The following is a 72,089-nucleotide window of genomic DNA, read 5'->3' as shown; positions in this document are numbered from 1 at the left end:
GAGGCTATCACATTTAGTCAATTATCTACTTTCAGCACACATCTCCCATCCTGAATGATCCCTCCATCATTTACTTAGCTATCCCTTCTCTATTCCAGCTTCCTTCTCCCGAACTCATGAAACAGGCTTCCAACTATGGAGCCATACTCTTGGCACTTGTGTCTACTGTCCTTGGGTGTCAGTCTCATGTTATGTTATTTTATATTCCACAAATGAGTGCACTCACTCTATGTCTGTCCCTCTCTTTCTGACTGATTTCACTTAGCATGATACTCTCCATGTCCATCCACTTATAAGCAAATTTCATGACTTCATCTTTCCTAACAGCTGCAAAGTATTCCATTGTGTAGATGTACCATAGACTGGAGCAATAACACAGCAGCTAGAGCATTTGCCTTGCAAATGGCCGACCTGGCTTTGATTTCTCCGTCGCTCTTGGAGAGCTGGGCAAGCTACTGAGAGTATCCCACCCACACGGCAGAGCCTGGCAAGCTACCCGTGTTGTATTCAATATGCCAAAACAGTAGCAATAAGTCTCACAATGGAGACATTACTGGTGCCCACTTGAGCAAATCGATGAACAATGGGAAGACAGTGCTACAGTGCTACAGATGTACCAATGTTTCTTTAACCAATCATTTGTTCTCAGCACTCTGATTGTTTCCAGATTCTGGCTATTGTGAACAGTGCTGCAATGAACACACAAGTACAGATGTCATTTCTACTGTGCTAATAAAAATATTTTATGTTCACTTTGATCCATGCCTTAGTTCTAGATAAATCTACAATGACCAAATAAACCAAGCACTATTGATCTGATAATCTCTCAGCTCATTTGTTATAGACAATAGTATCAGAACTTCCTCAATGCCTTAAGAAATCTGGAGGCTTTATTTTTTGGGGTAAGTCTCCCAAACAACTTCAGATAGGCTTTATTCAAAATATCCAGATTAGGCCTTTTTGTTAAATGTTAGTTTAAATGTTACCTTTACCATGTTCTCAACTGAGGCCGGTGAGTACTATGAGAAACTTTGTAACATAGCTTTAAAAATGGAGACAGAACACTAGTGCTCTGAATAAGGCACTTGCCTTGCATGCAGTCAACCATGGTTCCCTTTTCGACTAAGCATATGGTACCTGGAGTTTCCCAATGAGTGATCCCTGAACATAGAGCCAAGTGTGACCCAAACATCAAAAACAAAAACTGATTTAAGGAAGGCAGATTGCCTAGATTTAGAGATATCTTTAGAAACACTCGCGTCTTTTAAAGCCCTATAAAGGTCAAGAACCAAGATTTCTTTCTTATGAAATTATCCCACCTTGTCAAGTGAATCAGCCTTCTCTCTCCACGATGCCCTTCAAGAGTCTTAGTGCAAGATAGGAACCCAAGTTTGAGCCCATTTCCTTTATAATTACAACCATGTGTGTTTCCCTTCCATATTTAATTAAATTTTATTTTTATCCTACTTGTATGTGAGATGTTAATTGTTTAATTCAACCAACCTTTCTCCTCAAAGGGATAGTATAGTTTTCTCTTTTACTGGAAAAGTTAAAATCCCTAATAAATTTATTAATTTCTCATTGGAGTAATCATGCTGAGCACCTATTGGAACTTACATAAACAATTCTAAAGTCAAAAAATAGCCACCAGATTTTCCTTTCATTTCTTATTTGTCATAATCATATTTATTTTCATGTATTCTTTGTCTCCAGGAATAAGCAACACTATATCAGAATAACTGTTTTGTGTTGGAGGAAGGGAGTGGGTAGTGAGTGGGTGGACAGTTGGATAGTATGAATCTTAAGCAAAAAAAAATTGGGTCAAAACAAAGCCTGTTTTTATACAAATAATCATTAATACATCATGGTTCCCAGCATATCAGTACCCCTCCCCCATAAATGTATATGCAGACACACATGCTGTGAAATTAATGTATCTTCCCTCTGAGAGTTCTATGGAAAAGGCAGGATATGAATTTGAAGGATGAAAGTAGTGTGTCTTTCCGAGACACCAACTGTACTAGAAGATTTGGAGGGAAATGTTGTCAAGTAACCAGTCAGAATTTTAAAGCATTTTTGTCTCTTGCTAGAATTCTTAGTATCTTTCTCTACTGCACATACTATTTATCTTTTCTATTAATTTTTGTCTTTAGTTTTGCCTGTCACACACTAAGAAATTTCCTCAATTTGAATTTCTAGCTCACTGATACACATTCTACTATATTCATACTATATTCCTCCTGCTGTTTCTTTTAGCTACTGCTTCCTTGATTTCCACTGCTAGATTTTTTTCAGAGCAATATTTCAGTTTGACTCCTTAGTATAACTTTTTTTTTCTGTTTTGTATCTTCCTATAGCTCAATGAGCATATTATTTTACTTATTGCAAAGTTTTGCTCCATCAAGTCTAATAATCCTGCTCCATGTTATGTAGTTTATTTGTGTTTTTTTGGTTTTTTTGGTAGTTTGACTTCCAAATATCTAGTTATTTTGGTCAGTGGGGCTCATGTTTTCCTGAAACATATCAATTACCATGTCAGTAGGGAAAAACATAGATAGTTAATAACTAGTTTCTGTTAGTGTAAATTGCAAAGAAAACCCAAAGAGAAATGGTGATTCCTGGATAATATTCCCTCATGTAGGATACTTACTATTATCATCTGACATTTTTTTACTTATTAGGAATCTATTTTTTAATACTTGGGTAGGGGAGCCTCTTTAGTAATTAATTATCCAGAAGCACTGGGAATTTCAAAGAAAATGTGATGAAGGAGAAATGGCTGAGAGCTGCCAGTCAGCCATACTGTTAATCATTAGTATTTATGCTACAATTTCCTTTCTATGCATTACCTTCCAATAAGGTAGCCTGAGCTGTTAGTCACTTGATGGAATCTGTTGCCAAAATAAATGTGGAGAAAAAAAAGAATAAAATTTAAAAACAAAACCACCCATTTTCACAACTGACTGACCTTTATTTCATCTAATTGAAAACTTCTCCAGGTATGTAAAGTCATACAAGTGGGTTTTTTTTTCTGTTTTTGTCTTTTTAAATTTCTGTGCAACATTCATAGTATTCATCATATTTGAGCTTCATTCATATTTAAGCTTCTCTCTATATGGTTGTTTTTAGAGAAAGAGAAATTATGTCATATTTTATAATTTCTTTCAGGAACCAGAATACAAAACATAATTTATTTCCTGAGATAAATATTATGAAATCAAATATAAGTTTCACACAAACAAATCAGACATAATACAAAAATGAAAGCACATTTTTTCTTATTCCACAAATTTCTCCAATTTATGCCCAAGGTATAACTTCTTCACCTCCCAGGCAATCTTGGTGTAGTCTGTCACTGTGAGTCCTTTTTCAGAAAGTCTCAAAAGTGCTGGCTTTAGTGATCAGTGAAATAATCCTTTGTTACAAATCCCTCCAGTCTGCCCAACAACAAATGAGATTCACTGGTCTGTAACTCTTTGGTCACCAGGGAACGTTTCTTACTCATGGTTGGAAGTTTCCTTTGCAATCACACAGCAGAGTGGCCCATTTATGGCAGCTTGCATATTTATGCCAATGACTCTACAATTTCACCCCTGAGTTCCTTTGAAAAGCTCTCCATAGGTCATTAACAGTAGAGGACCTCAGGGATCTGAGAGATGTTGGGACCACGTAGAACAGTGGAGGTGCAAACAAAATTCTCACCAGGAACCAAGAGTTGGGCAAATTTACGAGCCATATATGCAGAGTTCTCAAGTGTGTTTATCTGTATAGAGCAGAATAAGATATTGTAAAGTCAGGACTGTGCACCTGGGTAGAGACTCTGGGAGCTTGGAAGGTTGGCTGGAATAAGAACAAAACACACCGGAGAGGAAAACGAGAGTCAGTGATGGGGATGCTGAAGTAGTTAGTCCTTCACATTCCTCTCACTTGTTGGAGGATCATTCTATATGACTCTGAGCAGAGGAAGGCACCTGTACACAGCTGTCATGCCCGGCAGTGAGGAGGAGTGGATAGAATGGAGGAATTTTTCTGACAACAAACTGGGATGGATGATACAAGTCTAAACTATTTGTCTTCATAAAGTTTTTCAATGACATATAGAACATACCTAGCATTTACTGGCATTTGATCTAGTATCTCTGATTTGTCTTTGTTAAAATTTAATTTGGGAGTGGGGATATCTTTAACACCTTGCTCAGAACACTTCCAAGCAAAGAATTCACTTTTCCCACATTCTTTCTCTTTTATTTACATGTTAATCCTGCCTACTTCCATTGCCAACTATTTCTCTCTCCGCCTTTGATAGGACTAAATAAATTCTTATTGGAACTAAAGATTAGTCATTTTTCTTTGAATTATTCTCTTCTTTTCTGTTTAGTATTTACTGGTGGCCTGTATAACTGAGTTGCATGGCCCTATATTTTAAATGATCTAACACTTCAATTTTCTACATTATAGGGCTCCTTTATAAAAATTTTTTAAAAGAGAGAGATTTTTCACTTTTAAAAATTTTACTTCTATAATAAATGTCTATTTTCTTTTCCCCATATGCTGGTAGTATTAATTTTTGGGCTTCAACAAAATACAGTTTTGTTCCTTACTACGGATCAAGCCAATATGTAGATTTTATTATGAATTTTAAGATTCCCCGTTCTACAAAGTTTACAAACTTCATTAACCATTCTAATTTTACCTGAAGATTTTATCTGACTTAGCTTCTTTGGGGCAGATGCTTACAATTTTTCAGGATTATTATTCCATATAATTTGATTATCCTGTTGTAACTAAGATCTTTATTTTGTTTCAGCTTTTTCCTTTTTCCAGGGGTGGGGGATGCAGTGCTCAAGAGTTCCTGGGGCTCCTCCCGGGGATTCTCAGCTAACTGGGCAGTAGCTCAATGCCAGGGTCTGAGGATGTGGTGCTGCTCAGGCCCCAAAGTGCCAAGTATTACCAGGGCCACCCCAGAGGTCTCAGAGACTGCTAAAGGTACAACTTCAGTGCTCAGGGAACTATGTGTCTTAGAGTATTAAACCTGCAACAGTCATACACAGAGCATGGGCTTTAACAGCCATACCATCTACCCAACACCTAGCATCTGGATTTATATGAGATGTATGGCGTATTGCTTTTACTTTTTTTGTCACCTTTTGTATAAGGTTTGCTGGTCAGACCTTACATACAATATTGCCTCCTTCCATTATCCCATTAATCATGCTACTATTATCAGGGTTTTTATCCTAGAAGCCTCACATCCATCCAAATTAGATTAATTTAACAGCCAGTGTGTATCAGCGTGATTCCAAGCCCAGGAGAGCCTGACAGTCACCAACAAAGAACCTAATTCTAGTTTGGATAAACTTGTGACATCGTCAAAGCTTCTAATCACTGCCAAGCAAACATTTGCAAATTCCATAGATGTGTTATTAGATCATACAGTAGCTTTGTTTTAAAATTATCTTTTCATTTTTGTCAGTTGATTAGTTTATCAGCATTTCTTTGTTCAAAGAAAAGGTGATTTAACAAGTCTGAACAGAGAGATAGAAGATGGAGAATAGACCTAGTCAATTCTTTTGTGGAATTCTTATACAATGTTAGTTTTTAGTGTTTGAAAAAAAAAAGGTTTGTGACCTCTGGTTCAAAACATAGTAGCAGTGCCCCAGACAGCTTCTCCCAGTAATAGTCTATGAAATCCATAAAAGGAGGCAATACTAAAACCACAATTAAAAAAAAAACTATGACTGACAGTTAAAAAAAAGTTACCTGGATCAAAAAGAAACTGCTGACTATCAAACTCTTTCAACAGAACTGCCACACCCACTAAGACAAAAGTACAATGACACTTTGTTCTTTTCTTACTGTCTTACTTCTGATTGAAAATACCTCTCCTGTCTTTGTAATTAAGTGGGATTCTCATTATTCTGCTCTATTATGTTACTGCCCTTTACTTAGTATCACTCTGAGAAGACAAATAGATTAAATAAATTATCATAATAATAGACAACAATTTTTTGACTGTGGGAGGGAGACCAAGGTTTGGGTCACATCCGGAAGTACTCAGGGGTGATGTCTGACAGTGTTCAAGGGATCATATGCTATGCCAGAGACTGAACCAGGGGCATCACAACAATAGTAACAACAAAAAGAAGGGAAGGGAAAGGGCAAAGGTTTACCCCTGGCTCTTTTCTCACTCCTAGAGGTACTTGGGGAACCATATGTGTTGCTGAGGATTGATCCAGGGCTCACCAATGGAAGGTTTCTACCTTAAATTCTGTTCTATCTCTCTAGCCCCCTTTACTTGATTTTTTTTAAACACATGCCTAACCATCCTCTTTTCTTCTCATAAAACTCTGAATTTATCTTTCCTTGGGGTATGTTTTAAGTATCTAAATCTCTGTGCCCCAAATTGTAATTCTTTGATCCCCAAAAAACACGGGTTGCTTTTTATAACCCCCTGAATTTTTAGGTTAACAATTTCTCCCGTTATTTTAAATTTTATTTCATTTAGAAAAGTAATTTACAGGGGCTGGAGCAATAGCACAGAGGGTAGGGCGTTTGCCTTGCACGTGGCCGACCCGGGTTTGATTCCCAGCTTCCCAGATGGTCCCCTGAGCACTGCCAGGAGTAATTCCTGAGTGCATGAGCCAGGAGTAACCCCTGCGCAACGCCGGGTGTGACCCAAAAAGAAAAAAAAAAGAAAAGTAATTTACCATCTTTATATCTCAAACTTTCACCATTTCTCTTCTTAAATACTCAAATAATCACAGTTTAAATTCTTATGGTTCAAATATTGTAAGTGTAGGATAACATTGGCTTGTCCTTTCTCCCTGGGAACAGGGAGCTTAGGTTTATTGGGTTACACCCATCAGAGTCAGTGCTCCTGAGGCACTCCCAGTCTTCTGTGTTTATCTTCAACCTCTTCTCTGTGCTTTGCTTCTGCAATGGATTAATCACCTTTATCGCTAAGGCAGTATTTGTGACTTGTAAAGTCAAATTCCTTAGAAATCTCTGGATTGTATTTGTAATTGAAATATTGTTTTTCTCTTTTCCTTATGTCTTTGCATAATTTTCTTTAGAACAATGTCCGTTTGGTATAGACAGAGAAAGACAGTTTAATGCTATGCTTTTGTAACTTGGGAGTTCATTGACACCAAATAACATTTACTCCTGGGCATCTCTCGTATTTTCTCGACTTAAGCCTCAATTACCCTTAGTACCTAGCACCCCAAAAGCAGAGATCCAACAAAGGAACTGGATGGGCCCAGGATAAGCTATAAGCTACCCTGGCATCGAAATGGGACAGGCTCAATGCCAAAATACTTAACTATAAGTTAAGAGCATGGTCATGGACAAATTCTGTCATGATCCAAAGAGAAACAACTGGACAAGGACCCTGTTTAGAATTAGGAAAGGCTCATCTGGCCTGAGCACTGTAGTCTGGGATCAATAGTGAGATGTCCCCAGGACAGCCACCCTATGAGCTTAATGTATCTCTTACTGTATCCACACACAATGACTAGTACTATTAAGCAGAATTAAAATGAATGTTTAAATGATTGATGAACTAAGAAAAGGAGAAATGCATCCCTAGATAAAATTCTGCTCTAGAGCTCCTAGCAGGGGGATCTTTGTCTTAGAAGAGCTTCCTAGAAGGAAGGGAAGGGCTTTAGATATCTTGATTGTGCTCTCTGACTTATGGGTAGTGCTACCCTGAATTCAGGGAGGTTGGGGTCTAGACTAAAGCTGTGAGACAGAGCCCAGAGAGACTAGCATGGGTGTAGGATAACATTGGTTTGCCTCTTCTCCCTGGCCACAGGGAGCTTGGGTTTGTTGATTGCACCTTGACTTGTCAATTACCTTTGTCTCCTAATAAGACTCTGCTGACTTGTAAATATTGTTTTTCTCTTTTGTTTAGTGTCCTTTTCATGGTTAGTTACTTCAGAGCAATTACATTTTGTAGGGACACAGGAAAACAGTTAAAAAGACAAGCCTGTAACTTGGGAGTTAATTGGCTCCAGATAATATTACCTCCTGGACATCTGCTCTCTCGACTTAAGCCTCAGTTGCCCTTATTTCCTAGATCCCCAAAAACAAGAGTCCCAACGAGGGACTGGATGGACTCAGAGCAAGCTGTAAGCTACCCTGGTATCAAAATGGGCCAGGCCAAAGTGCCATAATGCTTAACTATAAGTTAAGAGCATGGTTATGGAAAAAAATTGTTATGATCCAAAAAGTAATAACTAGATTCGGACCCTGCTGGGGTTAGGAATGATTAATCCAGCCTGAACACTGTAGTTTGAATCTGTGGCAAGATGTCCCTAGCAGAATCACCCACCCTACAAGCCTAAACATGTATATTACTGTGTCCATACAGAATGGCAAATATTACAAAGTAGAATTAAGATATTAATTAAGTTACTGGTCTAAGGAGAGGAGAAACACACCTTAATTATTGTTTTGAATGTGTGGGCTGTAGTTGGTGAGGAAAGCTTGAAAAACATATTGATTGCGCTTCCTGTGGTGGGGGGAAGGTTTGGTTTGGGAGGCATGGTTAGAGAAGAGTTGATTGAAGTGGTGGCTGGGGGGACAGTTGAAGACAGAGTTGGTGAGAAAGCAGAGTTGGAGAGCTGGGAGAGAGAGGGGGATGGGGTTGTGGCCAGGGGTTGAGAGCATTGTGGAGCGAGTTAGAGAGAGTTGGAGAGACCTGGGAGAGTGTTGGAGAGGGATGGGGGTGAGTTCTGGAGAGAGCTGAGAGAGTTTGGGAGAGACAGGAGATGGAATAAATGGCAACTGATCACCAACCAGCTTGGCCCTTGTTCCTCCTTCATCGGCCCATGGCAAAGGCCATCCCAGGTGGGGAAGAAGTTTGAGAGCACTGAATGTGGGCAGTGAGAGAGAGCCACCTGGAGAACCTGCGAATATCCATTAATGTGTGATTACTCCTAGCGTCACCCAAGCAAAAGGAGTTTACACAGATGGGGCACAGGAGGAATACGGGAGTGGGTGAGACTGGAAGGAGGCAGAGGGAGACGAGATTGGAATAAACTGCAATTGATCACCAACCGGCTGGTGGCCCTGTTTCCTCCTTCATGTGTCTGGCAGTGGCGGCGGCAGGCCAGGGTGGGGAGCAGCTCATGGCCACCAAATACAACACACATGGTGGGAGAGTAGTTCTCAGAACTACTGAGAAACCATGCTGCCACCCTCATTCATTTATTTTGTGACTACACAATAAGCATTAATATACTTTTGCATACATTTGACTAAAATCTTTCATAAAACCACAGTGACTTAATCTTTCTTATGTCTTTACTTACTAACACTGTCATTGCTAAAATGCAGGTGCCCAATAGTTTAAACATTAAATTTTATTGACCAAAAAATAAATTTGCTGAAAACTGTCTTTAGATAAGTAGCTTCAGGATTCTTTCCTTTAAGATAATGTATCTAATGACACTGTCTTTCTTCTACAGAATCTGTGCTCATCAATGGATTCACTATATGGTAGTTCCACATACTCTTAAACAGAGAGAATAAAGAAAAATATGTTCAATGATGGTTTTACAAAGTCATCACATATGTCCATAGTTATGTAAATAAATATTAATACATAAAAATATCTTCCAATTCAATGTGTAATATTACAAAATGTGAGTTAATTACTGAGGTTCCTGAAAAGAAATTATATTAAGAGAGCAAAGAAAATGGAGGCTTAGAACTACTGAGAAACAAGAATTTAGTATTCATAGAACCAGAGACAAGTTCAATAATTTGTATGTTCTTATAATGTTTTCATTTAAATTCCTTAACACATTCTGAAGCACTTTTTGTGTTTTTTCTCCCAAAGAGAAGTATAGCACAACCCACAAACTTTTATATTTAGAGATAGCCATACTTTATTTTAAAGCAAGATAAGCAGATGTATTTTCTTTAGCAACACAATTAGTAACAATAATAAATGTTAACATGATAACTTGTTAGGCATTCAAATGAATCAATGCTCATGGCCAAATTCATGTTGATGAGGACACTCTCATCACCAATGCCCTGACTATTACATGTTCCAAGGAGAGTTCTCCAGTGTTGAAAATGGCGTGATGTGATTGATGCTTTCTCGTTTTGGTCAATACAATTACATCATGCTTGATCATCTGCGCATGCACTATCAGGTCCTCAATGGAAGCTTATGATGCCAGCGTACGTATGTTACAATGCAGATAGTCATTTCAGTCCTTCTTTGTTTTGGCAGCTTAATTTGGCTCTGAGAATTTAGCAGCCTCTCCTTGCTTGTCCTTCTCAATGCTGCCACAGTGGGGGCTCTTCCAGAGGAAGGTCAGGGGAATGAGGCCCATTTTTGTTACTATTTTTGGCATATAGAATCCGCCACGGGTAGCTTGCGAGGCTCTGCCATGCGGGTGGCATGTTGTAATGATCTGCACTCTGAGAAACACGCCACATACCTTGTGCATGGATGTGCTGCTCATGTATAGAAAGCAATGGCCAGATCGACACAGTTGATGCAAGGAGTCCAGCCCTGCACCTGCCTGCATCTCTGGGCCGCACCTGTTGTTTTGCTCTTTGCGGGTTGGCACCGTTGTCACCCTCTCACCATTGAGTGGGAGGCGGTGAACCATCAAGGGGGTTATGCTTACATTTGAATAGATGGAGCTCATTGAAGGCAATTTCTAACTTTGTTGTCAACACACCAACATGCAACTATGATGAAGAAATTGAGAAGTTCTACATGAAGCTGGAGAAGATCTATAAAGAATACCACACACACCTTCTACAAGGTCATTGTCGGTGATTTTAATGCCAAGATAGGACTGAGAAGGCCGTCCAAAAAACACCACATCGGGACTCACAGTCTAGAATGGAACGGACGGGGTGAGAGACTGTCTGAGTTCATCATGTCAACCGAGATTATCCATGGCAATTCAGAGTTCCAGAAGTCTGAATCTAAATGTTGGACATGGGAGTCTCCCGGTGGGCAGTTCCATGATGAAATTGATCACATCATATTCAATTGACGGTTTTGCCTGACCAATGTTGCTGTTGTCCCAAAATTCCAAATGAGATCAGACCACCACCGTCTCCTTCGTGCGAAATTCTACTTCACAGAGTGGGGAGAAAGGGCTAAAAAGTTTAAGATGAGAACTTCCAGAACGAACACCAACTGGGAGCTCTTTGGCACTATTGCAGCAATATGGGAAGATGCCATCATTAACAACATCGACAGGAATATGATCGACTGGTTCAGCACCTCTATGACTGTGCGAGGCATGCAAGAGAGAGAAAGCCACAAAAAGTCACCAGTCTTCGAAACTCTTGAGCTCATTCACCAACGTGGTTTGGTGTGAGCCTCAGGCAATCACAAGCTAATGCCCAAGCTCGCAAAGCTTTGCAAAGAAGTGACAAAGGAAGACCTCAAAGAAAGAAGTGTTGGCCGATGCGTCAGAAGCCAGAAAAAGTATTTGCAACACCCGCCTATCCTTCGCCAACTATAAGACCAGGATAACTGCCCTCCAACATCCTGATGGATCTATCACATCTTCCAGAAGGGCAATGAAAAAGGTTATCCATGACTTCTACTTGGATCTCTTCCATAGTCACATCCACTGCCCACATGCCAAATTCCGCAAGATGGATATGTTGTGTTGTTTCCAGCATTCTCCTTTCTGAAATCTGACATGCCATTTCATCAGTAAAGAAGCATACAGCACCCTGACCAGACAAGGTCAGACCCGAACACCTGTAGAAATCTGCTGCCAGTACTTGTCAATACACTGGCTCGGCTCTTCACACGTTATCTGCCTGAATGCAAGGTTTCATCCCAATGGAAAACCACAGGATCATTCTGTTGTACAAGAATGGAGACATCCACAACATTGGCAGCTATCATCCGATCTGCCTTTTGTTCACTGTCGCGCAAGTTATTCACTCGAGTCATACTGAATAGGATTGGCAGAACACTAGAGAAAGGACAAACATGAGAGCAAGCTGGGTCCCGAAAAGGATTCAGAATGATCGACAATATCCACACAGTGACTAAGCTCATTAAGGTTTCTCGAGAGTTCAAGATGCCACTCTGTATAGCATTCATCAATTTAAAGAAGACCTTTGATTCTGTTGAGACTCAAGCGGTCATCGAAGCCCTAGCCAAACATGACATTCAAACTCAGTACATCAGGATCCTCCATGAGCTATATTAGGAATTCACCACCAGAATCTCACCATTCTGCGATGAAGTAATCATCGATGTAAAGAGAGAGGTTCAGCAGGATGATACCATTTCACCTAAACTCTTCAGTGCCACCCATGGGAATGTCATGTGATGACTGGAATGTGAAGGGATGGGAGTAAAGATAGTTGGTAGGCAACTTCACCACATCCACTTCACTGATGACATCGTTCTAATAACACCAAATATTAGCCAAGTGGCACGAATGCTAGCCAACATCCACCATGAGTGTCGAAAGGTCGGATTACAGCTGATTCTCATGAAGACAATGTTAATGAGAAATGGACTAGTTCCTGACGTTCCATTTGTTCTCAATGGAATGAAAATCTCCAAATGCAGCAGTGATGAGTACATAGGTCAAGAACTCAACTTGATGAATGACCTGGCACCTGAGTTCTGCAGGAGGAAGAGAGAGGCGTGAAATGCCTTCAAGAGCATCGAAGAAGTGGTTAAGAAGATGAAGAACCTCCAGTTCCAGGTACATCTTTTCAACTCCACCATTCTTCCTGCACTAACATACACCTCAGAGACCTGGACCCTGAGAAAACAGGATGAGAATGCTATCTGGGTCTTCTAAAGAGGAATCGAAAGAGCTATGCTTGGAGTATCACATTTCACTCAAGTGAAAGAAGGTATCCAGAATTCTGATAGTACCTCCATCGGTGATTGGTAGGACAAGTATCCATGAGCATAGGGCCAAGAGTAAGTCCTGAATACCTCCATGTGTGGCTCCAAAATAAACAAAACACCAGACTTCTGTTTTAAAAGAGGGAGAAAACATTCTAGCGATCTTTTTCATAATAATTATATAGTTAATATTACTGTACTATACAGTTAAGAATAGTAAGTATATTTATTGTGTAGTACCAGGAATAATTTACAGAATGAGTATCAGAAGAAAATTTACAGACAAAATGATACACTCAATTCCCACTTAGAAACAGCAGCAAAAATTCCAGAAAGTATCAGTATCAGAAGTGTTTAACAATGTTCTAGCTAGAGCCACAGAATTGTGAAATTATCTTAATCCCAGTGCCACTGAATTGTATTTCTTTTGTAAATTCATTTTGGGATTGCTCTAGTCAACTTTCTAGTTGAACAGAAATTTTCTTTTGTGAGGAAATACAGACATAAGTGATTCTTTTTCTCTTTTTATCACTCTTTTTCCTTTGTTTTAGGGTCACTTGCAGTGGTACTTGAGACATACACCTGGCTTGATGCCCAGGGATCACTCCAGGCATGCTCAGAGGACCATATAGGGTGCTAGAAATTGAGCCCTGGATTGGCTGTATGCAAGGAAAGCACCTTTCCCATTGTAATACCTCTCCAGCCCAATTCCTTTTTTTTTGCTTTCTACTTCAAATATTTATTTACTTATTTATTGAATCACCATGAGATACAGAGTTACAAAACTGTTCATGGTCAGATTTCAGTCATACAGAGATCCAACATTCATCCCTTCACCAGTATACAGTTCCCACCACCAATGTTTCCCTCCTGCCACCCTCTCCCCAGTCTGCCTCTATGGCACATTTTCGTTCTTTTTCCTTCTCTCTCTCCTAGAAACCATGCCCAGAAATGAACACAGGCAAATCATCTATAAGTAATAAACACATTCATAATGTTTGGAGAATATAAAATAACATTAAAATTTTACATTTCTATGTACTAATTTTATACAATGAAGAATTTGCTGAGAAGTAACTTCAAAGTAACTTCCTTGATTGACAAGAGACTATCATGTTAGTACCTGATGACCGTGCCAATTAAGTGATTCATTGTTGCCTCTCAATATAAGCTAACAAAATAACTCAAAATGGGAAATGGCTGAGTCAAAACATACAACCATGACTAGGGGTATGAGGCTTCTAGTCACAGGCTATTAACAACAACATATATTGAAATTTCCTGAGTTACTCTACCAAGGGCAGAAAATCTCTTGCCCGCACACCTGGCTGTCTTCCCCAGGGCCTCCTTGGAGTGGATCGGCTCCAGCTCCCTCCCCACCCCGAGCAGAGCTCCCGGTGGCCAAAGGCGTCCAGAGCCTAGCCACAGCCATGCTCAAGGCCCCTCGCCACACTTTCGGACGAGCCTCATGCATGAAGGAATAGGCAGAGGAACCCAGGTGTGTGGGATCCGGGGCTGAGACCTCCAAGGCTGCTCAGATTGGGACTGGGCCTGCTCTGCCCAGATTTCCCATCTCCCAGTAGCTAGGCGGTAACACTCAGGGAATGCCCCCAGCGCCGTGTAATCCTGTCAACGGCCAGCATCCAGAGACTTAAAAGCAAGCTCCTAGAAGCACGCGACCGCAAAGCAACCGCACAATATTTTATAGCTTACTTCTCCCTCTTGGAGAACCTGGCAAACTACTGGGAGTTTCCTGCCCACATGGGAGAGCCTGGCAAGCTCCCCATGGTGTATTCATATGCCAAAACCAGTAACAAGTTGGGTCTCATTCCCCTGACCCTGAAAGAGCCTCCAGTACTGCATTGTTGAAAGGATGAGTACAGAGAGGCTTCTAAAATCTCAGGGCTTGGACGAATGGAGACATTACTGAGACCACTCAAGAAATTTGATGATCAATGGGATGATGATGATGATGATGATGATGATGATGATGATGATGATGATGATGATGATGATGACTCTATCAAAATAGTAAACTTAGGCAGTAGGAATCCTACAACATGAAGCTAATGGCAAAAACTGAGGATAACCACAATTTTGGTTCAAAAGGACCACCAAACTTGCAGCTATTACACAAAATGATTGCAGCTTGAAGACAGTGTAGCTTAATCTATAACATGTGGTCAATTGGTAAGTAGTTGAAATCAAATATCACTGGAACTATAAATCAACAATAAAAAAACCAAGATTAAGAAAACAGTTCTAGCCCACCGCTGCTGAGATGTGACCCTGGGGGACGCACGCGCGTGCGGCTCCTCTGCAGCTGCACGAGCGTGAATCCAGACCCAGCTGAACCAACTTCAACATGGGCAGCTCCTTGCAGATTGTCTCCAGCCAGAAAACTAAGCCGAGACCCCATGCCCGCCCAGGAGGGAAAAGGTATTTCTCTCTCTTGCCTGTCCCTTCCCGGGGATGAAGGGCATGGGGACCGCCATATTATGACGACCACAGATGGGGTTTACAAGCTTGCAATGATCGAATATCCAGAAGAAATCTCCCTGGACTTAGTTGTTAAAGTACAGAAATACAAAATCGCGGGGCCACAGTAGCGGCCTCATTTCTCTTCACAACAGGTCTGACTCTAGTGGGGTGCTCCTAATAATAATGGTGAGGTTTGTGTTAAAATATTGAATGTAACCAAAGTAAATAGAAAGTAAAGTGAAATTTCTCAGTTACAAGGTGGGGGGGGTTGCGGGGGTGGGCAGAATGGGAGGTGTACTGTGTGTTTGTTTTTTTTTTTGTCTTCGGTAGTGGGATATGGGCACTGGTGAAGGGATGGTTGTTTCAGAATAGTATGACTAAGACTTAAGCCTGAAAGCATTGTAATTTTCCACATGGTGATTCAATAAAATAAAATTTAAAAAAAAGTTCTAATTACATAATATCAGACCAATTATAATAATGCATTTTAGAAAGGTAGAGAGATATCTCAGTGGGCTGAGTGCAATGCCTGCCTGTGAGATGTCATATTTTAAACCCAACAGGGCATGACTGCCTTGGGAGTAAATTTTAAGCACAGAACTGGAAATGGATCCCAAGAATGAGTAGGTGTGAGGACTCCAAAAAAGAATTAATCCATTGATTGAAGCACTGTAGCACTGTTGTCCCGTTGTTCATCGATTTGCTCCATTAGGCACCAGTAAAGTCTCCATTGTCAGACTTGTTATTGTTTTTGGTATATCAAATATGCCATGGGTAGCTTGCCAGGCTCTGCCTAGTGGCTGGGATATTCTCGGTAGCTTGCCGGGCTCTTCGAGAGGGATGGAGAAATATATTGAAATAAATTTAAAAAGTCACATAGAAATATAGCTTATATTTCATGAATGGAAAAATTTAACATTAGATGGGATTATATCTCAAATTAATTTACAAATTCAATGATGTTTCTTCAAGACTGCAGTCAAATTTTTGTAGATATTGACATGTAATATTCTATAATTTTTATGAGGATTCAAGTGGTCTCAAATAGACTGATTATGTAAAGAATAACAGATATCACATCCTTTCAGTTTCAAAACTAAAATCTCTAGTAACAACTAGAAAGTTAAAGACTATGTGGTCCTAACATAAACCTAGAGACATAGATGAATGGAAACAATTATCACAGACCCATAATAAAGCCTTACATCGACTGTCAATTTATTTATTTGTTTACTTTTTTTATATCAGCAATCAAAACTGAGAGCTCAGGGACTGGAGCAATAGCACAGCAGGTAGAGCATTTGCCTTGCACATGACCGACCCGGGTTTGATTCCCAGCATCTCATATGGTCCCCTGAGCACTCAGTGATTCCTGAGTGCATGAGCCAGGAATAACCCCGTGCATCGCCAGGTGTAACCAAAAAAGCAAAAAAGATAAAAAAAAAAAAAGCAACCTGAGAGCTCAAACATGTGTAGTCAACTGATTTTTGGCATTGGTGAAAGATCCCATTGGTAATGGGAACACAGTACACTGTTCTTAACAATAGTATTGACAAATCTTGATATAACACATGCAAAAAATGAAGTTAATTCCAATGACACATGAAACATAAAAATTGACCTGGTGTGGATCTCTCACCTCTTTTGTTGTTTCCTAGGTACTTGATGTTTTTGGACACTATTTTAAATTGGAAAAAACTCTTTATTGCTTTCTCTTCTGATTCATTATTGTATATATTAATGCAACTGATTTTTATTATTGACTTCATAGATGGCCACTTGGCTGTATTGGTTTATTGTTTCTAAGAGGTTCAAGTGTGTTATTTTTTTGTTTGTCTGTTTTTGGGTCACACCTGGCAATGCACAAGGTTTACTCCTGGCTCTACACTCAGGAATTACCCCTGGCGGTACTCAGGGGACCATATGGGATCCTGGGAATCGAACCCGGGTTGGCCGCGTGAAAGGCAAATGCCCTACCCGCTGTGCTATTGCTCAAGCTCCCAACTTTGAGTGTATTCTTTAGGGTCTTCAATGTATATCATTTTTGTCATCTGCAAACAGATAGTTGAGCACCGTTTTTTTCCCAATTGATAGTCTTTTGATTTCCTTTTCTTGCCTTATTGCTGTGGTCAAGACCTCCAATACAATGTAGAATAATAGTGGGGACATTAGATATCTTTGTCTTGTGCCTGATCTTAAAGGGAATGTTTTCAGTTTTTCACAATTAAGAATAATGCCTATTTTTTAAATAAACAGCCATTACTAACTTCAGGACTTTTCTTTCTACCCCCTATTTCTACCCCTATTTTATCATTTTTTAACATAAATGATACTGGGCCTTATCAAAAGCTTTCTCTGCACAATTGATATGATCGTATAATTTTTATCTTCACTTTTACTGATGTATATTATGTTAATTATTTTACATTTATTGAGTATCCTTGCATCTCTGGGATGAATCCCACTTGATTATGGTTTGTGATTTTTTTTTTATGTATTGAATTTGGTTTGCTAAGATTTGTTGATTTTTTTAAATCAATGTTTATCAAGAAAATTGGTGTGGAATTTTCTTTTTGGTAATATCTCTGCCAGCTTTGGGTATCAGTATAATGTTAGCTTCACAGGGGTTGTTAGGAAGGGTTCCTGTTTCTTTAGTACCTTGGAAAAACTTAAGGAACCAGACAATATCTCTGAAAGTTTGATAAAATTCACTTGTAAAACCATTTGTGCCAGAACTTTTATCCCTGGGGAGAGTCTTAATTACTGTTTCAATTTCCTTGCTTGTGATTAGCCTGTTCAGGCATTCTATTTTCTCCTCAGTCAGTTTTGGGAGATTTCATGCTTCTAGGTATCTAGATTCTCCAGCTTGACAGAATAGAATTGTACATAGTAAGTTCTCATGATGTCTTGGATTTCTGGGGGTTCTGTTATAATTTCTCCCCATTTGTTTCTGATCTATTTGAGCATTACCTTTTATTTCCCCTCATGAATTTAGCCAATAGCTTGTCTACCTTATTTATTCTTTCGAAGAACCAGCTCCTGCTTTCATTGTTTGTGTTGCTTTCTGGATTTCTATGCTGTTAATTTCTTCTCTGGTTTGTATTATATATTTTTTCTTCTCCTGGTCTTTGGATTCCTTTTTTGCTATTACTACAAACATTTAAGTTGTATCTTTAGGTTATTGATTTTATCTTTTTTCCTTCTTTTGTTATGCAGGCCTGTATTGTTTTGAGTTTCATTCTTAGCACTCGGTAACTTATTTATTCATTATCATTAGTCTAAATTTTTTTTTATTTCTTCCTGACTTACTATTTGATCCAGCTGTTATGTAGCAGCATGATATTCAGTCTCTAGGTGTTACAGTTATTCCCTATCATCATTTATGGTTAATTTCTATCTCCATGGTATTGTGGTCTGATAGGATGCTTGATATGATTCTTATATTTGTGAATTCATGTAAGTTAGACTTATGTCCTAAAATGTGATCTATCCTGGAGAATGTTCTGTGTACACTAGAGAACATGTATTGGGCTTTTTGAGGATGGAAAGCCCTGTTTAAATCCACTGGTCCTACCCCTTCAAGTTTCTCAGAGTTCTGTGTCTTTACTGATATTTTGTCTAGTGAATCTTTACACAGAGTGGGGTGTTGAAGTCTCCCACTCCTATTGTCCCCAGACTTGTGTTTCTCTATGTTTGTGAATGAAAACCTTACAAACTTTGCTAAGCTGACACTTTGTACATATATATTGATTAGAGTTAGTATTTCTTGATCTTTTTTTTTCTTGATCAATAAGTAGTATTCTCTGTCTCTAATTAATTTCTTTAGATTGAATGCAAATTGGTCTGATACAAGTATGTTTGTTCTAGTTTCCTTCATTGGCTTGTATAATTTTTCCCCATCCTTTTACTCTGAACCTGTGTCTATCTTGTAATTTTAGATGTATATCCTGTAATGGAAATTGATGGGGAAAAAATGGATGGATTTTGTTTCCTGACCCAACTTGGCACTCTGTGCCTTTTAATGGGAGAGTTTAGTACATTGATATTTGTGGATATTGCTGATATAATGGGCTGTATTACCATTTTACTATGTAGGGCTGTGGCTTCTACATTTGGCCATTTGGTTTCAATAAGTGGCTTTTCAGGACTTCATTCAGGGTTGTTTTGGTTATCACAATGTCACTAGCTCTTTTTGGTCTGAGAATGTCACTATCTGTCCCTCCCATCTAAATGTGAGCTTTGCTGGGTAGTGGACTCTAGGTTGAAAATTTCTTTCATTCAGAAGTTGAATATGTCATTCCACTCTTTTCTCACCTGTACCATTTTGCAGGGGTTTTCTGTTGTGATTCTCATGATATTTCTTCTTTCTTGCTGTTTTAATAAGCTCACGTCTCACTTTAGTTTAATTACTATGTGACTTGATGTTGTTCTGTTTGAATCTATTTTGTTTAGTACCCTTTTGACCCCATTGAACCTCTATAGCTGCCTCCTTCCAGAAAGTGGGGAAGTTCTGAGCTACTTCTTTCCTACTATTATTCTTCCCCCTTCCTTTTTTCCTCACCTTCTGGTATTGCTATAATTCAGAGATTATTCTTCTTGTCTTTGTTCATTAAGTACCCTATGTGTTCTTTCATTCTTTTGTTTCTCTTTTCTTTCTAAACTTCTTTATCAATGCTGGCCTGTATGTTGTCTTCAGGTTCATCTAAAAATTTCTCCCCTTGTGATATTCTGCTACTATGGCTTCCTAGTGTATTCTTTCACTCAGTCATTTCCATTTGTGTGGATTCTATCATCTGAAAAAGTTATTCTTTGAGTTCATTGAATTTCTTATCTAGTGATTATTGATTTCACTGGCAAGTGCTTGATTAATCTGTTGCCAGTGCTGCTGTTCAAGTTATTCTCCTTATCATGGAATATCCTTTGAGTATGCCCCACCCACACACACACCAATGCTACCAATAGTGAACTATTTACTTGCTTGAGTTAATGGACATATAAGTGTAGTTTCTAAAATAGGATTGCCCCTTCCACACTCCCTCTCTCCAACATAAGATATATATGAAATAATTTCTTCATGCAGACACATGAGCTTCCACACTATTTAGGGTTAGACTAACATGAAATGGAGTCAGCACCTGGCAGAGGGATGGGGAATGGTGGCAAAAGCCTGCAGAATCCAGGCTCAGGGCTTTCCTTTGTGTGAGTGCATGGACTTTCAGGCTGGGGAAAGCCCAGGTCTGGGGAATACTCTTTTTTTTTAAAACGATTAGTGTTCATAACATATATAAGGAACTCATGCAATTCAACCCGAAGAAGATGATATAAAAGATAAATGAGATAAGTATATGAATAACATCTTCTCTAAAGTAAGCTATACTAGTGGATTGTACGCACATGAGGAGATTCTTAACATCCTTAGCGTTTTATCACACACCCTATAGTGACTAAAGTAGGAGATAAAGAAATTAAACTTTATTTTGTGAGAAGAAACATAAGATAGTACAGCTACTTTGTAAAATAGTCTGACATTTTCTCAAAAATTTAAATATAGATTTTTCCAAGTAAAGTAACAAAGAAAGCAAAAATATAGTGACACACAAATCATTTGTATATATCAATTCAAAAATATTTTTCAGCTTTATATAAAAACACTCAGGAATTATCCTGGTAGTGCTCGGGGGATCATATGGGATGCTGGAAATCTAAACTGGGTTGGCCATGTGCAAGGCAAACACCCTACCCACTGTGCTATAAAATTTGCCTTGCATGTGGCCAACCAGGGTTCGATTCCTCTGTCCCTCTCAAAGAGTCAGGAAAGCTACCAAGAATATCCCACCTGCACAGCAGAGCCTAGCAAGCTTCCTGTGGCGTATTCAATATGCCAAAAACAGTAACAAGTCTCACAATGGAGACGTTACTGGTGCCCGTTTGAGCAAATCGGTGAACAACGGGACAACAGTGTTACAGTGCTAAGTGCTAAATTAAAAGCAGCATTACTCACAATAGCTGAAACATGGAATCAAATCAAATGCCTCTTGAGAAATTACTAGTTAAGAAATCTATGGCATCAATAGGTAATGGAAAAAAATGCTAAAAAATGAAATCTTGCCTTTTGGAATAAGATTGATAAAATGTGAATAATTACACAACATGAAATAAGAAAGTGAAAGCAATTATCAGATGTTTTTTACTTATATGTGGAATATAAATTAATAATGCAAACAAACTTTAAAAGTGCAATAAAAGTGCTTTTATACTTAATGAAAATTATGGTGGTTACCAGTGAGGAAAGGGCTGGGGGTTTGAGTGAAAGAAACTGCTAGCAGAATTTTTTGCTGGAAGGCAACTTTGATGGTGAGTATGATGAGCCTAATTCAAAAGTAAAAGTGTTAGCTATACTTCTGAGATTCCTTAGAAATATAAAATGGTGATTTTTTTAGAAAGAAAAAACTTGCACACAATGTTGAAAACAGCCTGATTTATAATAGCCTGGAGTAAAATCAACAAAAATGTACAATATGAATAATGTGTAAGCAAATGTGGAACATGCCAAAATATTTTTTATAATAGAAAATAATTAAGTACTGACATAAGGTCCATTGCATATAAATCTTAAATGCATAGCATCAGTAAAAGAAGTCAATTACAAAGGCCAAATATTATATGGACACATATGATAAAATGCCTATAACAGGCAAATTTATCAGTAGACAGATAAAAGTGGTGGTTTTCATGAAAGAGAAGCAGGAATAAAGTGGAGAATGGAGGTAGGGATGATGACTGTTATTGAATTTTGGGGATTTTTATGAATGATGAAAATTTTCTAAAATTAGTAATGATACATTTCTGTGTAACTATGCTTAAAGCTCTAACTTGTGCCTTTTAAAAGTATAAATTTTATATTATGTGAATAATATCTTAATGTAACTGTTATGCAAAACATGCATTGTAAAAATACTAATGATATGAGATAATACAAAGAAAGAAAAGGACTATTTTTAAAAGGTAAGGAAAGGGCTGAATTTGCAACTGAATGCCACTAATTCACATATTTCATTCATAATTTAAGATGTACAAGAGAAATTCTGGTGTGAATATTTAATAAATTTTTAGAGAAGTGAAAGTAGACTGTGCAAATTTGGAGTGTTATTTCAGGTTTTCCATCTGTTTCAAATATTCGCCTGTGCCTTTTAAATTTTTTATGGAAGTTTATTATTAACAGCCTCTCATTTCTGAAATTAAAATCTTGTTGGAAAATATTGGATTATATTCCAACACTGAACAAAATTTAAAAAAATATGTTAGCTATTAATTTATATATTTTACATGTTATTAATATCTTTTTCTAGTTGTTTAGTAAAATATCTCAATCATATTTCTTTATAATAACCTAACTAGTAAACATTGTGGTCTGTGCTTTTTCATTGCTTTAAGAGGTCTATATCTTCTAGTATATTCATTTTAAATAACTCTGCTCTTTTCCATCTTAGCATGGGTCATCCATTTCCCATATGCTTGAAACATCTAAAATTTAAATTGAAGGAAGTAAAAAAAAATGAAAGAGAAAAATAATTCTATATGTGGCTATTTCATCTTATCTTTTAAATCATTGTTAACTTGAATTTCTAAGGAATAAGTAGCTCTGGATGAAGAAATGCAATAGTTCAAAGGGGAGATGCCTGTTCAGTTTAATGCCAGAATATAAGTCAGAGAAGAAAGAAATCAAGTGGAGTGGAGACAAGACAGGTGAGAAGCAATGGGTGGCAAAAGCCAAGGGGGTTTAGGTACATGGGTGATACTAAGGAATGATTGAGCTAAATATCCAAACCAAAGAATGATCAACACTGAAATCATGAGGCCCAGCGAAGAAGAGCTCTCCTACCGCCCCATGCCTGGGGTCTGGGGCTTTGAAGCTCCCAGCCCACCTAGCCTCGCTGCTCTCAGTCACCTCTTCGCGCGGCCCTGAGCCCCGCCTCTTCCCCAGGTTGTTGGGGGTGTGTCCTCACCTTAGGGGGTGTAGTCTAAAAGGGGGTGCAGCAGTTATTTCTCCCATTCCATACATCACACTTTGATTAAAATAGGTATAACCTATTTCTATGAAGAATACCCGGGTCATCTTAGTCACTATATGCTAATAGTCAACAGACCTAGCCTATCCTAATTTCACAAAAACTGTCAGTGAACGCATCAAGCTGCACAAAAAGTCCTTTGTAAAGAGACCACAGTCCCACGTCTTCAACTGAGGCCCCTCACAAGCTAAGGAAGTGCGCTTGACAGTAAAGCCCATAACAACATGAAGAAACAGCGAAAATCCCCACCACCAGGAGAGATGGAAGAGAGGAACTCAGAAACCTCAACAGGGACTTCCCAGAAATACAACCTCCTCTCAGTTAAAGGATTCAGAGAGAAAATTGTTAAGGTGGTTGATGAACTCAAAGCAAGTATGGAATGGACAGCCAATAAATTAAGGGAGGATATGGATGCAGCTTTGGAACAGTCGACCAAGATAATCCAGGAAGAAATGAGAGCAGAAATTTCACAGCTACGAACAGAAGTGACACGGTTAAAAGAATCGGTAGATGAAATAAGGAGCCCTCAATAGTAGAATGACTACAGCCGAAGACAGAATCAGTGAGCTTGAAGATGAGCTGCAGAAAGCATATGGGCAACAACAAAATATGGCAAAAGACCTCAAAATGGCTCTAGAGCGAATTAGACCTCCAGAGAAACAACATAAGAATCATTGGAGTACCAGAAGCACAGGGAACCAATCCCAGTGGAAAAAAAAAAACACAATTAAAGACATCATTGCTAAGAAATGTCCAGAGCTAGAGAATGCGGGCATCCAGATCCAAGGAGTCCGAAGGGTACCAGCTAAAAGGGACCCAAATAAAAAATTCCCAAGGCATATCATAGTCAGAATAATGGATGCCATGGATAGAGACATAATACCGCAAGCAGCAAGATCAAAGAAGGAAATCACATGCAAATGAGGACCTCTTAGATTCACAGCAGACCTATCAGAGGAAACCTTCAAAGCCCAAAGACAATGGTGGGATATAGTGAAAAAACTTAATAAAATGAACGCCTCACAAAGGATACTTTACCCAGCTAAACTCAGTTAAACTTGAAGGAACCATACACTATTTCACGGAGAAACAACAGCTCAGGAACTTCATAGACTGAAGACCAAATTTAAAGGAAGGACTAAATGGGCTACTAAAATACAAGGAAAAACACTACAAAAACAACAAACCCTACAGAAAGATGGCACAAAATCCCATGTCAATAATTTCTCTAAATGTTAACGGTCTAAATGCACCAATGAAGAGGGACAGAGTGGCAAAATGGATTCGGAAACTAAACCCAACTTTCTGCTGCCTACAAGAAACACATCTGAATAGTCAGAACAAACACAGACTCAAAGTCATAGGATGGAAAACAATCCAGCAAGCAAACAACTCCCTCAAAAAAGCTGGGTTGGCCATACTAGTATCCAACAACATAGATTGCAGGCTGAAATATAAAAAACTAAGGCACAACGAGGGGCGTGTGCACTCCCAGGCTCTCCGGGAGGCTCTGTCTCACCGCCCACATTCGGTGCTCTGGAACCGCTGTGTGTGCTGTCCGTCAGGGGCAGGCAATGGAAGGAAGAAAGCCAAACTGGTTGCTCGATCAGTTTATTTCATTCTCTCTCTCTGCTTCTCTCCCGACTCTCGATCTCTCTCGGGATCTCTGGACCTGGCCCCCAACCCACTCTTACAGCCCAGTTAAATCCCCCCAGCATGAGGGAGGTGGGGCGTACACATAGGTGTGGTCACAATCAATAGGGTAAGGTTCCTTTCCCTCAGGGGATGCTTCTCCTAGGATTGACTCTCTTTCAGCAGGAGGATCCACCCAAGGGCGGAGTCCCATGAGTGTGTTTCTCCTCTCCTCAGCCAGCAAACATATAAGAATTCATAATATTAATCATTTTGTATGGACACAATAAGAAATGCATTAAAGCTTATAGAATTACTCTCCTGGGGCCATCTTGATCTCAGACTACAGTGCTCAGGCCAGATCAGTCTTTCCTATCCCTAGCAGGGTCCGAGTCTCATCATTACTTTTGGATCATGACAGCATTTGTCTATGATCAAGCTCTTAACTTTTGGTTAAGAATTAGGTACTTTGGCCAGGCCCATCTTGATGCCAGGGTAGCACATAACTCACCAGTTGCCCTGGATCCATCCTGTCCCTCGTCAGGACCCTGCTTTTGGGGTGCTAGGAACTGAGGGCAACTGAGGCTTAAGTGGAGAAAGCAGATGTCCGGGAATGAATAATATTTGAAGCCAATTGAGTTCCAAGTACAAAAGCATAACATTGTCTTCTCGTGTCCATACAAAAAGGACATTGCTTTAAAGTAAATTATTCAAAAGGCATAAGGGGAGGAGAAAGGCAATATTAACTTCAAATATAAGTTCAGTAACCTAGGAAGGTTTGACCTTACAAATTAGCAGAGTCAGATTAGGGGGAGACAGATTAACTGTTTTGGGGAAGAGATCATAGAGAAGTGATTACAGCTAAACAAAGGGATGGGAGTGACTCCGGAACACCTTGATGGGTGTGACTGGGGTAAGCCTAAATTCCAGGAAAAAACGGAATGAGCTCCTTGAGGCAAGGGGGGGGGGGAAAGGACAAAGTAATGTCATCCTACACTGAAAAAGATCAGAAGAGACAGCCAGGCCATTTTCTATTCATCAAGGGATATGTACAACAGGAAGAAATCACACTCTTAAACATACACACACCTAATGAACGACCAGGAAATACTTAAAAGAACTCCTAACAGAATTTAAGGGGGACATAAACAGCACCACGATAGTAGTTGGAGACTTCAAAACTGCCTTATCACCTCTGGATAGGTCGACAAGAACAACACTCAGCAAGGAAACAATGGCTATGAAGGAAGAAATGGAGAAGACAGGGCTAATAGACCTATACAGGGCTACACACCCCAAAAAGAAAGATTACACATTCTTTTCCAGCACACATGGAACGTTCTCCAAAACAGACCACGTTCTGGGCCACAAATTATACCGTAATAGAATTGGGAAGATAGAAATTGTATCAACTGTCTTTTCAGACCATGATGCACTGAAGATGGAAGTTAATCACACACAGATGCGAAGGGCCAAATCAAACGCCTGGAAATTAAACAACTCACTGTTGAACAATGAGTGGGTCACGAAGGAACTCAAGGAAGAAATCAAAAAATACCTCGAAAAAAAAGCGAATGAAGACATAAGCTACCAGAACATATGGGACGCAGCTAAAGCTGTGTTAAGGGGAAAATTTATAGCTCTGCTAGCTTTCCTCAGGAAGGAAGAAAGGACCTATATAGATAGCTTGACTTTGCAGCTCGAGATCTTAGAAGAGGACCAGCGAAAGGAACCCAAACCAGATCAAAGGAAAGAAATAATAAAACTTAGAGCAGAAATTAATGATATGGAAACCCGAAAAACAATCCGAAAGATCAATGAAACCAAGAGCTGGTTCTTTGAGAAAATAAATAAGACTGATAAACCATTAGCAAGACTCACAAAGAAAAAGAGAGAGAACCTTCATAAACCGAATCAGAAATGAAAAGGGGGGCATCACAGCAGAAACCACGAAGATTCAAAATATCATCAGAGATTACTTTGAAAGTCTGTATACCACAAAACAAGATAACCTAAAAGAAATGGATGAATTCCTTGATTCCTACAATCTCTCAAGACTGAACCAAGAAGACTTGAAATCCCTGAATAGGGCCTTTCCTCTAAGATCAGGGACAAGACAAGGATGCCTACTCTCACCACTTCTCTTTAATATAGTACTGGAAGTACTAGCAATAGCCATTAAAGAAGAAAAAGATATTAAGGACATTAAGATAGGAAAGGAAGAAGTCAAATTCTCACTATTCGCAGACGATAAGATACTATATCTAGAGAAGCCTAAACGCTCTACTAAGAAACTCTTAGAAACAATTGACATGTACAGTAAAGTCGCAGGCTATAAAATTAATACCCAAAAAAACCATGGCCTTCCTATATGCAAACAATGAAATAGAGGAAAGGGACAAGAAAAAAGCAATCCCTTTCACAATCGTGTCCCAGAAAATCAAATACCTCGGAATCAGCTTAACTAAAGAAGTAAAGGACCTCTACAAAGAAAATTATAAAACGCTACTCCATGAAATAAAAGAGGACATGAGGAAATGGAAACATATTCCCTGCTCATGGATAGGGAGTATCAACATTGTCAAAATGGCAATACTCCCCAAAGCACTATACAGATTTAATGTGATCCCTATAAGGATACCATGACATTCTTCAAAGAAATGGATCAAGCAATCCTGAAATTCATATGCAACAATAAACGCCCAAGGATAGGTAAAACAATTCTTAGGATAAAGATGATGGAAGGCACCACCCTCCCCAACCTTAAACTTTACTACAAAGTGGTAACAATTAAAACCATGGAACAGACCAATGGAACAGAGTGGATTATCCCTACACACAACCCCAAATGTATGATCACTTGATATTTGATAAGGGGGCAAGAAATGTGAAGTGGAGCAAGGAAAGCCTCTTCAACAAATGGTGCTGGCATATCTGGACAACCGCATGCAAAAGAATGGAATTAGACTTCTACCTGACACCATGCACAAATTTCAGATCAGAATGGGTTAAAGACCTCAATATCAGACCACAATCCATAAGGTACATTGAAGACAAGTTCGGCAAAACCCTTCACGATATTGAAGCTACAGGTATCTTCAAAGATGACATGTAACTAAGCAATCAAGTAGAAACAGAGATAAACAAATGGGGCTGTATTAAACTAAGAAGCTTCTGCACCACAAAAGACACAGTGACCAGAATACAAAGGCAATCTACAGAATGGGAAAGGATATCCACCCAATACCCATCTAATATCAAGGCTATATAAAGCACTGGTTGAACCCTACAAGAAGAAAACATCCAACCCCATCAGAAAATGGGCCAAAGAAATGAACAGAAACTTTTCCAAGGAATGGCTAAAAGGTACATGAAAAAATGCCCTGCGTCACTAATCATCTGGGAGATACAGATCAAAATAACCATGAGATACCACCTCACACCACAGAGAATGGCACACATCCAAAAGAACAAAATCAACCGCTGTTGGAGAGGATGTGGGGAGAAAGGGACCCTTCTACACTGCTGGTGGGAATGCTGACTCGTCCAGCCCCTTTGGAAAACAATATGGACTCTTCTCAAAAAATTAGAAATTGAGCTTCCATTTGATCCACAATGCCACTTCTGGGAACATATCCTGGAGAAACAAAAAAGTATAGTCTAAATGACATCTGCACTTATATGTTCATCGCTGCACTGTTTACAATAGCCACAACCTGGAAAAAACCCGAGTGCCCAAGAACAGATGACTGGGTAAAGAAACCCTGGTACATCTATACAATGGAATACTATGCAGCGGTTAGAAAGGATGAAGTCATGAACTTTGCATATAAGTGAATCAACATGGAAAGTATCATACTAAGTGAAATGAGCCAGAAAGAGAAAGACAGACATAGATTGATTGCACTCATCTGTGGAATATAAAATAACAGAGTACGAGACTAATACCCAAGAATAGTTGTATATAATACCAGGAGGTTGACTCCATAGCTAGAAAGTTGGACTCACACGCTGGGGGAAAGTCACACCAAATGGAGAAGGGAACACCAAGTAAGATATGATTGGAGATCCCGCGTGGTAAGGGAAATGAGTGCTGAAAGTGGACTAGTGACCGAACATTATAGCCACTCAATACCCTTATTGCAAATCGCAACACCCAAAAGGAGAGAGAGAGAGAACAAATTGGAATGCCCTGCCACAGAGGCAGGGTGGGGTGGGGGGAATTGGGTTGGGATGGGGGGAGGGATACTTTGTTCATTGGTGGTGGAGAATGGACACTGGTGTAGGAGTGGGCTTCAAGCATTGCATGAGGGCAAAACAAGCCTGGAAATGTATGCATCTATAACTGTACCCTTACTGTGACTCACTAATTAAAAAATTAAAATAATTAAAAATAATTTAAAAAAACACTGAAATCATGAGACCCAAACTTTAACAACCACATATAAAAGGTGCCTATCAAGATGTCAAGATGGCAGGCTGTGGGGGTTGGTGGAGTGTGGCGGGGGGTGAGGAGTGGAGGGTTGGATAAAGGAGGGAACCTGAAGACACTGGTGGAGGGAAGTAGACACAGATGGCAGAATTGGTGCTGGAAATTTATGTGTCTAAAATCCAATTATAGGAACAGAAGGGATTGTACAGCAGGTAGGTGCTTACCTTGTATGTGGCTGATCTGGGTTTGATCCCCCACATTCCATGTGGTCCTCCAAGATCTATCAGGAGCGATCCCTGTGTGCAGAGCAACGAGTAACTCTGAGCACTACTGAGTGTGGTCCATAAACTAAACTAAAATAAAATAAAATGCAACTATGCATATCTTTGTGAATCACAGCAGTGCTTTAATAAAATAAATTTTTTAAAAATAGTTCTGCGTTAATATAACCTAGTAAAAAGCTACAACGATGACAAGTACTTTTATATACACAAAATAAAACAGAATAAAGAAAAGTATTTCACCTCAAGTAAAATATATTCTGTATACATTTTAATTTGTGGGAGCAGGGAGAGGGAAGCCATAATCCTACCAAATGACTAGTTTAATTGTTATCCAACCATGGCAGTTAAGAAATTAGGTGGCAAATAGCGGTAATTACAGTTGAGTCTCTAACTTTGAGTGTAGTCATTCATAATGCTCTCCATCTGACAGAAGTAAGTTCTTGCTGAGATAACAACAGAGAGAAGGCAAGACAAGTGGAAAATGATTAAATAACAGATATGCAAGAGCAATCAAATAAATTGGCACCTGCTCTATTCTCTTAGACAAAACTGTTTTGTTGAGTTTTTGTTTGTAGATTTCACCATTTTTAAAAATCGTAACAGTAACATACCATTAATCCTTCCCCCCAAAAAAATACTTTAAATGGTAGGGATGTGATGCTATTTGATAGGTAAAACATAAACTAGGGGAAATGTCAGAGCAGTCTTCAAACTTTCTAAACTCCTATGAACAATTGGTTCCTAATTAGCTGTTTTTAAGTATTATATATGTAATACTATGTAGATAGCATAGCATGTAGGGCATTTGCCTTGCATGCGGCTGACCCGGGTTCGATTCCTCCATCCCTCTCGAAGAGCCTGACAAGCTACTGAGAGTATCCTGCCCGCATGGAAACCCTGACAAGGTTTCCATGGCATATTCGATATGCCAAAAACAGTAGCAACAAGTCTCACAATGTAGATGTTACTGGTGCTCGAGATGTTACTCGAGCAAATCGATGAAAAACAAGATAACAGTGCTACAGTGCTACTATGTAGAAAGTATCACTTTTTTTTTTCTTTCATGTGCCTTTTGGCCATTTGTACTTCTTCCCCCCCGCCCCCACTGGAGTCTTCTATAGCTCTGTTTTCACTTTGGGAGCACGGTGACAAACACACAAAGTGCCAAAGTGTTCCAGCACTTCAACCACACTAAATTGTTGGACTTTTGGTAACTCAGTTGAATGTTGGTATTACAAGCTTCTCTATAGCTAAATTTTTTTAACTTTACTTTCTCTTTACTTTGGTTATATTCAATATTTCAACAAAAAACTCACTATTATTATTAGGAGTTCCCCACTAGAGACAGACCTGCTGTGGAGAGATATGAGGCTGCAATTGCGGCCACGTGGTTTTGGATTTCTGTATTTTAGCAACTAAGTCCAGGGAAATTTCTTCCAGAAATTAGATCATTGCGAGTTTGTATCTCTCATTAGTAGTCCTTATAATATGGCGGTTGCCATGCCCTTCTCCCCCAGCAAGGAAAAGGAGAGAGAGAAAAACCTTTCCCCTCCAGGGCAGGCATGGGGCCATGGCTTAGTTCTCAGTCTGGAGACATTCTGCAAAGAGCTGCCGGTACCAAAAGAATTATAATTGCCAGCAGCTGCTGCATTCTGAGATTGGTTTCTGTGCCTCTGGAATAATGGACGCTCAGGGGTGGCAGAGCCATTCCTGAGCATATATTTTGTATATCAGGAAAGGTCGCACAGCCGAGTAAGCGGCCACGCGGTTTGGAGGTGTTCCAGTCCCGCATACCAGAGCCGTGTTAGTACCTGCTCAGTGTCACCAGGGCTCCATCAGGAGAAGGTGAAGGCATGCCAGCTGTACCTTCTCCGTCTGGCCCCCGGTGTTGTTGGCCTGGTCTGGGGTCTGGAACAATCTCCAGCCAGCGGTGCCCGCCAGAGAAGCCTATGGATTTCTTTTTTGAGGAAACTTCTGTTCATTTCTTCTCCCCATTTTTTGATGGGGTTGGATGACCTCTCAGTGTCTGTGCTGCAAGCCATAATAACCAAAAGTAGAGAGAGAGTATGGGGAATATTATCTGCCATGGAGGCAGGGGGAGGATTGTAAAGGGGGGTATACCAGGGATATTGGTGGTGGGGAATGTGCACTGATGAGTGATAGGTGTTTGATCATCGTGTGATTGTAACCCAAACATGAAAGCTTGTAACTATCTCACGGTAATTCAATATTTTTTATTTTAAAAAAGAAAGTATCACATTAACATAGTATGAATAGACAGGTTGTTTGTACTCAAAAATTTTATATTCATTTAATGTGGTAAGATACACAGTGTAGACGAAACACTGTCTGCTCACCTATTCAGAGGGAGAGGGACAGACATAAAGTGATCAAAGTCATTAGCAGAATATTAAAAAAATTCTAAAGACTCTACAAAAAAGCTCTTAGAGACAATAGGTTAATCAAAATTGATATTACAAAATCAATACCCAAAAGTTCATGGCTTTCCTATATGCAAATATGCAAATAATTAAAAAGAAGAAAGAGATGTTGAAAAAAAGTCCTGTTCATAACTGCCTAAGAAAATCAAGTAACTCGGAATCAGTTTAACTAAAGAAGTGAAGGATCTATACAAAGAAAACTACAAAACAATTTTGTAAGAAAATATAAAACGACAAAACTACAAAAAACTACAAAACACATTTCAGAAATAAGAAAGGACACTAGGAAATAGAGACACAATCTCTGCTCTTGGATTTGGAGGGCTCACATGGTCAAAATGGTAATATTCCCCAAAGCCCTATACAGATTCAGTGCAGTCCCTATAAGAATACCCATGATATTTGCCAAAGAAATAGACCAAAACTCCTGAAATTCATATGGCACGATAAACCCCCATGAATAGCTAAACCAGTCCTTGGGAAAACGGAGATGGGAGGCATCACCTTCCCCAACTTCAAACTGTACTGCAAAGTGGTAATAATTTAAACAGTATGATATTGGAATTAAGACAGACCCACAGATTAAGGAACAGAGTTGAACATCCTGATACAGACCTTCAGAAATATGATCTCTTATTCTTTTATAAAGGAGCAAGAAACACGTAGTGAGCAAGGAAAAGTGGTGCTAGGAAAACCAGGAAACTACATGGAAAAAAATGAACTCAGACCACACACAAAAATCAAATCAAAATGGATTAAGAACTTTAATATCAGGCCTGAATCCATACGGTACATGGAGGAAAATGTCAGCAGAACTCTCCTATGATATTTAAGCTAAAGGTGTCTTCAAAGATGAAACACAATTGACCAAGCAAATTGAAGCAAAGATAAACAAATGGGACTATGTTAAACTAAGAAGCTTCTGACCTCAAATTAAACAGTGGTCAAGGTACATAAACATCCCATGAAATTGGAAATATTATTTACCCAATACTCATCTGAGAAGGGATTAATATCAAAGATATAAGGCACTGGTAGGATTCTACAAGAAAAAACTTCCAACCCCATCAACAAATGGGACGAAGAAATAAAACTTCCCCAACAAAGTAATATAAATGACCAAAAGGCACATTTAAAAATGATCTTAATTGCTAATCATCAGAAAATGCAAATCAAAACAACAATGTGACATCATCATCTCACACCAGAGAATCTGGTACATGTCCAAATGAAAAAGAATAATCAGTGCTGGCATGGAGGGGAGAAAGGAAAACTCATTCATTGTTCAGAATGCCAACTGGTCCAGCCTTTTTGGAAAAAAAATATGGGCATTCCTTTAAAAACTAGTAATCGAGCTCCCAGCAATACTACTCCTGGGAGTATAGCCTAGTGTCCCCAAAACACAACACAGAAAAGTTATTTGCACTCCTATGTTCATTACAGCACTATTCACAACCAATCAGGAAACAACCCAAGTGCCCTAGATAGTTGAATGGATAAAGAAACTATGGTACATCTACAAAGTGCAATACCATGCAGCCACCAGGAAAAATGAAGTAATGAAACTTGCTTATAAATGGATGGATATGGGGAGTATAATGCCCAGTAAAATGAGTCTGAGTCAGAAAGAAAAGGATGGATGTAGAATAATTGGACTCATTTGTGGGATATAAAAGAAAAACAAGACAATACTCAAGGGCAGTAGATATAGCAGTAGTAATGGTCTACAATTGGAAGCTTGCCTCAATTGTGAGTGGGGGAGGGCAGTTAGGACAGAGAAGAGACCACGATGACAAAGATAGTTGGAAATGATCACTCTGGATAAGAACGCAAGCTGAAAGCAGGTAAAGGAACAAACATGATAATCATTCAGTCCCTGTATTGCAAATTATAATGCCCAAAAGGACACAGAGAGAGAGAAAGAGAGAGAGAGAAAGAGAGAGAGAGCCTACCATAGAAACAGGCTTGAGAGCAGGTGGAGTGGGAGAGAAACTGGGGACCTTGGTGGTGGAAAATGTACATAGTAAAGGGACAGATGCTGGAACATTGTATGACTGAAACCAAATCAAGAGCAAACTTTATAATTGTGATTCCATAAAAAATGTAAAACTATAAGACATGGCATAAGAATAATGCCCAAACACAATCGAAACAAGGGTTAGTTTCACAGTAGTAAGCTTGACACAAAGAGTGGTGGGGGTGTGAGGTGAAGGGGAGTGCAGTTAGGACAGAGAAGGGACAGTGGTAGTTGGAAATGGTCACTGTGGACCAGAACTGAATGTTGAAAGGAGGTAAAGTGATATACAAGATTCCTTTTCAGTAACCATGTTAAAATCCATAGTACCTGTAAAACAAAGCAAAAAAACGGGGGGGGGGAGAAAGGGAGAGTGAGAGACAGAGACAGAGACAAAGGCAGAGACAGAAGAAAAGTATCTGCTTTTTCATAGGTCTTTCACAGAGGCAGACTGAAGTAAAGGATGGGAAGAGTTGGATGGGAAACTTGGGACATTGGTGGAAGGAAATGTATTCTGGTGAGTGGATGGGTTTTGGAACTTTCAAATAAAAAAGATACATTATAGGGGCTGTAGCAACAGCACAGAGGGTAGTGTTTGCCTTGCACTCGGCCAACCCAGGTTAGATTCCCAGCATCCCATATGGTCCCCAAGCACTGCCAGGAGTAATTTCTGAGTGCAGAGCCAGGAGTCTTCCCTGTGCATCATCAGGTGTTACCCCCCAAAAAAATAAAATAAAAAAGATACATTATAAAATCCATATTAGTTGTGAAGTTCATATGAAGACCACAAAAATGCAAAGATGCATGTAGAAACATATTTACATTAAACATAGTTTTACATTACTATGAAAACTTTACAAGCAAAATAATGGGTGATACATAAAGAAAAATAAAATGACTCACCAGATAAATAATATAGATATTAAAGTAATAATCCCAAGTATTTGGGATATCATAAAAGCAGTATCTCACCACTGGGATTAAGATACACTAATGAATTGTTTAGAAAAATTAATTAGCTATTTGAAATAAGGCAAATTATATTCATACCTTGCCCAATACTCTATATTAAATTCTAACTGAATCAGGAATCTAGATGAAATAAATTAAGTCATACCCATAACGAAAGAAATAAACTCAAATTCCACATAGCACTTTTGTGCATAAAAATACTCTATTATTCAAAATCTAGAGGCAACAAAAAAGCATTAGTAATAAATTTAAATATTAAAATAGACTAATAGTTTTAATGTCAAAATATCATAAGCAAAGTCAAACAACTGTAGAACTGGAAGAAAATTTTTGCAACATATGTCACAAGTGGATGGTTTATATATAATTTTTTAAAAACGTGAAAGACTAGAAATGAAATATCTGATGGAAACTGGGAAAGTGATCGAAACTCAATTCATAAGTAACAGGTACTATGTGTCCTAAAACATGTAAAAATATATTCAGACCCATATGGGATGAGGAGGGAGTGATATTTTAACAAGTTTATCTTCCCCTAGATTTGGGTGCTCATCATATTTATTATTGTGATGTACAAAAAAGATAGATTTTACATCTATTTTATATCTATTTTTTGTAGTTTTCCTCACTGTTGGAGCTGATCTTTATTATGTAACAAATAATACATAATAAAAATTAAAAATACATAAAAATTTTAAAAAAGTATAGGAAGTTTTTTGTCTGCATAAAGATGCAGGTTTTTATGTAGATCTTTTTTATCTTATCTGTGCCCAAACCTTTGTAGGTATTTGGTATGCCCATTCCTAAGGCTTTCTTGAGGACTGTGGTATATAAGTCATCTGGTTTCTGTGATTTTTTTTTCCTATGATGTTGTCATCTACTTTCCAAGCTTCTAAAATTTATCACTTTTCCCTTACATACTTTATACTATTGTTATTTCTCAATCATTACTACAGTTCTGCCGGAAGAAATAATTCAGATAAAAATATAAATATTTTATTTTTATTTTTTTGAAATAATTTACAAATATAACAGCATATTGTTAAAGTATACAATAGTTATATATGTATATTTATGCTAATAGTTATATATATATTATGACTACCAATAATTATTTTTCTCATGTCTTTGGAGGAAGTGAGGACACTTCAACCAGAAGATGAAGGAAAGTACCACGAACTAAGGAAATTCCATTCATTTCTAAATTTTTAAATACAATGTTTGGTTCTGAAGCACTTAAAACCTGAAAGCAAGAAATCTCTACTGTGTAATTTTTATGCTTAAGTTGTCTCAGAATTAAAATGGATATATAATAATATTTACCCATTTATGTTTCTTTTATGGTCAGCTAACTTAACTATAAAATAAGCATTTCACAATACTACAACAAACCATAAATTTTAAGTTTTATTACAAGAAAGCTTAAAGAACAACAATTATATCTATCCTCAACCAATTCTTTATTAATAACCTAATGTCATAGGTTCATTGTCATTTGTGCTATTTTTTAACACACAAAACTAGCTTATATGGCTTCATTCTCTGCAGAATTTTCTTGTATCAATGGTGATGTTCTACAAAAAAGTATTTAGGGGCTGGAGTGTAAGCACAGCTAGTAGGGTGTTTGCCTTGCACACAGCCGGGCCGAGTTCAATTCCCAACATCCCATGTGGTCTCCTGAGCACCGCCAGCGGTAATTCCTGAGTGCAGAGCCAGGAGTGACCCCTGTGCATCACCGGGTGTGACTAAAAAAGCAAAAATAAATAAATAAATAGATAGATAAAAAATAGATAAATAAATAAATATATTTAAAGCCAGAGAGATGGTACAGAGAGTAAGTCTTGCATGTGACAAACCAGGTTTGATCACTAGCAGCAACTTTGGTCCCCTGAGACCCACCAGGAATATGACCTGAGCACAGAGCCAAGAGTAAGCCTGGAGCACCACTGAATATGCCCTCTGCCCCCATTACTTTAAATTGTAATATAAAAACAATATGACTGGAGTGATAGCACAGCAGGTAGGGCATTTGCCTTGCAGGTGGCCAACCTGGGTTTGATTACTCCATTCCTCTCAGAGAGCCCAGTAAGATACCTAGAGTATCTCGCCCAAATAGCAGAGCCTGGCGAACTACCCATGGCGTATTTGATGTGCCATAAACAGTAACAACAAGTCTCACAATGGAGATGTTACTGGTGCCCGCTCGAGCAAATTGATGAGCAACAGGATGACAGTGATGTAAAGGTATGAATTTGATATTCTGTTTGTTAATTTCTTTGTAGTCTATATATGGGGCTGGAGCGATAGCATGGTGGTTGGGCATTCACCTTTCACACAGCTGACCTGTGTTTGATTCCTCTGCCCCTCTTGGAGAGCATGGCAAGCTACAGAGAGTATCGAGCCCTCGTGCCAGAGCCTGGCAAGCTACCCGTGCATATTGGATATGCCAAAAACAGTAACAATAAATCTCTCAATGAGAGATGTTACTGGTGCCCGCTTGAACAAATCGATGAACAGCGGGATGACAGTGACAGTGAGTCTATACACAATGCATTTATTGACTATGCAATGCATTAAAATAATTATTTGCAATAGAAGTGCCTTCTAACTGTGTGCATAAAATAAGTATTATAGGTGTTAACTATTCTTTGTGTAAAATTAGGTAACTGTTCCTGGAGACAGTAGAATGGGTGATTCAAGGCCATATTAATTATTGGCATTTAATTAGAAAAATTAAGTCCTATTTCTAATGAAATCTCTCTGGAAACAAACACCACAGATGATTTTCCATGAAACAAATGAATCTTAGGATATAGGGACCCTGTCTTATTTGAAAAAGACCTGAGATGAGAATTCCAAAACTTTGTTCAAATGATCATGTTTGTATAAAATTTGGAAGAATAAGTTGGTTTAAAGACATCTCTTTACACTCTTGACTTGCACTCATCACACTTCCTCTTGTAGCAGATGGCATTGGAGTAACTATGGACATTTTTGGAATGCTGCAAAAGAGAATGAATGTCAATGGAGCATATATTTCATTTGGGTTTCATGGGATATATACCCTGTAAAAATAGGATCCAGAATAATTATATCACTCATAGCAAGAACTCACCCTATGTGATGAACAAATGTTGTAACACTAATGATATTGTTATAGAATGGACGTATTTTACATCTCTTACTATAGGAAGCACCAGTAAAATAGGAGATAAAGGTTTGGAATGTTTATAGTTAGGACAAAACCTATGAAACTTTCTCTCATTTATCAGTAATATAAATTTATAAGTGTGTCAATTCTTATGTGGTACAATCAAAAGTTATTATCTATCAGAAATATAACTAATAATACAATACATGCAATAATTTACACCTCAGATCTTTAAAATGAGAACTAAGCTTATCAGAATTCTTCTGTTTATAAAATATTCACCAGTAATACCACTGCAAAGACTTGAGACAGCAGAAGAGAATGTTGTCTCCTGTATGCATTCTGAGATACTGGGCTCTATCCTGGCATACAAGGCAGCTTGTCCCAGTGAAGTCAGATATGTCCACACAAATAAGGGGGAAAAACTGCTTATGGTCATAAAACAGCCTGGAAAAATAAATGATTTGGTGATGAAAATCCCACATATGTTGATCAGCAAGTCAATGCATGCAATTTACAAGTGATTTGGTTACACAAATTTTCAGCTTAGTACAGAGTACTCAAGTTTTAAATGTCTTTGATTTTTTTCTTTTTAGATCTTGCTTAATTTCGAGCTAATTTTACATTTTTATGCTTATTGATATAGTCAAACCATTATAAAGATGTCTGAGGCAGTTAAGCGGTTAATAAAGATATGTTATTGTGGTATGAATATTGTTACTGATTAACTTTTTGTAATTTACAAACTTGTGCTTTATAAATATATATCAATTTTCACTAATTACTCATAAATGTGTTTTTACAAAGATGTTTATAAAAAAAGAAAGACCTAATGGAACATACAGTGTTGGGTCATTGTGAGGTTGGCAAGATTCTGTATATATGCTATATATATGCATAGCCTTGGCATGATTCCTATCACATAAGGACTTCTTGGCTATTCCTACTTCTCAATGTTATTTAAGAGTAATTTTCAGAGTGTCTGACACATTACAAGTTCTAATAGCTATTGCCTTCTTTTTTTCCCCACCACTTTGAAAAATTCACCAACTGTGGAACAAAGTGACTCACTGAATTACGATCAGTCATCCTAACCAAAAAGCAGTCCTGGGCAGTATTTTCTTGTGTTTTTGAACTCAAAGAGGCCCAATAATGCAAAGCAAAGTCAGTAGAGATTAAAAAAAAACAACAAATAATGCTCTTAATATCAACATACTAAATAGTCTCAAAGTTCTCCAGGAGCCCATAGGAATACACACACACACACACACACACACACACACACACACACACACATACACAGACACACTTCACATTTGGAGATAATAATACCCAGAATGTGCTGGAGCGTTAGCAGGTAGGACATTTGCCTCTTGCCTTACATGCAGCCAACCCGGGTTGATTCCTCTGTCCCTCTCTGAGAGCCCGGCAAGCTATTGAGAGTATCTCGCCCGCACAGCAAAGCCTGGCAAGTTGCCCATGGTGTAATCAATATGCCAAAAACGGTAACAACAAGTCTCACAATGGAGACGTTACTGGTGCCTGTTTGAACAAATCCATGAGCAATGGAATGGCAATGACAGTGACAATACCCAGAATGTCCACGTGGGATGAAGGTGAGTAGAAACTTTGCATGTGGAGACCTGGGTTTAAGCCTGGCATTATGGTCCCAAGCGCTTCGGAAGTAGCCCCAACACAGAGCCTGAACATCATGGGGTGGGTGTGTCCTAAAGAGCAATGAGGATGAACAAGTTGCAATCAGTATTCTTACTCATCAATAAACTTATATCATTTAAAAAACATTCCACTTTTATTCTCTGTCTCTATTAGTTCCAATATTCTTTTTTAAAGCTTTGAAATACTATAATTATTTTTAGCTTTTATTTTCTAATGTTGCAATGTTATTTTACATTTTTAATTATGCTTTAATTTCTCTCACATATTTCAGTGTACTCTATACTGTAATATATTTTGTAGCATTTTTATTTTTTACTCTAACTCTAACTTATCTCTTTTCCTCCCTCTTAGATGTAGCTCGGCCCCTTGTTCCCACTCACACCATTCCTACTCCACTTTTTAACATCATCATCTGCACTCTCTAATAGAAACACCCTATAGGAAAAGCTAATTGCTTCGGGAATTGCTATTCCCCAAAGCCAATGGGAAACTCTGGAATCTCCTATTAGTCTCAAGACAAATCCTACCTCAATCAGAGATAATTATTAAACTAAGCAAGAGGATTTCAATAGTCTTCTCAAATTGATCCCAAAGATGCCACCTGCAAGGCTGCCGCCTCATTCAGCTTTAGCCACTTTCAATTTACTGAACAGCGTAAAGCACTCCCAAGGGACTAGGAGCAAACAAAATCCAAATTACAAACAAGCAAAGATATTTGAAGCAATTAAGGCATTAGTGGCTTAACTCCAGGGTGCCTAGAGTCTTGTTCAAGGCCAAGCACCCAATTGGAGTCGGTACTGCATTAAATCAGTTCAGTTCCATAAAGCAGCTAATATCTGATAAATCCAGGCTGTGTAGACAGTTCTATCTTTTAATTGATGAGAAAAAGATGATGGTTGGGGAGAATGCAGCTTATGGCCTGAATAATCTGATTGAGCCCTCTGTACAGCCAAATTCCACAAGGTAATGTCCAAATCTCCACTTCATTTGGCAAATTTGACCTCATTCACTTCCAAGCATCACACAATACTTTACTGTAAAATTATATTATATAACTCCTTGAAACAACATCAGATAATCTAAGCCAAGCAGCCCTTCAAATATATTATGCCACCAGCAGAACTAAACAGTTTCCATTTGTGCAATTTGGCAAATTTTAAAAAGAGCCAGTGAAGAAGAGGGGATTAAAAAGAGCAGATATTGAAAATGCAGACTAGAAAAGGAAACAAGAAAATGCCTGTGTAAGGGGTTGGAGTAATAAAGTAATGCTTGAAAGAAAAGGTAATTCCCTAGAGAGAATTCCTGTACCTCTGTGTATTTAATGCAGGGTGTTGTGGGAAGCATTTCAAAGGTGCTTAAATTTTGACTCAGTACCTGATTCCAGAAAACTCTGCTAAGCCTCTTCCTGGAGGGAGTTAGATACTGAGTCTCAATTCCGCCTTCAAAGCTTCTTCTTCCTCTACCCTCCCTTTGCTGTGTTATCATTAGCGGAGAACAGAGGCAGAGTTCTGGGGCTTGCACTTGTTTATCTGTAATAGCAGCTTATCTGTGACTACCAGTAAACCTTCAAGTTAAAACTAAAGGAATTCTACTTCTCTTTCCACTTCTCCCTTTTAAATGCTACTCCAAATCCTGAGACTCTTCTTTTTCCAAGTTTATGCCCTTCAATCAGGCAAGAAAGCAACCTATAGGTCCCACTGTGCTCCAGGAACCATGTAAATCCTCAGGCAAAAGAAGAGACAGGTATTCCTCTTGAGGCCAAGTAACTTACTCTCTTGTTGAGGACATAAGGCATATATGTTATATAAATGTATATATATATATGCATATATATATGACAGGGCTGAAAAATAACAGATACTGACTGGCACAGGTGGAATTATAGGACCAAGGATTAGATTCTGAGATTAAAAAAGAAAATTCCCATCCAGGACTTAGTGTTAGGGCCATTGCTGTTGATTTGGAAAATATATATGCTTGAATGGAAGATGTTGGGAATTACAAGTAACCAGAAAAAGCTATAGGAAGAGCAAATAGACTAAAAAATAACTATTAGAGGGAAGAAAGTTGCAAGGTTACAATGAAAAGGAAAATTTTGTTCAAGCTTAGGAAACCAATTAGGAAAGCAATGAACCCAAAATAAATTCATGTCAAATCCCACCAAGACTTATTACTTACCATTATTAAATTTTTCTCTGATATCCCACATTGCTCATGATCCACAGTTTAAGAATATAGTACTTGATCTCACTTGATTTTTTTTCTTATAGGCAGTAACAGAAATCTTTATTGATCAGGTAACAGGAATTAAATTAAAATGCTTTCTCCAGAGCCAGAAAGCTCTTGATTGTAGCCATAAAGTCATAAATCTAAACCCATTTTAGAGCCCATAGCCTTACTTCACTGAAAGCAGTGCTATTCCACTAAATCAAATTCTAGATTGTCTAACTTGATTTTCAACACAGTCCCCAGATGGAAATTCTATCACAATTCATGTTTTGGTACTACGTCCAGAATGCTCAGGGCCTGATCCTGGCTCTGTGATTAGGAATCACACCTGATGGTGCTCAGGGGAGCATATGTGAAACCAGGGATTGAACTGGGGCTGCCTACATACAAGGCACTGTCTGTGCCACAGTGGGAGTGGAAGGTTAGAATGCCAGGTGAGCCAGTTAATCCACTTGATCATTTAAGACCTCACCCTCTGTAAAGGTAAATGTTTCCATGTCTGGGGGTGTGAAATAGCAAATAAAAGGAGCTCTACTCTAATAAAAAAGCCCCAGTATGTTTTCTCTCTCTCTCTCTCTCTCTCTCTCTCTCTCTCTCTCTCTCTCTCCTCTCTCTCACACTGTTTCTCTCCTTCTCTCCCTCCCCATGCCCAGATGTAGCACTGTAGCACTGTCATCCCATTGTTCATCAATTTTCTCGAGCAGGCACCAGTAATGTCTCCACTGTGAGACTTGTTACTGTTTTTGGCCAGATAGTGTGTAGAGTCAGGTAGGGCACACATGCCTGAATGAGCACAGGACGAGGCAGAGCTGTGAGACCCAGGGAACTCACCCATGTGCATGTGGCATGACTGGAGTCTAAAGGAATCTGGGTGGCAAGAATCTGTTGGGAGACACTCCTAAAAGGACCCATTGACAAGATTTCAAACTAGGGGAGCATAGAGAACTGGAGAGGGACAAGGCCAGGTCATAATACAAAGGAGGTCAGCAGATGGTCATGGATAAGACTTAGGCCATTATAGTCTGCACCAAGCATCAAGGGACAGGATGAGTGATGTCGTCCATGGTTAAAAGAAGAGGCCTGAACATTGGTGAGGGACTCAGATCCACCTGTTTTAACTGTATAATAAACTTTTCTTAAGCTTCTGAGCTTTTTATGTTATCATTCATATATTCTCAAGAACACACTAACTAAGAATAAGTCCAGTTTTATGCTAGCACCTGTATCTCTGTACATCTCTCTGGCCTCCAAATTTAAAGTTTAAACCAATCAATCTGAATTTAGTGTCTATACTAGTAGGTCAATTTGCAAAATAAGAATCCATGGATAAAATAAACAAGATAAATTGGCCAGAGATAAGAGTTTAAATTGTGCAAATGAATAAATTTAAGAAATAAAAATAAGGAAATAAGAAATGAGATAAGAAATAAGAGTAAGTAGGACGATAAACAAGTAGAGAAAATAAGCATATAACTTGAGACCAGAGAAGAAAATAGTTCTTAATACATCTAATAATTAAATATGAGGGGCTGGAGTGATAGCACATAGGGTAAGGCATTGGCCTTGCATGCAGACAACCTGGGTTCGATTCCTGCATCCCTTTTGGAGAGCCCGCCAAGGTACCAAGAGTATCTTACCCACAAGGCTACCCATGGTGTATTCGATATACCAAAAACAGTAACAAGTCTCACAATGGAGACGTTACTGGTGCCCACTTGAGCAAATAACATTTATATTGAGACATGCATAATATATTTCTAGATAAATGTTACAAATATGGATAAAGATGTTTACCAGAACCATTAAAAGCTCCAAAGCATGAGCTAATTCTACCTAGTCTGCAGAAATTTGATTGTGGAATTATCACTGTCTTACTTGCTCTTTTTAGACCATCCTCTAAATTATAACATGACTGATGTTACTGGACTCACCCTTCTCTGAGGTACACTGGTGGAATGTAGGGTGAATTCAATGTCACAGCTAAAACTGATGATAGCCAATATAGCCAAAGGTCCTTCCACTGCCGTGGCCCAATTCTGTCAGCCTACAACAGCAAAAGTGTTGAGAACATGCCATTTGCATGAGGGTCCCTGGCATTAGAGAAGCCTAAAAACGCTACAGATGGCCCCAGCACATCTGTTTCTGGAACACTGTGCCATCAACCAGCTATAGACCATAGAGAAAAACACTTGATTTTTAAGCTTTCAGTTTGAGGGTTGAAATGAATCAAATATTGTAGCAGCCCTTTGGAGTAAAGTATTCCAAAGAACTCTCTGGTTTACAAGATCATGAATAAAATTCCTTCAGATTTTTTTGTTTATGTCCCCTCACCCACCTGTGTGCACTCTCTCTCTCTCTCTGTCATTCTCTCTCTGTCTCTCACTGTCTCTGTCTCTGTGTCTCTTTCTCTGCCCCTTCACTCTCTTGAGAATTTGTGTGGTCACTCTCTCTTTTCTTTCACTCTTCCAACTGAATTTCATGGAAGCCAAGACTAAACTCAGAAAGGAGCTCAGTTTTTGCTAAGACAGCTGTAAATAAAAGGTAAAGCTTCAGAATTCTGAAACCCTAAAAGGGTGACTTTATAACTTTAAGGTACAGAAATAGGAAAACAATTATAGTTCACTACAAACAACTATGAACCTCTTGTGGTATCCTTTTCTCTTTACCTGTGATTATATGAAAAAAGTATTTATGCTGAATCCCTAGGGAGTCCCAAACATTAGAGTATCTGAACTCCCTGGCAATGTGGGTGCTGATAATATGTTAGAGTATCTAATAAAAACAAAACAGAGCATATTAAGACTTCTGTTTTAGGTATAAGAAAAGCTTAGGTTTGGGGCTGAAGTTATAGCACGTGGCCAAACCGGGTTCGATTCCCAGCATCCCATATGGTCCCCCAAGCACTGCCAGGAATAATTCCTGAGTGCATGAGCCAGGAATTACCCCTGTGCATCTATGGGTGTGACCCAAAAAGAAAAAAAAGAGAAAAACTTAGGTTTTATCACTATCATAACAATAAATGAAAAATCTGACTATACTGAAAACAGCAATTCTTTGATCCTAAAAAGGAAAGAAGACACAGGTTAAACTTCTGTTCCAAGATTGGAGATCAGCCTTCAAACAGAGAGTCATGGATTGCCAGAGAAGTGCCACTGAGAACCTAATCTGATAAAAACTCCAGGTACATGGGTCTTTAGGGCTGAAAACTCCAGGCTTCTATGAGTTGGAGTGGTTGATCTCCCCACATCTTCCCATTCTTCTGGAAGACCCACCAGCCCTGCCCAGTTCAATATTTTAACCTTCCAGTTAAATAATCTTGATTTTCTGGAGCTACATATCCAAAATCTACAACACTTACATCCCAGAGGTAGCATACCAGATTTCATGGAATGTAATGAGGAGCCAGTCAATGTCGACTCAGAAATAACACAGAAAGCTTATCTTGCAACAATAGCTCAGACAAGGACTTTATGTTTCCTGGTGAGATAAAAAAATTTTCACATTTTTTCTACATAAATAATTTTTGATCATTTTGTTGGCCTTTTAATGGTAACAAGCAATAGAAATTAAAGTTTTGTAGGCCTTCAGCGGGGGCAGGCTTGGTGGATGAGTGGGAAACTGGACATGGTGGTTGAGGGAAAGTGACAGTCGTGGTGGGAATGGTGTTGGAGTATTGAATGCCTGTACAAATCATCATGAACTTTGTAAACTGTAGTGAATACATAGGTGGGGGGGGGAAATTCTTTCATTGAAATTAACATACAGTGGAGGTTTAGTTAGGCAATAATGAGAATTTAAAACTCTAATAGACTTAGTCAAAGGGAGACTCAGATAGCAGATGTGTGTGTTGGAGGTGTGGTAAGATGGTATGCCATAATATTGTAAAATTTCCTTCTTGGAGCCACACTGGATTCCTAAAGTAAAGATAAGAAAAATCCATTCTTGCTTCTTGCTGAGCAAATGAAAAGGGAACTACATTGCTAACGTATTAAAGTACAGTCCATTGAAAGTCATTTACTCAGGAGAAACTTGTTAAATAGAGCCTAAATCACCTGGGAAGGTTAATGCCAGCCTTTACTGGACATCTTCTCTTAGATAGTAGAGGAGGAAAAAAATAGAAAAACATACTTTTTTTTCTGAAAAATCCACAGACAAGAGGCAAAAATTCAATGAAAGACTAAAACCCTAATTAAAGGACTATAGATGCTTCTCTACACAGTACTCCACAATAATGCTAAGGACCTATTTATAACAGTTCCTTTTACCTATTTATAACTATCAAGATAAATTTAAAGAGAACACTAAAAGCAACCACAACTTGAAGTGATAGAATAAGAATAGAATACAATGAATTCTAAAAACTCACAAAAAGCAAAAAGGTCCAATTAAAACATGTTCCAAAAATCTATAAAAAGACAACTCACCAAAGAACACATGGAGATAGCAGATAAGCATATTAAAGAAAGTCCCACATCATATGTCATTAGGAAAATTAAAATGGAATAATAATTAAATATTTCTATACTCATAATAGTCAAAATCTATACCACTGGATTATGAAAAAATTTGAACTCTCAATGATTGTTGGTGAAGTGCAAAATGTCATGCTCATTTAGGAAAACCTAAGATAATTAATTACATATACTCTTTCTTTTTTTAATTTTTGCTTCTTGGCTCACACCCAGCAATGCACAGGGGTCACTCCTGGCTCTGCACTCAGGAATTACCCTTGGTGATGCTCAGGCAACCATGTGGGATGCTGGGAATTGAGCCCAGGTTGGCCATGTGCAAAGCAAACGCCCTACCTCTTGTGCTATCACTTCAGCACCAGTGAATTAAATATACTCTTTCTATATGATCTAGTATTTTTTTTCCTTTTTGGGTCACACCCAGCGATGCACAGGGGTTACTCCTGGATCTGCACTCAGGAATTACCATTGGTGGTGCTCAGGGGACCATATGGGATGCTGGGATTCGAACCTGAGTTGGCCGCGTGCAAGGCAAACACTCTACCTGCTGTTCTATCGCTCCAGCACCTGATGTAGTAATTTTAATATTCTTTGCTATTTACCTGAAAGAGTTAAATAATTGAGTCCACACAGAAACCTGCACACAAACGTTCAGTAACGTTAATCATAACTAACACAACTTGAAGACAACTATGATATCTTTTAGTAAGAAACTGGACAAGTAAACATTGGTACATAGACATAAAATATGCTAAAAACAAGTGATCAATCATGATAAACCATGGAAGAAATTTTAATGCATATTGTTATATGAAATATATGCACTTGAAAAGGCTTGAGCCATTATTTTATAAATAATTTCGGTTCACTCAAGAAAACCTTGAATCACTTTTAAGACTTACTTTCAAGTATTTCTTGAAAGAAAATCTTAGAAAGAAGACATACTTATAAAATAAATATGTGTGGACGCCTCAGGGATGCCTTCCTCCCCCATCTCCCTGTACTTCCGGAAGCCCTGGCAGTCACACCCATGAACCACCTATGGTGCCAGAGAAGCTCATTCACCCGGCATGAGCCAGAGACTCATAAGTAAATTTAAAATCAATAAGTGGCAGAAATTCTCCTACTCCCCACGCAAGGGTAAGTCCTCCTGGGCAGCTCAGAGGGAGTTGGTTGAACCCACACCCACCCAGAGACCCAGCGGCCAAAACCTTCAGAACTCTACAATCGCCCCCATGCTCCCAGCTACACATCATTTCTTGGATGACTCTCATTCAGAAATTAATCTCTAGGCAAACAGGTATGTGGGTTTTGTGACTGATATTCCAGGTTTTCAAGATAGGGATTGGACTACCTTCCCCTATCCACCTGCATTTCTGCTAGTCATGCACTGACAGTCATGCACAGGCCCCAGAGTCTCCACCCAGTTTAAAATTTTGCTACGACTGTATCACTCCATTTAAATTTTTAGACTATCTAGAGCACACATCCAGATCTACAGCTGCACCACATCTCAAACTCTACAAAACTGATAAACCAGGTGTAGCAAAACAGATTGGATGGGATGTAATGGCGAAGTCAACCAATCTTGATTAACCAAATATAAATACAGAAGACAACCTACAACAATATCTAGTACTCTCTAATACAAGGCCATAATAGGTCCATGATGTGGTGACATACAACAATCTTTAAGACTTTTCTTCTAGGAAACATTTTTTGGTCATTTTTGGAGCAAATTATTTTATAACAAACAATATAAAATATATTACTGATGGCTTGCTATGCAGGCAGTCTTAAGAGGTTCTTGGGAAAATTGAATGTAATAGTGGTGGGAAGATGCAATGGTGGTGGGATTGGTGTTGAAATATTAAATTTCTGAAACTAAACAGATGACTTAATGAAGTTATAAAATAAAATAAAGTCTGTAGTCTCCAGATTCATATTATTCAATAATATTCAATAATTATTCAATCATTAAATAATTATTCATAATATCAATCATTTTTATATTACCATTATAAATTTAGACAGAATAGTCAGAAGGAGAATTATATAGACATTTATACAAAAGGAGTGATTACATGTGTACACATAAGAGTTAAGTTTCAGGGGCCGGAGCGATAGCACAGCGGGTAGGGCGTTTGCCTTGCACGTGGCCAACCCAGGTTCGATCCCCGGCATCCCATATGGTCCCCCAAGCACTGCCAGGAGTAATTCTTGAGTGCAAAGCCAGGAGTAACCCCTGAGCATCGCTGGGTGTGACCCAAAAAGAAAAAAAAAGAGTTAAGTTTCAAAGGTCATTTAAAAAAAAACACAATGAGGCTAAAAGATATCTTTAAACTCATGTCAAGCCCTGATTTGCATTTTTATCCAAATTGTTTGTAACCTTATATAGAATATTTGCAATTAGATGAAGTATTTCATTCTTTAAAAAAAATCAGATGGCCACTTCGTACTTTTAGAATTAGGCCCATAAAGAAGTAATCTAGCAAATCTGGATGTCCTAGAAGTGAACCTCTGTTAGTAACATAGGCAGTCCTACAATTTAGCTTCCATAAAATCATCATGTTATTTAATGGGAACACAGATTATAGAGTTCAGGAACTGTCAAGATGAAACGAGGCATGTATAAAAGTCTACATGCCCCTTAGCTATAGAAATATACTCATAAAAAAACAAAAGGTCAGTCATTATTACTAGTAGACTTGAAATAAAAAGAAATATATTTTTAGATGTAATTCAAGAAGTAGTCTTGACCTTAACTAGATCATGTGGACAACACACATTTATTTTACCCAAATTATATTGTTTTTTATGTGTGTGGATTTTTTGTTGTTCTTTGAGGGCCATACCCAGCAATTCTCAGGGAACGGTCCTAGGTCTGGGCTCAGGATCACTACTACTGGGGCTGGGGGTACTATATGGGTTGTCAATAATTAAATTTGAGTTGGATATATATATAGGGAAAAAACCCAACCCCACTGTACTATGTCTCTGACCTCAAATTATTTTTGTTTTGTGCTCATCCTTGAACACTTAAACAATTTCACTGTATCACTGTCATCCTGTTATTCATCCATATACTCAAGTGGGTGCCAGTAATGTCTCCATTCATCCCAGCTCAGAGATTTTAGTAGCCTCTTCTTACTCGTTTTTCCCAATGACTGAAGGTTTCTTTCAGGGTCAGGGGAATGAGACCTGTTATTATTACTGTTTTTGGCATATAAGATACACCACAGGGAGCTTGCCAGACTCTGCTGTGCTGGCGGGATACTCTCAGTAGCTTGCTGGGCTATCCGAGAGGCATATATATTTATTTCCCTCTATGATGATATGTCACATGGATGCTCCAAGGTTCAGGAATATGTTGACTCATGTGTGAGGCTCGGCCCAAGCATGTGGAAAGCGGCCTGGAGTGTGGCAGCTGTTGGGTAGTGGAGGTCGGCTGCTGGGGCTGGGTCCCTTGGGGCAGAGAGGGCTCTGTCCCCCTCTGGGGCACCCCTGGCATGGAGTCCTGTGGCATTGTTATGGGGGCCTCATTTTATGCTCCCTTCCAGGAGAAGCAGCTGTGAATTCTGGAGGGTAGTCGATGAGGAGATTGTCTGGAGCTGGTAGGAGGTGACTTATGGATATGAGACTGGGGGAAGCAGGCAGAGGATCTCTGCTTCCAGGTCCCATTGAATACAGAGTTCAGTTGAACCCAGAGTTTTATTACCCAGATAATAAGTTCTGTATTACCTGGGTTCCATGAAACTTCAATTAAACAATTTGTATTCTTCAAAATGTGTTTATGATGGATAAATAATGTTAATGCTCAGAGACCCAGTTATTCAAATAGTACCTTTTCATTCATAGGCTCAATCTTATAATATTGCATATGATAGGTAACTTTGGACAATTAAATTTATGATCTACTGCTAACACCATCATAGAGGATAGCCATTATCTACTGAACTAAAGGAATACAAGACATGGTCAATTCATATCATGAAATGGTTTTCTAGAATGATGATAGTTCTAAAGGCACTTAAAGAAAGCAAGATGATAGTGTTGGTGGTGATTATCATGATCATGATGGTGATAGTAAGCCTTTTCTGGGGGATTCTGTGTGTTACTATTCCTAGTTAATTTTATTACTGCACTCATAATCCTGGGGTCAATATTTCCTTCCTCTCTTCAAATTCTGTGTGATTTAACCATCTTATTTCAAATTTTGAGCATTCTGAACAGCATACAGCTTCAATAACATCTCAAGATAAAACATGTTTTTATTTGAGCTCAATTTCAGATAAAACATCATCACATCAGATCCTTAACTCCAAATCTATGGCATTTGTAGATTTCACACTATTAGTGTTAATTCAAATCAATTTGACTTTCTTTCCTTCTTATATATTAAGTGTTCAAGTTGGCACCTATGATATATTCCTTTTGATCAGTTTGTCATGGCTGGGCCTTCTGATCAATAAACAAATATTCTGCCAGTGGTGCAAAGCAGATCTCCATCCCTGTCAGCCATCCTCTTTTTGCTCAATATCATCATATTTTTTTCTACCAGTTTCTCTAAAAATGTATTATGTTTGTTCTGCACTTTTCAACAGTATCTTTCCAGTGGGTTTTACATGTTTCTAAAAGTCTGTATGATACTCAAATATGTCTATGTGTGTTAAATATGCGTATGCATTTATTTTGTCCTGAATGACCATATCATACCACTCAGGACATCAATTCATATGAAATAATTATTTCTAAATTTCCAATTTTTTGTGATATACAATATATTTTTAGAAATTATAATTATTGAAACTTTAAACTGTAATGCAAACTTGAGAATATAAGATTAGAGGTTGGAGTAGATGGAACAAGGTGACACAGAGGCACATGTGCAAGGTCTTGAGAACTTTGATGGTAGTAAGGCAGATAACTGTCTATACCAATACCACAAATGTCAACAACATTGTTGAAATTACCTTAACTATAATAAAAATTTTAAACTATCATTTTTGGTCCAAAGAGATAATACAGAGCTAAAGGTTCATGCCTTGCATACAACCAACACCAGATCTATCCTTGATACCATATGGTCTTCTAAGCCTCACTGGAATCAACCATGAAGGCTCCTGAGTACTGACAATGTTACCCAACACCACAGGGCCAAAGTAGCACCAAAATCTTAAACCTTCACATTGAATCAAAGGCCTACATGACCAAAACATTATTGAGAGGCCCTCCAGGTCTTCTGAGAACTCCTTGGAAGCCCACGTCCCCCACACAAATTATTATAATTACTTACTTTAACCATGTGTCATATGACTTAATATGGAATCAATTATAAAAGTCAAGCTTAATCTGAGTGTAACTCCTCCGATGTGAGTGAAAGACTCTAAGTATTCTCTATCCTTCTGAAAACAGAAGAAAAAAACATTAAACCATATAATTACTAGCAGACAAAAGTTTCCAAAGAGAAACAGAGAGCTCTAAAAACCAGCCAGCAGGTACAGGAAAAGCCACTGGGTCACAAGTGACAACAGACATTTCTCAGAATGCATTAGTACAAAGGGAAAAGAAAGCATTAGAAATCAATCAACAAGAACACAGTTATATATGCAAGCAGTGGTAGTAGAAAATGTTCCCAGGTAATATTTTCTAAAGTCCTTGATATGAGGAAGTTGTCATTTCCATACAAAACATTAATGGAACAGAAGAATAAGTTTAGCATGAGGGCATGAGAAGAGATTCAGAATATCAAAATATGAAAGACTCCTTCAGCATCAGGAACATGTATCTAATTTACATGAAATTAACAAGGAGGAATTGGGCATTAACAGTAGAATTTCACTTTATATTGATTTGAGATTAAAGTTGTTATTGGTCAGTTATCTAAAAATGTCACTAAAATATCATTTATTAAAATGAGAATATTTGTACTTTATATGCTTTATTTTCATTTAAAACAGGCAAATGCACATATAATTGTAATATTTTACATAAGTCCAGAACTGATTTTATTCTGGGTCACTACACTTTCATAAACCATAACACAGGCTTTGTCCAATTTTTTCCATTACAGTGCCTTTAAAAATGAAACAAGGACCTAATTAAACGTACTTGTAAAGTAGCCTGAACATAAAAACCTTCGAGTATTTACCTTTCTTTTCTATCTTTTGTCTACCCGTATACGTCAACACACATTTATTGACTTCTGCATCATGCCTTACCTAACATTTAACTTAACTTTATACAATCAACAATAGTCCTTCTTTCCAAACGTATACTTTATAGTCTATGTGTTGCCTAATGAAATTATTAAGATACAATATAAGTATAAGAATTAAGAACTTTTAGAAAAAGCATAACTGACCTTTGATGGATAACAGACTGGTAAAAGTAGGTGTAAACTTGGGAGAATTAGACAGGACATAATAGGTGTAAACATCTGCATGTTGGTGCATGATGGCAAAGGAAAAGAAAAGTGAGTTTAGTACTGATTGAGTGCAATTTTGTATCTACTTCACACAAACTTTCCTTACCCCTGCATGACAGTAAAAAAATAATTCTTCCTTGACAAGGTAGACGAAAGGTAAAATAAGAAGAGTGGGGTGGGTCATCAGTGCATTTATATTTGTAGGATGTAGTAACTTTATACAACAATAGCCAAAATCTGGAAAAAACGGAGTGCCCAAAAACAGATGACTGGGAACACTGGTGGAGGAGAATGGGCACTAGTGGAGGGATGTAAATGAAATGCAAAAATGAAAGTTCATAAGTTTGTGACTGTACCTCACGGTGATTCACTAATAAAAATTTTAAAATAAAATTTTAATTTAAAAGAAAACCTAAACTTTTTGTTTTTGGGGCCACACCAAGTGGTGCTCAGGACTGGCTCTTTGCTCAGGAATCATTTCTATTTGGGTTGTTTTGTTTTGGTTTTGTTTTTTGGGTCACACCTGGTTATGCTCAGGGCTTATTCCTGGATTTGCACTAGAAATTACTCCTGGCAATGCTCAGAGGACTATATGGGATGCCAGGTATTGAACCTATGTTGGCCGCATTCAAGACAGATACACTACCCACTGTGTAGAATAACATTGGGTTTGTCCTTTAAGCCTTGCCTCAGGGAACTTAGTTTACCTTATAGCAATGTTCTTTCTGTACAGACACAGGAAGACAGTTAACATTATGCTTTGTAACTTGGGAGCTGATTGACTCCAATAATAATTACTCCTGGGCATCTGCTTTCTTGACTCAGTTGCCCTTAGTTCCTAGCACCCCAAAAGTAGGGTCCCGATGAGGGACGGAATGGACCAGGGAAAGCTGTGAGCTACCCTGGTATCGAAATGAGCCAGGCCAAAGTGCCAAAATACTCAACTATAAGTTGAGAGCATGGTCATAGACAAATGCTGTCATGATCCAAAAGTAATGATGAGACTAGGACCTGGCTGGGGTTAGGAAGACTAACCTGACCTGAGTACAGTGGTCTGGACTATATAGTGAATGCCCTCATGAAGAACCAAACTTTAAGTTTGATATATCTCTTACTGTGCTCATAGAGAATGACATTGCTAGAAATATTAGAAGAAAATTTACTACAACTATTTAAGTGGATTACTAGCTGAGGAAAGAAGAAAGCAACACACCCTGGATGGGATCCAACCATTAAGCAGATCTCCTAGTAGTCTTTAGTAATCTCCTTAGATGAGATTTTGACCTTGAGTTAATCTCCTGGAGGAGTGGTCTTACCCCTCTTTGTTGATTTTTTAATGTTCAGCCCACCTTTGTATCACCACCCTGTGTGATTGCTATATAAACTAAGACTGTAAGAGCAGAGAGAGACAGAGTCAGAAGTAAGTGTCAGAGTCAGAAGTAAGTGCAAGTAGGGCTCCAGAGAGAGAAGCAGAAGGGTTTCAGAGAGAGAAACTGGAAGAAGAGAGATTGAAATAGACCAGAGGAGAGACAAAAGAGATGGAGAGAGGTCAGAAGAGACTAGGGAGAGACTACAGAGACAGAGTCAAAGATAGGGAGATAAACAGAAGAGAGCACAGTGGCACACACAGAAGCAGAGTACAAAGGAGGAGCCATCCCAATCCGGTCCATGCACAGCGGCTCAAAAGCAGAGAGAGAGAGAGAGAGAGAGAGAGAGAGAGAGAGAGAGAGAGAGAGAGAGAGAGAGAGAGAGAGAGAGAGAGAGAGAGAGAGACCCTGAAAGCCCGCAAACACACAACACACATCAACACACATCACCCTTCCACACAGGCACACTCATATTTTCGTACTATGGCTACAGCCCTCAACTCAAGGATCACTCCTGGCAGGCTCAGGGGGACTATTTTGATTGCTGGGAATGGAACCCAGGTTTACCACCTGCAAGGCAAAGAAGTACCTGCTGTAGTATCACCCTGGCCCCTGAAAAGTTTCTTTACTTATTTTGAGAAAAATTCAACCTTATTTGTATAAACATATTTTAAAAATAATTTAGTTTGATAGACCAAGCAAGTGTCACCCCGTTTTGTTACTTGTACTCAGACCTTGTGACAGGGGCAGGGGCCACGGACATAGGGGTTACACTGGTAGAGTCAAGTCTTCATCAAGAAAGTGAAGACTCAGTTGGTTTACTTTAGATATAGAGAAATGAGAAAAAATCATGCCAAACACCCCTAATGTTGGACCTCTGGCAGATCACAGGAAGTAATATTGTAGTATTTCTCAGCATTTTGTCCATCTGGTTTGTGCCATCTTAACTCCAAGCACTTGAGTGAGGCTTTTCTTAAATATTTTTTCTCATGGGATTAAAGAGATAGTTTAGTGAGTGGCTTTGCATTTGCCTACCCGGATTCAATCCCTGGAAACAGATATGATTTCCTGAGCAATTCCAGGAGTTACCCCTGAACACAGAAGTAGGAATGTCCTGAGTACCCCCTGTTATCCCCAAACAAAAACAAAAAATAGAGTTTTCCTCCTAAGTGTTGTCTCAAACAATTTCTTTCATTCTAATTGATTTAAACATCACAAAACAGTCATACTTTGATATTTCAGTATGTCAGAGAGATTAGATTTCAATGGTTTTGCTTTTTGGTTTTAATACCTCTGATTATAGATTTCAGGGACAATGGGAAAACTAGAAAGGAATCTCACTAATCCTTCACTGGTCTGCAAAATGTCCTTTTCTTCCCCCATTTCTCTCCTCATTAGCCCCATACTGAGCTTGTCAGTCTTGAATTTCTTCACTCAACTCTTTTCCCTGAAAATTCCTTGTTCTTCGATCATAAAGAACATTTTGGCAGACCTTTCTGTCACCTCTATGAACATTAGTGAGCAAGATATATTTTCACAGACTTAGCTCAAACTGTGGTAACTCACTTTTCTCAGTCAACACTTTTGTACTCTGTGTAAATTCTTGAGTGAAAGAACTCCTCAAGGCATTGTTACAGACAAATATAGGACCCTAGCCAGTAATTGAAACAAATGTTGGTACTTGAGCAAGTATCAGAGAAAACAAGAGTTGGACAGCCGTTAAAGCAGAAAAGGAAACAGATTTCATTCAGAAGTGGTTGCAATAGGAGAGAGAGATTTTGCTTAGTACTGGGTTCAATTCTGATTACAAATGGGAATTTATAGGTGAGCTGTAGGCTGGATATAAGAAATGGAAAAGTGGATGTAAATTACTAACCTTGGAAAACATTTGGGCTACCAAAAATTCTTGCTAATCTCATGTAACAGGATTCTTGGCCAGTCAGGGTGATTTGGTACTATCCAGAGCAGTATTTCTGTGTTTTCCAACAACTGTGATCTCTTTTTTAGCCTTGCTTCTTTCCTACATCCACTATGTTATCCTCCCAGTTGTCCCCAAGTTGTTGGGAGCAAAGGGTCAAAGACAGATTGAAGTGAGTGTAGAATGGGTGGCTTGCAGGACCTTGAAATCTGGAACATTGGTGCCTAGCGGGGAGCACCACTGAGGTTGGGATCCTCTAACTGTCTTCTCTTTATCCCAGAAGAAACTCCTTGAATTAGGCCCATTATAAAGACATCTGTCCTGATATGCCAATGACCCCATTTGTGTGAAATAGGTAGATTAAAATAGTGGCATATTTGACCAAATAATGTTGCTCTTCTGGTGATGATTACTGGTTATAAGCAATAAATACTGAACATGAAGAATAGTCAGGACTCAGTCCAGGTGAGTGTGAGCTCCTGACCACAAGCTTTTTCTGATTTCAGTCTTTCTGCTTAATCTTTCTCAGCATCCCTACTTCAGCTCAGTTCACTCAGGGATTGATCTTCAGCACCCAGTCTCATACTGTGCCCCCCTCTCTTCTTCCCTTTTCAGTAAGTAACTATGATTTACAAAGTCACTAATAGTTGAAATTTAGGCATATAATATTTTAACACCAATCCCACTGCCAGTGTCAACTTTCCTCTACCAGTGCTCCCATATTCCCTCCCCAGCCCTCGCTCCATTTCCACCTGTCAACTGGTCAGGCACATTACAAAGTTCCAGTTTAGATATTATATTTTGAGTGTTAAAAGTTAAGTGTTATTGAGTCTGTATTTTGGATATATGTCTATACCAGTGTCCCATTTCACAAGTATAACCAAAACATTGATGCCTATTCACATATTACTTCCTTCTTTCTTCCTCTCTTGGTTTCTTTTGTTTTCTGTTCTTCTCGTAAACACTGGGGTCAAGGGTGATCTAGGCATTCCTCTTTACTACATTTCCTCATCCAGTTATTCTATATACCTCATATTAGTGGTATCATCCCGTGTTTGTCTTTTTTCTTCTGATTTACTTCATGTGGGCCCTCCCCACTACTGTCAGAGAAAATAGGTATTATTCAACATAGCATAAGCACTACCATTTTGAAGTGGCAGCTCTTTTGCACCCAAAGCTTGCTTAGTGGAAATTTTGTAAGGCCATGACCATGGCCTTGACAGATATGTCATGATGACAGAGTTAGCTAGAAACCCTGACACACAGTATGGTGTGAAAATATGCAGTTGTCCAGTTCTCGGAAAGAGATGAGACATGAACTTCCAGATGATAACAACCAATAGGAGTCTGACATGGCACTTACCCAATACAAACCAGCTGGAGGTGGCCAATCAAGTGAAAGTTCACCAGGAAGTTAGCTAGACCCCAAGAAATGGGCAACTTGGAGAAATCAGGAATAAAAAAGGTTTGAGATCAATAAAGGGGGTCATGTGCCTTTTGGCCATTTGTATTTCTTCTTCGAGAAAGTTTCTGTTCATTTCATTGCCCCATTTTTCTGATAGGGTTGAATGTTTTCTTCTTGTAGAGTTCAACCAGTGCCTTATATATCCTTGATATCAACCCCTATCAGATGGGTATTGGGTGAATATCCTTTCCCATTCTGTAGATAGTTTTTGTATTCTGGTCACTGTATCTTTTGAAGTGCAGAAGCTTCTCAGTTTAAAGTATTCCCATTTGTTAATCTCTTTTTCCACTTGGTTGGTCAATGGACTTGATAGTGTCAGTGACACTATCTTCAAAGTGCCATCTTTGAAGATACCTTTAACTTCAATGTTGTGGAGGGTTTTGCTGACTTTGTCTTCAATGTACCTTATGGATTCTGGTCTGATGTTGAGGTCTTTAATCCATTTGATCTAACTTTTGTGCATGGTGTTAGGTAGAGGTCTAAGCCCATTTTTTTTGCATGTGGTTGTCTAGTTATGCCAGCACCATTTGCTAAAGAGGCTTTCCTTGCTCCATTTCACATTTCTTGCTCCCTTTTCAAAGATTAGATGATCATATATTTGAGGTTGTGTATAAGGATATTCTACCCTTTGTTTTCATAACTAATCATCAGGGAGATGCAGATCAAAACAACTATGAAATATCACCTCACACTATGGAGACTGGCAAACATACAAAAAACAAAGGCAACAGGTGTTGGCATGGATGTGGAGAGAAAGGGACCTTCTTTTACTGCTGGTGGGAATGCCAACTGGTTCAGCCCTTTTGGAAAAGAATATGGATGCTTCTCAAAAAACTATAAACTGACTCATTTTACTTAGCATGATACTTTCCATGTTGATCCACTTATATGCAAAGTTCATGACTTCCTCTTTTCTCATACCTGCATAGTATTCCATTGTGTAGATGTACCAAAGTTTCTTTAACCAGTCATCTGTTCTCGTGCACTCGGGTTTTTTCAAAATTCTGTCTATTGTAAAAAGTGCTGTTACCCTCACGATGATTCATTAATAAAAGAATAATAAATTTTAAAAAATAGAAATTGAGCTACCATTTGACCCAGCAATACCACTTTTGGAAATATTTCCCAGAGATGCAAAAAAGTATAGTAGAAATGATATCTGCACTTGTATGTTAATTGCAGCACTGTTTACAATAGCCAGAATCTGTAAAAAACCCTAGTGCCCGAGAACAGATGACTGGTTAGAGAAACTTTGGTACTGTTACACAATGGAATACTGTGCAGCTGTTAAAAAAGATGTCACTGTCACTGTTACTGTCATCCTGTTGCTCATTGATTTGCTCAAGTGGGAACTAGTAATGCCTCCATTATTAGACTTGTTGTTACTGTTTTTGGCATATCTAATACACCACAGGTAGCTTGCCATGCTCTGCTGTGCAGGTGAGATACTCTCGGTAGCTTGCGGGGTTCTCCGAGAGGGGCGGAGGAATCAAACCCGGGTTGGCCGCATGCAAGACAAATGCCCTATGCAGTGTGCTATTGCTCCAGCCCTAGAAAAGATGAAGTCATGAAATGGAAAGTATCATGGTAAATGAAGTAAGTCAGAAAGAGAGGGACAGACATAGAAAGATTGCACTCATCTGTGGAATATAAAGTAACAGAATGGGAGACTAACACACAAGAATAGTAGAGATAAGTACCAGGAGGCTTGCTCCATGGCTTGGAAGCTGGCCTCACATGCTAGAGGAAAAGTCAGCTCAGATATAGAAGGGAACACCAAGTAAAGGGTGTTTGGTGGACCTGCTCAGGATGGGAGATGCGTGCCAAAAGTAGATATAGACCAAACATGTTGGCCACTCAATACTCTATTGCAAACCACAATGCCCAAAAGGAGAGAGAGAACAAAAGGGAATGCCTTGCCACAGAGGCTGGGTAGGTTGGGGAGTTTGGGTGGGGGTGGTGGGAGGGATACTGGGATCATTGGTGGTGGATAATGGGCACTGGTGGAGGGATGGGTACTTGATCATTGTATGACTAAAATGCAAGCACAAAAGTTTGTAAGTCTGTAACTGTATCTCTTAGTTATTCTCTAATAATTTTTTTTTAAAAAAGGATGTGGTTACTGTCCTAGTAGAGGGGATGGCCCTGGCCGGCTAATCTTAACAGCCTTCTCAGCATTCTCAGTCTTCTCAGCTTTCTGAACTCAATGCTCACTTGATGTGTACCAAATATTTATACTACAAAGCTCATTGATTTATGTGATCTTTCAGATACCAGACTCTAGCATTTCAGTTAACATTTTATCTTTCAGTTCCAACCAGGTTGCAGAAATTGCATGATATCATCATTCCTTGTAGATACATAGTTTTCCATTGTTTATATATACCCCATGTCTTCATGATCCATTCATCTGTCTTTGGACATCTAGGTTGATCCCTTATCTTAGCTATTGTACCAAGTGCAGCAACAAATAATGGAGTGAATTTGTCCCTTTGAGGGCATGTTTTTATGTGCTGGAGGTAGATGCGCCAAAGTGGAATTGCAGGGTCATACGGCAGTTTAGTTCTAAGTTTACTAAAAATTCTCCATACTATTATTTACAGGAGTTGTACCAGGTAGCATTCTCACCAATGGTGGATGGGAGTTCCTTTTTCACCACATTCCTGCTAACACAGATTGTTCCTACTATTTTTGATACATGCCATTCTCACTGTTGTGAGGTGGTATCTCATTGTCGATTTGATTTGGATAATTCTGCTGATAAGTGATGCTGATCATTTTTCACATGCCTACTGACCATCTGCCTATCTAACTCCAAGAAGTGTCTATTCATTTCCTCTCCCAATTTTTGATAGGATTTTTTAACTTCTTTTGGTTGTTCATTGTGAGTTTATATATCCTGGATATCAAACCTTTATCTGATGTGTGGAGTGCAAATATTTTCTCCCATTATTAGCTGTATTTTAGTTTTGTTCTGTATTTCTTTTGCCATGTAGAAACTCTTTAGTTTTATGTAGTCCCATTAGTTTATTTTTGATTTGGTTTCCTTTGCCAGTACTGAAAGATCACTGTAATATGGCTTTGAGGTCCAAATCTTAAAGTGTTCTGCCTATATTGTCCTCAATGTACTTTATAGTTTCCAGCCATATTTCAAGGTCTTTGCCCCACTTTGAATTGACTTTAGTGTTAGGCGTAAGATATACATACAGTTTTAATTTCTTGCATGTAGTTAGGCAGTTTTCCGATCAACACTTGTTAAAGAGGCTATCTTAACTTCATGTTCTCAGCTCCCTTATCAAAAATTAATTGTCCACATATATGGGGTTTTGTCATTGAGTATTTGGTTCTGACCCATTGATCAGAGGGCCTATTCTTATTCCAGTACCATGAAGTTTTGATCACTATAGCTTTGTAATACTGTTCAATATTAGGTAATGAAATATCTCCCAATATCTTATTTACAATGACATTATCTAGTTATGTTTTTTTTTTCTGATTTCATACAAACTGTTCTAGGTCATGAAAGACTATCTTCTGAACTTGGATGGAGGTTGCATTGAATCTATAGTATAGCTTATGTAGAATAATCATTTTAATAATATTATTTTTTCAATCCATGAGCATGGGATATTTTTAAATTTCCTAAGTTCTTCTATCTCTCTTTTGTGATTTAAAATTATCATTGTACATATCTCCCAAGTCTTTTGTTAAACTAATTCCTAGTAATTGATTCCTAGATACAATTTTTAAAGGAATAGAGTTGTTGATCACTTTCTTCTCTGATTTATTCTTTGTATTTAAGATTGGAACTAATTTTTGTGTATTGTCTCTGGTGCTGATTACTTTGTTGTATTAGTTTATTGGTTCTAGGAATTTTGGATGGAGTACTGGGGATTTTCTATACATATCATCATGTCATATACACATAGTGATAATTTTCTAATTTTCCTAATTTGGATCCATTTGATTTTTCGTTTGCTTCTTTGTTTGGTTTTATATGTTTTCTTTTTAGTCCTGATTGCTGTAGCCAGAACTTCTAATGATATATTGAATAAAAGTGGAGAGAGTGAACATCTTTACCTTGAACCTGATCTCAGAGGGAATTTTTTCAGTTTTTAATGGTTAAGGATGATACTGGCTATGGACTTATTATAGAAGGCAATTATTATCTTGAAGTTTCCTCCCACCCCTATTTTGTGAGGGATTTTATTATGAATAGATGTTGGATCTTGTCAAATGCTTTCTTTGCATCAATTGATATGATCATATGATTTTAATCTTTCCTTTACTAATGAGTTACATTAACTAATGTATATTTGAACCATCCTTGCATCCCTGGGATTATTTATATCCAACATGTATAATTTTTTGATATGTTATTAGATTTTGTTAAGAATTTTTGCATCAAATTCATCAGGGAGATTGGTCTGAAATTTTCATTTCTGGAAGTGTTGGTTTCTGCTTTACGTGTTAATATAATGCTGGCTTCATAGACAGTGTTAGGAAAAATTCCTGTGTCTTCAATATTTTGGAAGATTTTAAAGAATAAAGGCAGTGAATCTTCTTTGAGGTTTTGATAGACCTCACCCCTGGGTTGCTCTGGGCTTGGAATTTTGTTCTTGGGGAGATTATTCATTATTGTTTCAATTTCCTTACTTGTGATTGGCCTGCTTAGGCTTTCTACTTCCTCTTGATTTAGCTCTTGGAGATTACATGACTCGAAGAATCTATCCTTTTCTTTTAGATTCTCCAGAATAAAGCTGGTCATTGTAACCTCTCATATTTTGAATTTCTGAAAAATCCATTGTAATGTCTCCCCTTTCATCTCTGAACTGATTTATTTGAACATTTTCTCTTTATTTCATCAAGAGTCTACCTAAAAGATTATCTATAGTGTGTAATTTTTTTAAGAACTAGCTCCTGGTTTCATTCATTCCTTGAATTCTTTTCTTGATTTCTATACTGTTGATTTATGCTCTAGTTTTTATTACTTATCTCCTACTAATTTTTGGATTTGTTATTGTTCCATCTCCAGATTTTTGAGATGTGTGTTAATGGTGTTAATGGTGTTTTTATTCCCTCTTTGTTAATAATAAAATTCCCTCTCTGTTAACAAAAAATAATGTTTGTGCTATTCCCTCTTTCTTAATGTAGGCCTGCATTGCTTTGAGTACCACTGCAATGCTTTGAGTACCCTTAAGTATCCCTTTTTCTGTATTCCATAGATCCTCATAGCTTGTATCTTCATTTTCATGTTCAAAGGAATCTTTTTTATTTATTCTTTGCTTTTCTCTTTGATCCAATTGTTGTTTAACAGTGATATTTTTTATTCAGTTTCCAAGTGTTGGAAGTTTTCTCCATCTTCTTTCTATGGTTAATTTCTACTTTAGTAGAAATTTTGGTCTGAGAAGTGAGCTTGACAATTTCTATATTTGTAAATTTATGTATGTTTAAATTGTGCCTTAATATGTGACTTATTCTGGAGAATATTCCATATGTATTAGAGAAGAATGTGTATTCTTGTTTTTGGGGGATGCAGACCCCTGTCTATCTCCACAACCCCAGTTCTTTCAGCTCCACTTTTAGGGCTCTTGTCTTTACTGGTATTAGGTCTGGTTGATCTGTCTAGTAGACAAAGTGTTGTGCTGAAGACCCCCACTACTATTGTGTTTCTGTCAATGTGTCTCTGTCAATGTGTTGCTATAGGTTTGTGAGCAGAAACTTTAGGAATTGGGGGGGGGGGCTTCATTTCATGCATAAGTTTGATGATAGTACTTCTTGATCCATTGTTCCCTTGGCCAATAAGTAATACCCGTCAAGTCTCTAATTTCTTTATATTGAATAAAATTTGATCTGATGTAACTATGACTCTCCTAGCTTTTTTTTGTCTTCCAATTGTTTGAATGATTTTTTCCATCCTTTCATTCTAAATCTGCATTTATTCTGTGAGTGGGTGCTGTTTCTTGTAGGTGGAAAATGAGTGAATTTTCTTTCCTGATCCATCCAGATACTCTATGCTCTTTTATGGGTGAATTTAATTCATTGACATCCAGAGAGATTATCAACATAAAAGACTTGTTGTCATGTGATGTATGTGAGAGAGAAAGAAAGAGAGAGAAGGAGAGAGAGAAAGAGAGAGAGAGAAAGAGGAAGAGAATTGCAGTTGCTTCTTTCTTTTTTTGATAAGAGGCCTTTCAGTAATTCTTGTAGAACTGATTTATGCTGTCACAAATGCTGCCAGTTATTATTTGTCTTAAAAGTTTCTTATTCCTCTCTCTAAAGTCTAAATCATGCTTTGCAAGGTAGTAAACTCTAAGCTGAAATTTTATTTTCAGTCAGTAGTTAGAATATGTCATTCCACTCTCTCGTCTTGTATGATGTTGTATGGAAGGTCTGTTGTGTTTCACTTACATTTAAGTAGTCTTGCTGCTTTATGTGGTCTGTCTTTGTATTTTTACTTTACTGTTTTGATTAGTATGTGCATTGCCATTACTTTTTTTCAGTCTATTTTGTTTGGTACTCTTTGGGCCTCTTGAATCTGTGCAGGGGCCTCTCTCAAGATTTCAGGAAACTTGTCAGTTATTGTTCCTTTTACCAGCTGTTCTTACCTTCAATTTTTTTCTTCTCCTTGTTTCATGATGATTCAAATATTATTTCTCTTACTATTATCCATCTTATTTTTTCCTTTATTATTAGTGATAGCTTGTATTTTGTCTCAAGAATCACTAATATGGTCCTCTGCATGTTTTATTCTGTTGCTATGACTTGTTATTGTATTTTAGCTCCTTCAATTCTATTTGTATGAGCTCTTTGATTCTCTGGATCAGTTCATATTTAAGTTGGTTGAATTTCTTGTCTAGTGATTTCTTTATTTCTATTGCCATTGTATGAGCACTTATTTGAATGAATTTCTCATTGATGAGGCTTAAGGATTTACTTAAGCTTAATGATTTGTCAGGACTACTTCCCTTGTTTACCAGAGCAGGTGAAATCTTCTATTTCACCATTATTCCTAAAAATTTTGGGGTGCTGTGATTTGAGTTTCAGATTCCCAGATATATGAGATCTGATATAAATTGTTATTTTTCAGCATGCAGTATTTTTCATAATCTATTAATCTAACAATGTCTGTGCCCTTAGGATATTACTTCACTAGTCATGCAGTTCACTGTCTAATATTTCTGTTTGTATAGAAGGGTTAAAATAGGCACATTTGAGAAAATATATAAGACCCAAGAACCCTTGGAATTGGTGGGACAAACGGGTAGTACTGTTGCACAGATAAATTAGTGTTTTTGTTGTTGGATCCAAGAGGGGTTCAGTGTTTGGGGCTCCCTTAATCCAGGGGACACAAGAAGAGATCATTGACAGTGCAGAAATCACAGGGCAGAATGAGGGCTGGAGCCCTGGATGCATCTGAATGATGAAAGAAGCAAGCATCAACTTTCTCTGGGCTTCTAATTCATATTATTTGACTTGTATCCTCTTTGAATACTAGATGGCCCCCAACTGAGAGATGCTGATCTGGAAGATGATGAAGGATGAAGAAATTTGTTGAGAATTGAAGGTGAGGAATCCTTCCTAAATTAACATAGCAGTAGAGGCACAGCCCAGAAATGTTAAGGGTTCTCTTCTTGACCAGCATATTACAGAGAATATTGCAACAAAGCATGCCATTTAAATGTTTTTCTTTTTCTCAATGCACATAACAGTTATGTTTTACACAATTAGCCTACTGAGTTTGAAATAGAATTACTTCTGAAGAAATTCACACTTTCATGAAGAATACTTTGTTGCTAAATGTTATGACACAGAGCCATGAAGCCGGTATATTATGTTGGAAAAATGATTCCCATGGACTTGTTCCACACATAGTTGCCAGAGAACTTCAACTCATAAAAACCTCAATATCTGTGAAACACAATAAATTGAGAGAAAACAAGGTTAAGGATAAGTCCCAAGACTGGGGTCTAAAGGAAAACTAGCTCAGAAGAGCTTATCTAGAATTCAATCAGGGAGAGAATCTTAGTCACAAAACAATCTCGTTAGTTGTTAATCTGCTCCTAAGAATTGTTTTAATCAGGTATTTTTCTTCTATGTGAACTCCAGAACACATTTATGACCAAGCTATAGATGAAATCTATCTATAAAGCAATTATTGTCTCATAATGAAATTTCACTAATTAAACAGTAATCAAATCAGAAAAGTTGAATAAATATCTATAAACAGTCATGAAATCCTTCAGTTAGTAAATGCCACTGTAGTCTACTCAGAGAAGAAAGAAAACCATGTATCTGATTCATATTCTGCAACACTAAGACAAGATTTCTAAAAGCAGAGAACTTGTCAGAAAACAAATACTTTTTAGTGAAACTAGATCACTCTCGACTCAGAGACAGGAGCAAACTGCTCCTCATGAGAGACATTTTCAGGGGAAAAGCAGCACCAGACCTCAGTGACTCCATTCTACTTTAAATTTTATGAACACTGAAGTCTCTCCCAAATCAGTTGAATTCATACATAAAAAATGAGAAACTATCAGGAAATGTTAGGTCTTGGTAGGGCAATCAATAACTCATATCTGGAGGCAATGTTTTTAGCCTCAACAAAACAATAGTTATTTTTTAATTGTCTAGAACTTTGCCAGTGGCCAAAGATGAACTAATAATGCTAAGCAGCACAGCACTGAAATCTGTAAACCTCAGCTGTGAAGCATCGTGGCAATATTTGCAGGAGGGCTGTGTCAAGCTTCAACAGAGGCAGTGGGCTTGGTCCCATGGTAAGAACGATAACAACTGGACAGCTAGTGAATCCATAGGAGAGTGGTAATTCTCTCAGGATAATTTTGTCCCCAGTGGACCATTTGGAAATGTAGAGCTGTAGGTAGTGTTCACAATTAGGAAATAGAGTTAAAATTACTATAGTGCAACGCCTCCATCCCTGCCCTCGAAACATCACCACACAATTATGTATTTATCCCATTGTAGAATAACATTGGTTTGCCCTTCCTCCCTGGCCACAGGGGAGCTCGGTTTGTTGATTGCTCCCCCAACCTGTCAATTACCTTTGCCTCCTGATCAGACTCTGCTGACTTGTAAATATTGTTTTTCTCCTTAATGTCCTTTGCATAGTTACTTCAGGGCAATTACTTTCTGTATGGAAACAGGAAAATAGTTAAAAAGACAAGCCTGTAACTTGGGAGTTAATTGACTTTAGATAATATTACTTCCTGGACATCTGCTCTCTTGGTTTAAGCCTCAGTTGCCCTTATTTCCTAGATCCCCAAAAGTAAGGTCCCAACAAGGGACTGGATGGACCCAGGGCAAACTGTGAGCTACCCAGGCATTGAAATTGGCAAGCCAAAGTGCCTTTATGCTTAACTGTAAGTTAAGAGATTGGTCATGGACAAATTCTGTCATGATGCAAAAAGTAATAACTACATTCAGATCCTGCTGGAGTTAGGAATGATTAATCTGTCCTGAGCACTGTAGTCTGAGTCTGTGGTGAGATGTCCCCAGGAAAGATGCCCTATAGACCTAAAAGTGTCTACTACTGTGTCCATACAGAATGGTAAATATTAGGAAGTAGAATTAAAGATGTTAATTAAGTTGCTGGTCTAAGGAGAGGAGAAACACATCTTAAGGGCTGTTTTGCCCTCGTGGGCTGCAGGTGGTCGAGAAGACTTGAAAAACATGTTGATTGAGCTTCCCGTAGGGAGGCATGGCTGGGGAGGTGTGGAGAGAGAAGAGACAGAGGGCCACGGGAGGCTGAAAAGAGTTGCAGCGGGATGGGGGTGAGTGGGACATAGAGAGAGGCTGCAGGGATTGAAGAAGGAGTTGTGGAGCAAGTTAGGCAGAGGATTGGAGAGAACTGGAGGAGAGTTGGAAAGAGTTGGAAAGAGTTGTGAAAGTTGTGGAGAGAGATTGGGAGAGATATGAGAGTTGAAATAAATGGCAACTATTCATCAACCAGCTTGGCCTTTGTTCCTCCTTCATCCGCCCAAGGCAATGGCCATCCCAGGTGGGGAAGCGGCTCGAGAGCACTGAAGACAAGTGGCGAGAGAGAGCCTCCCAGAGAGCCTACAAACATCCTTTACTGCGTGAGCACTCCTAGCATCATCCAGGCAAAAGGTATTTTACACAGCCCAGGAAAGGAGTTTACACAGACCTGCGTGTAAGGAGTTTTCACATCCCATAATGTCAGTTGTGCTTAAGCTGCACTATCTTGTTACAATGGAACTCGGGAAGAAAAACAACCCAATACTCTCATTTTAGGAATTGCCTTATTGGTATTGCCTAATCCCAAGTCATAACAAGCAAAGATTTTTCTATAGCATTAGGGAGAGAAAAACATGCAAATATATTATCACTATAAAGAAGAAACAAGTGGGTGATAAAAAGTTTATTACAAGACCTCCATTGGTTGGAATCAAATTTTTCTCCAAAATATTCATCCTTTATGCTGTGTTGTTTTCTCTGCTTGTCTCTCTCAGCTCACCCTCACCTTCCCTACCACTAATCTAGAAGATCACAAAAGATATGGTCTTGATCAGTCTTTCTCAACCTTTTTCTGACCATGCTCAACTTTTGACCTTGTATTCTTCCTTTGGCCCCTGATCCTACTCGAGTTGCCCCTAGTCTCATGCCATGTCTCCACTTTCCCGTGATTTTTATCTGTGGCCCCTTTGACTATTGTGGAGATCTACAGTGACCCATATGGCCCCAGGGCGGGAAATAGCACGACATGATCCAGCTGAGGTTTGATTAAAAATGCTGCATCGTGGGAGCCTCAGTAGAAATGTGAGGATGTTTTAAGGTCTAGTACTTACCCATTCTTGCCATCGTTAAAAATATCTTGTATTTTGTGGGAAATAATATTAATTTTTAAGAATTTTAAGTCACATAAATGTTTGAGGTATTTAAGTAATTATCTAAAATGATAGCAGCATCATAAGATTTTCCTTTAAGTTTACATTTCTCACTTCTTTTATCTGTTCATTTATTTTTTTTTATAATTATAAACTTTATTTAACCTTCAATTCACAGGCATATGTGTGCCACACTTTCCAATTTTAGTATCTGCAGGAGCACAGAAGAACCTGGCAAGCTCCCAGTGGCATATTTGATATGCCAAATACTGTAACAATAACAGTCTCATTCCCCTGACCCTGAAAAGAGCCTCCAATCTTTGGGAAAGACCAGTAAGGAGAGGCTGCTAAAATTTCAGGACCGGGATGAATGGAAACATAACTGGAGCCTGCTCAAATAAATCAATGAACTACAGGATGACAGTAATACAGTGATGCTGCAGAAGTGAGCACTAACATAACCAAGTTATGTTATTCTGCAGATGAAGCCAAAGTAAATAAATAATAAAGTCACAATAAGTACAATTCTATTTCCATTTTGCTTTTTGACTGTTAACTCCTTAAAAACTCTATTGTATGCTTGGACATATATCCAAACCAGGGCCTAAAGTATCCCACGTGGGTTCAAGTTCACCCCCACCAACTCCTAGTGCTACACAGAGCCAGGAGCATGCCTTGCTAAAACAGCTCTCTTATGACCAAGCTTCTGCTAGGTGGCAGGATAAACCATCCCTGCCTTGGTATCCACAGTGACAAACATGACTCTGCTCTCTGATTCCAATGTTGCTAAAAAGACGTTTCCTTAACCAGGCATTTTATTTGTTAGTTCATCACTGTATCACTCTATCATTGTCATCCTGTTGCTCATCCATTTGCTCGAGCGGGTACCAGTAACGTCTCCATTGTGAGACTTATTGTTACTGTTGTTGGCATATCGAATACACCACGGTTAGCTTGCCAGGCTCTACCATTCAGGTGGGATACCCTTGGTAGCTTGCTAGGCTCTCCAGGAGGGGTGGAGGAATTGAACCTGGGTCGACTGCATTCAAAGAAAATGCCCTACCCACTCCTTGTTAGTTCACATTATACATTACTAAACTTTTCTCAAATGGACTATGTTCAGTGAGTATCTATCTGACCCTACTGCATACTGACGCAAAAGTCTGCAAATAAAGTCAAGACTGCATCTCATGCTCTCCAAATGACCTATATGTGCATTAAAGTTTGAGAATACATGTTTTCAACAACTCAGAAAACTTAAAAACCTTTTTATTGAAATATCATTGGTTTGTAACATTATATGCATTTCAGGTTTTAAAATCATAAGTCGATGTCTATATATGCTATGATTAAGTTCACCATTTGAAGTCTGGTTCCATCTTTCAATTGACCCCAAAGCTATTTCATAACCTTTACTTATGTGATAAGGATATCTTTATGATCATGATGAAAATAAAACAAACAAATAAGCTACTAACAGAACACTGGAACAATATAACACCATGGCACAGAGTTAAGGCATATTGCGTGAAGATTAATTGCTGTTAAGTGTCACTGTGAGGATTAGAAACACTCGGAGCCATTTGCCTGAGAAGGAAAGTCAACTTTAGCTCAAAGATGAAATATGACTCTACTCTTTTCTAATGACAGGATATTATAGCTGGGTCAGAATTTTGTGCCTCTACTAACTCATCTTTGTGTGTGTGCCTTCCTGATTTCCAAGAGCTTTACATACATGCTTTATTCTTTCTGTGTTCCAGAGGTACTGCTTATGCCCTATTTCAACTTAAAATACTCCTATCTTATTCATTTCATTATCAGTCTGTGTACTAGCTCACATCCATGCTTATCATCGAACATCCCCTGAACACATACAAATACCAATTAGGTTATCTCATCCGTTCAGCCAGCAGTGTAAAAATAAAAAACGTTATTTTGCCTTTCATATTGCATGCAAGTATTTCATGTGAAACATTACTTCATTGCAAAAGTGGATGCGAAGAAGAGGATAGTATTCACATTGCTTTGTGCTTCAATTTCTTATCTCTCATTGTCTAACTATAAGAATTTAGGACTAAAGGTCTCACAATTTTCAAACTTAAAGTTGATATAGTTGTACCTGTCTTATAGAATTGTGCTTAAAGCCTATTTAATTTTCACATAACACATGGAAAATTATGTGTAACTAATTGGAAGAATCACATGAGTAGCAGGTATAATAGAACTAAGTTTTTTAAGCTGCAAACACACCAGAAATTAAAACTTTCATGTCTTTTTCTATATCTCACAGAAACAAAGTGTACAAATCTATGTGAACAACCATATAACTGAAATTAAAAACTTGAAAAACACAGCTACCATTTTATGTGAATGTTCTCTATTGTGATCTAATCTAGCCTATTTCCTGTTCTTAAAAAGAAGGTCAAAATTCATCACATAGCTTTTATATTTCATCATTAGGTTCAAAAAAATTCTAAAAAAACTAGACAAGACTGCATATAAATTTCATTAAAAAAAGACATTAGATTTGGTCTGTTCAAAACTGCATCCCTTGCCTTCCTGAAATGGTTATATGGCATGTAGTATGAGATTATTTGTATGTGCTATATGAATAAGTTATTTATTTTGCTAGAGTTTAATATAGAAATAAAAGTTTATTTGTCTTTCCCTGCTCTTCATATGTAAAGCTATAAAAGATAGAATCCTTTATGCTTACCACTTTATGAGATTGTTAGTGAAAGTCCTAGAGAAACATTAAAACACAAAGCTTTTATTAGAGGTTCATCACAATGGAGTTGGACTTCAATTTTAACATAGCAACCAAACATCTTGCTTGTATCATTTAAAAAAACTGTGATTTTTAGAGGGATGGAATATTTGGCTCATGATATTTGTGGCTCCTTAATTCAACGTTTTCTTTCTAGATAAATCATCACATTTGGGACTGTAGAGATGATTTTTATCTGTAATTGGATGTTTCCCCTGAGATGTCTAAGATGATGATGAAAATTTTCTTTCTTATAGATTTTTAACACATTTTAAATTTTACCAGTTCATTCGATATAGTTCAGCTCAATCTTTCTGATTCACTGGGAACTTTATCTAGCAGATAAAATTAGAGAGTTATGTTTAGTGGAAGAAATGCTTTCTTTTATTTTGTTGCTACTTGATGAGTCACCAGTCCCTTGTTCCCACACATACTATAAAGCTTTCCACACCAACAGAAAAGTAAAAGATAATAGGAAAGCTTCACAATGTTTATAAATACTATGTTACCAGATTAACTAAAATATCTAACTTCCATATCCTATAGTTCATCTATGTTTAT

Source organism: Sorex araneus, chromosome 2 (genome assembly GCF_027595985.1).
Source record: "Sorex araneus isolate mSorAra2 chromosome 2, mSorAra2.pri, whole genome shotgun sequence".
Taxonomy (NCBI): Eukaryota; Metazoa; Chordata; class Mammalia; order Eulipotyphla; family Soricidae; genus Sorex; species Sorex araneus.
Note: the sequence above shows the minus strand (reverse complement) of the source record.